This window comes from Salvia hispanica, chromosome 5 (genome assembly GCF_029641045.1).
Source record: "Salvia hispanica isolate PSC_SH4W2 chromosome 5, Shi_PSC_v1, whole genome shotgun sequence".
In the NCBI taxonomy this organism is placed as follows: domain Eukaryota; kingdom Viridiplantae; phylum Streptophyta; class Magnoliopsida; order Lamiales; family Lamiaceae; genus Salvia; species Salvia hispanica.
This window is the reverse complement of record NC_142696.1, coordinates 38,801,917-38,873,387: the sequence shown is the minus strand read 5'-3', so window position 1 is coordinate 38,873,387 and position 71,471 is coordinate 38,801,917. Positions and strand designations below refer to the sequence as shown.

General features: G+C 34.1%; 7 protein-coding genes and 1 long non-coding RNA gene across 14 annotated transcripts in view; 6 read left to right on the top strand and 2 right to left on the bottom strand.

Moving 5' to 3' along the window:
* LOC125188744 (kinesin-like protein KIN-7D, mitochondrial) overlaps positions 1-4,656 on the top strand; it is a 9,565-nt gene extending 4,909 nt beyond the window's left edge. The window contains exons 13-25 of one of the 3 annotated variants that reach the window (XM_048085774.2): positions 112-219; positions 312-443; positions 599-781; positions 999-1,220; positions 1,564-1,704; positions 1,836-1,955; positions 2,049-2,099; positions 2,244-2,291; positions 2,638-2,784; positions 2,877-3,605; positions 3,802-3,931; positions 4,017-4,130; positions 4,242-4,656. In XM_048085774.2, coding sequence (XP_047941731.1) covers positions 112-219; positions 312-443; positions 599-781; positions 999-1,220; positions 1,564-1,704; positions 1,836-1,955; positions 2,049-2,099; positions 2,244-2,291; positions 2,638-2,784; positions 2,877-3,605; positions 3,802-3,931; positions 4,017-4,099 — 2,094 coding nt within the window. In that variant the 3' untranslated portion in view covers positions 4,100-4,130; positions 4,242-4,656. Of the gene's footprint in view, positions 1-111; positions 220-311; positions 444-598; positions 782-998; positions 1,221-1,563; positions 1,705-1,835; positions 1,956-2,048; positions 2,100-2,243; positions 2,292-2,637; positions 2,785-2,864; positions 3,606-3,801; positions 3,932-4,016; positions 4,131-4,241 lie in introns of all 3 variants that reach the window. The other 2 variants (XM_048085773.2, XM_048085775.2) reach the window with 2 other exon arrangements.
* A 16,136-nt stretch (positions 4,657-20,792) lies between these two features.
* LOC125190748 (protein IQ-DOMAIN 2-like) lies at positions 20,793-24,549 on the top strand. Its single transcript, XM_048088129.2, has 7 exons — positions 20,793-20,941; positions 21,022-21,092; positions 21,843-21,935; positions 22,015-22,344; positions 22,690-22,911; positions 23,170-23,289; positions 23,556-24,549. The coding sequence occupies exons 3-7, from the start codon at positions 21,867-21,869 to the stop codon at positions 24,252-24,254; spliced, it is 1,440 nt and encodes a 479-aa protein (XP_047944086.1). The 5' UTR covers positions 20,793-20,941; positions 21,022-21,092; positions 21,843-21,866; the 3' UTR covers positions 24,255-24,549.
* A 1,314-nt stretch (positions 24,550-25,863) lies between these two features.
* DIM1A (Ribosomal RNA adenine dimethylase family protein) lies at positions 25,864-27,101 on the top strand. Its single transcript, XM_048082617.2, has one exon. The coding sequence runs from the start codon at positions 25,924-25,926 to the stop codon at positions 26,989-26,991; it is 1,068 nt and encodes a 355-aa protein (XP_047938574.1). The 5' UTR covers positions 25,864-25,923; the 3' UTR covers positions 26,992-27,101.
* A 6,337-nt stretch (positions 27,102-33,438) lies between these two features.
* Positions 33,439-35,745, top strand: LOC148926810 (uncharacterized). Of its 2 annotated transcripts, none has more exons than XR_016130467.1 (3): positions 33,439-33,662; positions 35,063-35,365; positions 35,616-35,745. It is a non-coding gene; the product is annotated as an uncharacterized LOC148926810 (long non-coding RNA). The 2 variants fall into 2 exon arrangements; XR_016130466.1 differs by having other exon boundaries at positions 35,046-35,365.
* LOC125190706 (B-box zinc finger protein 20-like) lies at positions 34,407-35,785 on the bottom strand. Its single transcript, XM_048088077.2, has 3 exons — positions 35,600-35,785; positions 35,073-35,454; positions 34,407-34,816 (listed from the first exon to the last, which is right to left on the bottom strand). The coding sequence occupies exons 1-3, from the start codon at positions 35,783-35,785 to the stop codon at positions 34,812-34,814; spliced, it is 573 nt and encodes a 190-aa protein (XP_047944034.1). The 3' UTR covers positions 34,407-34,811.
* A 7,561-nt stretch (positions 35,786-43,346) lies between these two features.
* Positions 43,347-46,190, top strand: LOC125189360 (uncharacterized). 4 transcript variants are annotated; one of them, XM_089059502.1, is made up of 7 exons: positions 43,347-43,898; positions 44,379-44,478; positions 44,625-44,699; positions 44,805-44,897; positions 45,174-45,255; positions 45,370-45,436; positions 45,636-46,190. In XM_089059502.1, the coding sequence occupies exons 1-4, from the start codon at positions 43,798-43,800 to the stop codon at positions 44,874-44,876; spliced, it is 348 nt and encodes a 115-aa protein (XP_088915628.1). In that variant the 5' UTR covers positions 43,347-43,797; the 3' UTR covers positions 44,877-44,897; positions 45,174-45,255; positions 45,370-45,436; positions 45,636-46,190. The 4 variants fall into 4 exon arrangements, with proteins under 4 accessions (XP_088915628.1, XP_088915627.1, XP_088915629.1 ...); XM_089059501.1 differs by having other exon boundaries at positions 43,348-43,898; positions 44,805-44,915; XM_089059503.1 differs by having other exon boundaries at positions 43,348-43,898; positions 44,625-44,722; positions 44,805-45,255.
* Positions 46,191-46,977: 787 nt separating this feature from the next.
* On the top strand, positions 46,978-47,882 carry LOC125189359 (prostatic spermine-binding-like protein). Its single transcript, XM_048086644.2, has one exon. It carries the CDS (start codon positions 47,062-47,064, stop codon positions 47,683-47,685), a length of 624 nt encoding a protein of 207 aa, XP_047942601.1. The 5' UTR covers positions 46,978-47,061; the 3' UTR covers positions 47,686-47,882.
* Positions 47,883-58,988: 11,106 nt separating this feature from the next.
* On the bottom strand, positions 58,989-60,713 carry LOC125186203 (protein SHORT INTERNODES-like). Its single transcript, XM_048082551.2, has 2 exons — positions 60,136-60,713; positions 58,989-59,477 (listed from the first exon to the last, which is right to left on the bottom strand). The coding sequence occupies exons 1-2, from the start codon at positions 60,419-60,421 to the stop codon at positions 59,140-59,142; spliced, it is 624 nt and encodes a 207-aa protein (XP_047938508.2). The 5' UTR covers positions 60,422-60,713; the 3' UTR covers positions 58,989-59,139.
* Positions 60,714-71,471: the final 10,758 nt, after the last annotated feature.

The window sequence follows — 71,471 nt, the reverse complement described above, 5'->3', positions numbered from 1 at the left end:
ATAGATCTTCCAAATTCTTTCAACATTTACTTTATTACTTTTTGTGTGTGCATTCCATTCTAATTTTACTGTATTCGACTGCCTCTGACCTCTAGTTCTAACTTTTTGAAGCTTATATGCACAATTACTCCTGCATCAAGTAATTTGGAGGAAACACATAACACACTAAAATTTGCAAGCAGGGCAAAGCGTGTTGAAATATATGCCTCACGTAATAAGGTTAGATCAACTGTGTATTATTGTCAAATTCTTCTTTTTATTGTAAAAAGTGGATCCCGACCCAGAATTGGCAATTTGTTTTAATATATCAGATAATTGATGAGAAATCGCTGATCAAGAAGTATCAACGAGAAATATCATGTCTCAAAGAGGAACTCGATCAACTCAGAAGTGGAGTGATCGTTGGCGTCCCCCATGAAGAAATTTTGGTCCTAAAACAGCAGGTACGGTATCTATACATGTAATCTAGGATATTGGAAGATTTTTGAGCAGTGTGGGTTGTGGATAAAATAAATTGCTAAAAGCATGTTCCTATTCTACTGTTGCACATCAAGAAAAATCACTTAGCTTATTGATCTCTCTGTTGTGTGCTACACAGTTGGAAGAAGGACAAGTCAAAATGCAATCGAGATTGGAGGAGGAAGAAGAAGCTAAGTCAGCTCTAATGAGCAGAATTCAAAGGTTAACAAAGTTAATACTTGTTTCCTCAAAAAATTCAATGCCTGGACAATTGGGTGAGACACCTTCTCACCAAAGGAGTCTTTCCGCTTCTGAGGATGATGTAAGTAGCGTGGAATATTTTCTTCTGTTTATTATAATTTATTGAAGTCAACTTAAGTTGCGTCAAATTATGAAATTCTAGTATCAAGACTTGTTATGACTATTGCTAGATCTTCCAAGTGGGTCACGGTCAGCCAACTTTCATATGTTCTATAGGCCTCGAAGGAAAATTAGTTTGCCTTGTTTTCATTTACCATTCTTGTTCTCTTGTCTAACAGAAGTTGGATGTTCTGCATGATGGTTCTGTTAAACTTGATGGCGAGAATCAAAAAGATTCTTCTTCTGCTTTAATAATTTCATCAGAGGCTTATCATTTAAAACATAGAAGATCATTCAGCAAGTGGAATGATGATATTTCACAAGCTGGCAGTACTTTAACTGAAACAACTCGAGCGGGTGAACTTATTAGTGGTTCTTCCTGTGCGTCAAAACTGCCTATAGTATGTTCTAACTCCTCTCCTAACACACTGTGTCTGCATTAAATTTTTTGAAGTGTAACTAATAGATGTCTAGGTTTTGCCAATACTATTATCTGTAGAGGAAAACATGTAGCAATCACGTCATTTGGTATTGAAAATCTGTCCTCTATTTTTCTTCATTCCTCCAAACTATAACTCCTTTGAAAATCTTAGTCATGATACTAAGTCCGTTTTTTCTACATATAACCATTTGTTAGTTTCGGCAGTAACTTCTTGTTTGAGTTTTAGATCCCTAGTGAAGGAGCATCAGTTTGTTTAAATACATCTAAACGGCTCTCTTCTTTTAATTTGTTACCAATTGTAGGATGAGGTGACTATGTCAGATCATATGGACCTTCTGGTGGAGCAAGTGAAGATGCTTGCAGGAGAGATTGCTTTTAGCACTAGCACCCTAAAGCGTCTAGTAGAGCAGTCTGCAAACGACCCTGAAAGCTCAAGATCGCAGGTAATATTAATTTCATTTCCAAGATTATGGGTAATGACATTGTTTTTTTTTTTATTGTGAATTTCTATATGTATGCTTGGGTAATTTGTGAAGTAATTTTAGGACTGCTAAAATTGTCATCCTAACCACAGATTGAGAACTTGGAGCGTGAAATTCAAGAGAAGCGGAAGCAGATGAGAGTTTTGGAACAACGAATAGTTGACAGTGGTGAAGCTTCAGTTGCTAGTGCATCAATGGTTGAAATGCAACAGGTTTCTCTATTTATGTTAAGTTAAATGTTTCATGCCGTGCTTATTTGATAGTACTAGCTTGGTATTAATTGTTTGGCCTGTTTTTCTCAACAGACCATTACGAAGCTCATGGCACAGTGCAGTGAGACGGGTTTTGAGCTTGAGGTTTTTCTCCTTCTACTCGTGTTGCTATATTGCATTTATTTGTGTCACAAATAGTTGCTATCACTTGCCATTTTCTGTCATGCCTTTTCAAATGATAAATGAAAAATTGTTGGGTTCTTAGTCTTCCTTGGTCTTGCAATACAGATTAAATCTGCAGACAACCGTGTACTTCAAGAACAGCTTCAGAATAAGGTAATCTTATCATTGCCGTGATTAATTTTGCAATTTATTACTCCCTCCGTCCCAGAGAAGATGTCACACTTGGGAAATGGCACAGGATTTTAGGAGATGTTATTTTGTGTATTAAGTGGTGAGAGAAAATATAATTTTATAATTGATGTGAGAAGGAACTTTTTCCAAAAGAGGAAATGTGACATCTTTTGTGGGACAAACTAAAAAGGAAAGTGTGACATCTTTTTTGGGACGGAGGGAGTACTTATTATCTCCATCACTTGCCAAATTTTTAGAAAAAGAAGGTACTCTTATTTGTTGTCGTAGTTCTGCCCACTTAAGGTAATTATTCTACTTTTACTATCAGTCTGCAGAAATCAAGGAATTGGAAGAGAAGATTCTCCAGCTGGAGCAGCAATTAGCTTCTGTTTCGAGTGACAATAAGTCGTCTACTTCTGGGAATTGTGTCCCTGATGAATATACTGAAGAGTTGAAGAAAAAAGTTCAGTTGCAGGTAATTTTTTTCTATACCCTTGATAAATTCATGGACTTATTTTAAGGGTTTTGATTTTCGACATTTGACTCAAACTGAAGCTGGTCCATCAGGAAATGGAGACTGAAAAGCTGAAATTACAACATGTTCAAATTCTAGAGGAGAATAGCGGATTGCACATACAAAATCAGAAACTAGCTGAGGAAGCTTCTTACGCTAAGGAACTAGCATCAGCTGCTGCAGTAGAGCTAAAGAACTTAGCTGGTGAAGTCACCAAGCTGTCGCTACAGAATTCAAAACTAGAGAAGGAAATGCAGGTGGCTCGTGAGTTGAGCACTAGAAGTTCTGGCAGTTATGGTGGTAACCGCAAGCACAATGATGTTCAAAGAACTAATCGTAGAGGTCGCGTTTCTGGCAGAGCAAATGAAGTTTCTGGAATGGTTAATGATGATTTTGACATGTGGAATCTTGACCCAGAGGATATAAAAATGGAGTTAGAAGCCCGAAAGCAACGCGAGGCCATCCTTGAGGCTGCCTTGGCTGAGAAGGAAATTTTGGAAGACGAGTACAGGAAAAAGGTTGAGGAGGCAAAGAAGAGGGAAGCTGCTCTAGAAAATGATCTGGCAAACATGTGGGTACTGGTTGCTCGTCTAAAGAAAGAGGTTGCTTCTGCGCAAGAAACAAAGGTTATTGGTACTCAGAATGAAGATGCAGGCCAATTAGGTGATGCAAAAAGTGACAGTGATCACAAAGATCCACCCCTTCAGAATCGCCAAGCTCAAGAAAACTCAATGACAAGTTCAGTCGTTGCCAAAGAAGAGCCACTAGTGGTCCGCCTGAAGGTGAATTATTGCTTCTTCACTCTTTAAACATGCACGTTGTTTTAAGGCTGCTAAATTATAATTCTTCTATATTGTTATTTTCTGTAAAAAAACTTGCAAAATCTAGAAATATGCATGTCTGCATGAGTTCTGCTAAATATTCTGTTATAAAAGGTCAAAATCACTTGATCTTATCATTTTCTTTGAATCTGTGAAGGCTCGAATGCAAGAGATGAAGGAGAAAGAGCTTCGACACAGTGGGAATGGAGATGCAAATTCTCATGTGTGTAAAGTTTGTTTTGAATCTCCTACAGCTACCATGCTTCTACCATGTCGTCATTTTTGCTGTGAGTTATTTCCTGATTGAAATCCTGTTACAAGCTTGATTTGCTCAACCGTGAACCATTTATAATATTTTTACTATTATTGCAGTATGCAAGTCATGTTCCCTTGCTTGCTCAGAATGTCCTATTTGCCGAACAAGCATCAGTGATCGGATTTTTGCCTTTACTTGATAAACTAAGTTAACCATCCTTCGGAGATAAGGTGAGGCAAAAACCATCCTTTTCACGTCACATTAATTTCAACAACTATCTCATATTTACTTACTAAATCTATCTTACCATGACTATAAGATTGATTTTATTGGTCATGCAGGGATCACAGTTCTCTCCAATGTTCACCTGCAAAACGCAGGTTCTATTCTTTCATTGATCGACCTGTATGTAATTGAACTCAACTAAAATTATCGCTCTCCGTTTCTTCCTCTGTACAAAGGGACTGTGCTTCCCGAGCCCCCTTGAGGCGAAAACTACTGAGTAAGCTCATGGTAGATAAGTTCCATGGACAATCTCCGCCCGTGGAAGAAACAAACTTGGTCATTTAATGGAACTCGTTATTTATGCTGAACATTCTTAATTTTATTTTGCGCTCCCTTTGTATAAATAGAAGTAGCTGAATCTCCAAGTAGCTGCTAAATCATGTGATGTGAGGGAAGAAAAAAAAGGAATGAAACTGTCAATAATGACAAGCAATTTCAACTTCAATTTTTAATGTCCATATTCCCTCTTCACGGATTTGTTATGAATGGTATTAAATCCAAAATTATTGTTCCAGATTAAAGAATTGCATGTGATGATGTTTAAGCCTTGTTGTGAAGCCATTATAAGCTGCTTTGGGAGCCACTGTTATTGCTACTTCCTTTTATTTGCAGGTTTCTACTTTTCCATCTATGATACATGTGCATTGCTGTTGCAACCATTGTTATATAGTACTCCCTCCGTCTCAGAGAAGTTGACACACTTTCCTTTTTAGTTTGACCACAAAAGATGTCACATTTCCCTTTTTAGAAAAATTTCTCTCTCACATGAATGTAAAAATTATATTTTCTCTCTCTATTTAACACACAAAACAAAACCTCCTAAAATCCCGTGCCATTTTCAAAGTATGCCAACTTCTCTGGGACGGATGGAGTAATATTTACCTCCTTTATCTCACAATAATAGTCACTCTTTCTCATTTTGGTCCGTCCCATAATAATTGTCACACTTTATTTTTACAATAAGTATTAAATAAGTTTTTCATTCCACTAACTCACTTCACTCGCATTTTATTATAAAATTAATATAAAAAAGTGAGTCTCACATTCAATCAACTTTTCTAATCAACTTTTCTTTATATTTTTAAAAATCCGTGCCCACAATAAGAGTGTCAATTATTATAGGACGGAGGGAGTAATATATTGCACTGTATATATTTCATCGGTTGATGAGATAAGATGGTCCAAGTTTTTCCTACTAATAATAAAATCACAAGCTATTAAAAACTTTATTCAAATAAAATTTCCCATTTCCCATTAAAGACTTTATACATCCACATGCATCACATGATTTTGCTCCCTCCGTAAACATGATTTTGATTATACATCCTCATGGAAAAGGGAAACTTATTTGAGATCCATCTATAAACATGAAGCTGTTTTTGCTCCCTCTCAACTTCTCTCACTGCATTACAGGATTTTGATTTGAGTTCCTCAAACTCCTCGCAGAGTTGGCTAGCGTGAGGAAGGATGCCCCCCGTCGGCGCACACACGTACATCGCCCAAAGCTTTCTTGGCCTTCCCAGCAACACGCGTATACATCAAGTTGCAGCAGCCTTGAACCGCCCGCTCGCCGACCAATGAAGTAGCCTTCTCGGCTATTTAACTCAGGAACGCCGCCTTCACCTCCAACTCTCCTGGCGGAGTTGGCGGCGCATCCCCTCGTAACGGAGATAAACTCGATTTCCTCAAGGCTGGTGTACTCAGCCTCTTCCAACCATTCTATGATTTCCCAGCGCGGGACGAAGCTGAAAGCAAAACCGAGATTGAAACCGAATAACAATTTTCAATACTATCTACTCTTCCAACAGTAATTCCGATGCTGAAGCCAGTCCCCGTCCTCTTCGGTATTCAAGCACATATAGCTTGATCAGGTCCAGACCATTTATTAACCATGCTTAAGACAATGCTGACGATAGAATTTCACATAACATTAGTATAAAGTCTAAGAAGTTGAAACATGTAGGAAATTAAAAATAAATCCAAAAAATAGTAAATTATTTTTTTCACCCCTAAACGATGTCAAATGATGATGTCAGACGACCAAAACCCATCGTCCATCATCGCGGCCATGTCGCAAACATCGTGCGGATTTCAAGTCATTTTAATAGAATAATACGAGGGTCACTATGAGTATGTGCTGGAGCATACAAGTTTAAAGCACCATGTGAATTTAACCGTGCGAATTTTAACCTACTTCGTCGGACATTTGATGATATCAAATCAATAGCCGATGATATCATACGGGAGATCGACAGAGAGAGGACGCTTCTTTCTTTATCGTTCGCATTTTATTCCATTGGAGTCATGTTCATAGGTTCCTTCATACCCAATTTTGAGGACTTTGTGATTCCTGTAAATCTAAATTTGCAACATTTTGATAGAAAAATTGGGTTGAAAGTTATACCCTTTCTTACTTCGATTGCGTGGGGATGCTCAACAACGCAATTAATAACGATGTTGTTCGTTCGACAAAGACTCTAACAACGGCGACATGGATTCAGAAGGCGGCAACCCTGGTGTAGGGATCAGATCACTCGGGATTCGCTAATTACCGGGACCTCTTTATATTGATTGATCTCTGAGATGGCTAATCTCAAAAATTACAAGCCAAGTACAACAATAGCTACAAGATAGCAAGATTACAAAATACACTTAGTACAGAGAGTTCAAATCAGTAACCCTAGCTACTAGCCAAGCCTTCAACCAGGCTGGACTCCACAAGCTTGATCCGATTAAACACCTGCACACTAAGTAGAAGGATTAGTAATCAAATGCAAGATCCTTGCGGATCTAAATTGAAAAAGCAACAAATTTCAGAAGATTTAGGATATGGCTCAAGTCGCACACACACGACTTCACAGGGCCAAGGACCTCCTCAATCTTCACCAACAAGTCTCAAGGGAGCACCGCGAAGTAATCGAACCCTAACCCTAGGGATACTCCGACTGCTACAACACAAGATACCACCCCAGACACCCGGAAACTCACAGCAATCTCAGAGTACTTCTCTGCAACACAAGAACCCTCAAGGAAACCTCCAATCTCTCAAGAATCCAACGAAGAGGTTGGACAAACCCTAGATCTGAGAAGGAATGCTCAAAGACTCATACACTCAGAAACTAAACCGATGATTCTCTCTAGAACCGAGAACCAACGAGGGAAACAGAAGATCGGAGAAGATGGCCGGCGATCGGTGCCGGAATCCAAAGAGAGAGAAGAGAGAGAAGCAGCTCACACAAGAGAGAGAGAGAGAGAGTCTGGTATTGAATGAGAATGTGATAAGTCACCAGACTCATAACAAACACACACCTAGATCCAACGGCCAACATCCACGATCTGTGTGATAGATAGCCACGTGGCAGCCATCGGAGCATCCCTCTAAGTTATTGGGCCAAAACCAATCATGGGTCACCAATAAACACTTGGGCCTCTGAATTAAATCGGCCCAGCCAACTTAATCAAGCCCAATCACAATTAGAGTCCACCATACTTCACATACTCCACCTTGGGCTAAATTGGATAAATAGAGGAGAGCCACGGTCATGTGTTGCTTTCATCATAGCCTACAAGGCCCTCTCAAGACACCAAAGAGTTTTAAAGCTCATTAGTCAAGAGATAAGGCCTGGTTGCCTAGTAAGACACCAGATGGCAAGCCAATTAGTCTTATAGGACTTTTACTGCCTTGTGATTTCAACTAAGCCAAGACTTAATGAATCATCAAGGTCTTTCCCCCGAGACATGCATATGCACATGCTAACCACAATCAAAATGCAGCCTTTTAATGCAAGAAAGCAGTTTCTCCACAGGTAAGCACTTAGTGCCCATGTCTGGAGGGTTTTTATCAGTATGCACTTTATGCAACAAAACCTCACATTTTTCAACAACATCTCTAATGAAATGGAACCTAACATCTATATGTTTAGTTCTATCATGAAAAACAGGATTTTTGCACAATTGGATAGCAGACTGGCTATCAGAATAAACAGCAGGAGTATTATGCAAGAATTTGAGTTCAGAGAGAACTCCCTTTAACCAAATAGCCTCCTTCATAGCCTCTGTGATGGCTATATATTCTGACTCAGTAGTGGAGAGGGCAACTATGTGCTGCAATTGTGATTTCCAACTAATACAAGACCTACACACAGTAAACACATAAGAAGTAGTGGACTTTCTCTTGTCCTTGTCATTTGCATAGTTAGAATCAACAAAACCACATAGCTCAACACCATCATCACACTTAGAAAAACACAGACCATACTTGGAAGTATGTTTCAGATACCTAAGCAACCATTTAAGAGCCTCCCAATGCACAGGTCCTGGATTAGACATGTATCTACTTAAGCAAGAAACAGCATAGGCAGTATCAGGCCTAGTACTAACCATGAGATACATAACAGAGCCTATAGCATTGGAATAAGGGACCTTCTTCATAGCTTTCACATCTGACTCAGACTTAGGACACAAGTCCTTACTTAGCAAGAAATGAGCAGCTAGAGGAACAGAAGCAGTTTTAGCACCAAGCATATTAAACTTTTCAAGAATTTTTCGCACATAAGGCTCCTGATGAAGAATCAGAGATGAGGACTTCCTATCCCTTAGGATATTGATCCCCAAAATCTTTTTGGCATCACCAAGGTCTTTCATGTCAAAATTATCACATAGAGCAGATTGCACATGTTTAACAGACTTCATGCAAGGACCCATAATAAGCATATCATCCACATACAGCAGCAAGAACACAGGCACTTTATCAAGATCTTTCACATACAAACAAGCATCAAAGGAGCTCCTAACAAAGCCTAACTTCTGCATGCAAGTATTGAACTTAATATTCCACTGCCTTGGAGATTGTTTAAGACCATACAAAGCTTTCTTAAGTAAACACACATGATTGGGAAATTTTGGATCCACAAAACCCTCTGGTTGTTTCATGTAAATGGGTTTATCCAAGTCACCATGAAGAAAAACAGTTTTGACATCCATTTGCTTTAATTCCCAATTAAAATGAGCACATAAGGCAAGCATCACTCTCACAGTAGTAAACTTAACCAAAGGAGAAAAAATTTCTGTATAGTCTACCCCCTCTTGCTGTGTAAAACCCTTTGCAACCAACCTAGCCTTGTACCTCAACCCCTCAATCTCATCTTTCAGCTTAAACAACCACCTGCAGTCAACCACAGAGGCACCAGAGGGCAGAGGCACAAGAATCCAGGTTTTATTAACATACAAAGAGTGGATTTCTTCTGTCATAGCTTTGAATCACATGTCCCAAAATTTGGACTTCTGAGCCTGCTTATAAGATTGGGGCTCATTTCCATCAGACTCAAAAACATTAAAAGCAAGATTAACCAAGTTAACAAGGCCTAAATACCTAACAGGGGGATTATGATTCCTTCTGACTCTATCTCTAGACAGGAGGTAATCCTTCAAATCTGGACCAGGGTTAGGAACATGTTCAGGCTCAACAACTTGGTCATCATGAAGAGTCACATTTTGGGGTTCAGGCTCAAGCTGAGGCTCAAGCTCAGGTTCTGGTTCAGGGTCAGGGGCTATAGGGTTTGTATTCCAGAAGTGCTCCACCTCACTTGGAGCATCATTAGATGACTCCACCTCAGTGAGAGTGTCAGTGGACTCCACCTCACTAAGAGGCTCATTGTCAGCATTTATAGGAGAGGTATCAGGGTCAGGCTTAAGACAGGGGAATTCATCCTCATTAAAGACCACATCCCTACTTATTATGACCCTAAAGCCTGGTTCACTTCTATTCCAAATCCTATAACTCTTAACCCCTTCTGGATATCCAAGAAATACCCCTTTCTTGGATCTGGGATCCAGCTTATCAGTTTTAGAGTGAATGAAAACACTACATCCAAAAACTTTTAAATGGGATAAAGAGATTTTCCTCCCAGTGAATATAGACTCAGGACATTTACCCTTTAAAGGGACTGAGGGAGACCTATTCACCAGGTATGCTGAAGTCAGAAGGGCTTCACCCCAAAATTTTTTAGAAAGACCACTTTTAGACAAAAGACACCTAACTTTTTCCAAAAGAGTACTGTTCATCCTTTCAGCAACTCCATTTTGCTGAGGGGTATAAGGAGTGGTCTTGTGTCTTTTAATTCCAAACTTGGAGCACAAAGCATCCATTTGGGAATTACAAAACTCAAGACCATTATCTGTCCTAATGACTTTAATGGTTTTCCCAGTTTGATTTTCAGCAAGATTTTTCCAAGTCAAAATTTTTCAAAGACTTCAGACTTATTTTTCATTAAAAAACACCAAACTTTCCTGGAGAAATCATCAATTATGGACAGAACATACACAGACCCTGAATGAGAAGAAATAGAGGCTGGTCCCCACACATCCATGTGGAGATACTCAAGAACACTCTGACTGACATTGTCAGTCATAGGAGTGTGGAAGGTAACTCTGTGTTGTTTGCCCAACACAGTGTCACAAAAGGGGAGACTATTTTGAAAATCATTTTCAGATAACAACTCATTTTTCTTCAAAATATTAAGACCCTTTTCACTCATATGACCAAGTCTATTATGCCACAACATGGCCTTATCAACCCTAACCACATTAGCAAGATTACTCACACAGGCCACAGATTGAGCAGAACACACATAGAGATTACACTTCTTCTCAGCTTTAAACAAACACATAGCACCCTTACAGATTTTCATAACACCCTGCCCCCACTTACCCTCAAAACCTTCTTGTTCTAAACATGTACAGGAGAGCAGGTTGTAACACAAATCAGGCACATATCTCACATTCTTCAAATTAAGCACATAGCCATTACTGAATTTCAAACACACTGTACCAATGCCAAGAATCTGACACTTTTTGTCATTTGCCATAGAAACAAAGGTATTTTCCACAGGTTTGAAATCAGAAAACACATTTTTGAAAGGAGAGATATGATAGGTGCATCCAGAATCAATTAGTCAGTCATTAATGGAAAAAGAACAGCCAAGAGTAGAGTTAACAGAAAGAATATCATGAGTCATGAAGCAAACACCTTCAGAATCACTATCCTTAGCCAGGTTAGCCATGGAATCCAGTTGATTATTATTATTTTTCTGCTTTTTAGAATTAGGGCACTCCTTTTTATAGTGACCAACCTCACCACAGTTAAAACATTTTCTATTAGCCTTAGGATTCCTGCTCTTAGACCTGGACCTACTCTTGCCCTTCTTTTTACCATTCCCATTAGAGTTACTGTCCTCATTACCCCCCCTATTTTTAGATTTGCCCCTAACATTTAAAGCCTTTGACTGAGCAGTTTTAAAAGCTTGATTTTCCTTAAGCTCAATTTCTTTGGATTTTACAGAACTAATGATTAAATCAAGGGGGCAGAATCCCTACCATACTTAATGGCAGCTTTAACATCATTGTAAGAATCAGGTATAGCATTCATTAGGGCAATGCTAGTATACTCATCAATGGTTTTGTCACCAGACCTTTTAATGTCTTGAACAAGTTTTTGAAAAATATTAATATTATCCTCAATATCCTTTGAAAGATCAAGTTTGAATTTAAAGAGTTTTTCCAGCAAATACATTCTTGATGACATTGAGGTTTCAGTATACAGAGTATCTAGCTTTTCCCACAGCTCAGAGGCAGACTCAATGGTACCAACCTTTCTAATCACAGAGTCAGAGAGGTTGAGTATAATAATAGACCTAGCTAATTCATTCATTTCTGCAGCCTTATCTGCAGACTCAGTGTCAGGGACTAACCCCTCAACAGATTTGAAAACTTTATGCTGAATTAAAACACACTTCATTTTCTGTTTCCAAATCACAAAATCATTTTTCCCATTAAAGGGGACAATGCCAACTGGGTGGGGCATTTTGAGAAAGATCTTAACACACACAAAAGTACCAGTAACCCAGAGAGCACAACAAGCAACCCTGCTTTCACAGAGAGTGGTCTTAAACACACAACAGTCAAAGAGACCACTTAAAACAGATATGCAGGGGTTTCTCATGCAAGAAACACAGAAGCACTTATACAGCAAAAGCGCACACGCACAGGGGTCACCTCAAAGTGATCTCAGACTCAAGATTCAAGTCCAGAAGGAGTTCCTCCCTATCTGTCACGTGTACCCCGGCAAGAGGATTTCCCAGTTCACAATCACCCAATGTATGGGGGCGCAGGGGGTCACTCAAGGCGGTTAAGGCACAGGGTGGATAGGCAATTCACTCAAGGACACAGATTCAAGCTCTGGGATACACACTTTGAGATTAAAGAGACACTCAAAGAAAAAAAATAGCAACGGAAGTAAGAAAGCTGTAAAGAGCAACTAGAACATGCAAAACAAGTAGGAGAACAGAGAGCCTAAGCCACGGCCAGTGGCAACTACCAGCAACAACTGCCCACCCCTAAAACTAGAAAGCTATAAAAGTTTTAGAGATCCAGCCAATTTACCTGAGCGAAAACCCTTCGTTAAGGATAATCCGACTTACCTCAGAGTCTGTACCGGAGGCTGAGCCTTACTCTGACGAGCCCACCTCCTTATATTGCGACCCGGCGCGCCCAAGTGATCCCCCCGTGGCTCTGATACCACTGTAGGGATCAGATCACTCGGGATTCGCTAATTACCGGGACCTCTTTATATTGATTGATCTCTGAGATGGCTAATCTCAGAAATTACAAGCCAAGTACAACAATAGCTACAAGATAGCAAGATTACAAAATACACTTAGTACAGAGAGTTCAAATCAGTAACCCTAGCTACTAGCCAAGCCTTCAACTAGGCTGGACTCCACAAGCTTGATCCGATTAAACACCTGCAAAGTAGAAGGATTAGTAATCAAATGCAAGATCCTTGCGGATCTAAATTGAAAAAGCAACAAAGTTCAGAAGATTTAGGATATGGCTCAGGTCGCACACACACGACTTCACAAGGCCAAGGACCTCCTCAATCTTCACCAACAAGTCTCAAGGGAGCACCGCGAAGTAATCGAACCCTAACCCTAGGGATACTCCGACTGCTACAACACAAGATACCACCCCAGACACCCGGAAACTCACAGCAATCTCAGAGTACTTCTCTGCAACACAAGAACCCTCAAGGAAACCTCCAATCTCTCAAGAATCCAACGAAGAGGTTGGACAAACCCTAGATCTGAGAAGGAATGCTCAAAGACTCATACACTCAGAAACTAAACCGATGATTCTCTCTAGAACCGAGAACCAACGAGGGAAACAGAAGATCGGAGAAGATGGCCGGCGATCGGTGCCGGAATCCAAAGAGAGAGAAGAGAGAGAAGCGGCTCACACAAGAGAGAGAGAGAGAGAGTCTGGTATTGAATGAGAATGTGATAAGTCACCAGACTCATAACAAACACACACCTAGATCCAACGGCCAACATCCACGATCTGTGTGATAGATAGCCACGTGGCAGCCATCGGAGCATCCCTCTAAGTTATTGGGCCAAAACCAATCATGGGTCACCAATAAACACTTGGGCCTCTGAATTAAATCGGCCCAGCCAACTTAATCAAGCCCAATCACAATTAGAGTCCACCATACTTCACACCTGGTATATAAAATCCTCGATGAGGACATTCTACCAGCCATTCCGCCGACCGATCCAGCCCCGGGGCCACTGTCATTTCCATTGCAAGTGTCGACGGGTCCCTCCGATCCCGCTGGCAGAGCGGTCCCTCCACTCTTGATGGCGGAGCAGGTCCCTTCACTTTTGCTGCCTGAGCCGATCCCGCTGCCAAAGACGACATGGTGTAGGCGTTCTGTTTATTTTGCTTATGGATTATATATTTATATTGCTTATGGATTATGAATAGATCTAGTTAATTTGTAACACGTGGAGTTTGGACGACTTTGCTGATTGCTTATGGTATATTATTGTGTTTCAAATTAGTACTATTAATTATTATTAACCTAGCATTTATACCAATTTCAATATAATTATATCCCATTTATTTTTTTTAACCTATTTATCTCTCTTTCATTTTTTAGTTTTCTTATTCATTTTTAGATTATGGTACTTAAATTTATTTTTGTTCTTTAACTGTGGGAGAAATGAAGATTAGAAAAACTTGAATCACTTTTCAGTTTTTCCTAAACTCAAATGTTAAAAGGGAAATTGGTCAAAAAAACTATAAACTTTCACAAAATTTGGTATATCCTACCACCTTTAAAAGTAGTCTTAAAATCACCAATTTTTCAAATTGTGCGAATTTCTCACTCTAAAGTTTCTGGCATAAATTTTGCATATGTGGAATGCCGACACTAATTCTAGATCATCTATATCACCATCAATTTCATATTCCTCAGAAGATGGAATGTAGCTTTGACCATTGTATGTATGTTTTTTGGTATCCATGTAGATAAACTTTATTACAGAAACTTTAGTGTGAGAAATCCGTACAATTTGAAAAGTTAGTGATTTTTAAGACTACTTTTAAAGGTGGTGGAAGATACCAAATTTTTGTGAAAGTTTATGATTTTTTTACTAATTTCCCATGTTAAAACAAACAGTATAGAGAATTGAAATTGAGTTATTCCATAACTCGAATTCTTTAACAAATTAAATGGAGTAAAATATAGTTACAAAGAGAAATTTCAAAAGAGACTCTTAACAAACTAACTACTCATATTTAATAATTTTAGGGAACAAAGAGAGTTACAAAAAGATAAATGGATTTCGTATCACACGAATTAAAAATTGAAATGCACACGTACATCTACCTATATTCCATAGTACATACTTCCTCCATCCTATAATAATTGGAGAGTGGATTCCCTGCTATAGAGAAAATACAGCAGGGGCTGTTGTGCCACCAAACGACGACGTTTCCACTCAACTTTGACAAATTTATATTATCCAAATAACTTTAACTGACGGTGCACTAACCATTCCATTGTACTCTCTCCGTCCAAGAATATGAGTCTCATTTCTTATCGGTGCGGATTTTAAGAAATGTTAAGAAAAGTGAGTGGAAGAAAGTTAGTGGAATAGAGGTCCCACTTGTATATATTAGTTTTAAATGATATGTGAGTGGAATGAGTTGGTGGAATGTGGGGCCTCTTTACCATTTATGGTAATTATGAACCGGGACTCCTATTCGCGGACGGACCAAAATGGAAAAACGGGACTCCTATTCGCGGACGGAGGGGGTAATTATTATTTTTGTTATTTACGCTGAACTATTATTTCACTAATAAATAACAACATTTCATTGTAATCAATTATTTTAGTGGTTTACGCTGAATAATTGTTGCACTATTAAATAGTAATTTTAATGACAATTATCTCTTAAATTATCGAATTTCAATTATAAGATACTAATTTACACTAAAATAATACATAGGAAGTTTCAATTATTTTTTTCAAAAAATAAAATTAGTACTCCATCCATCTCATCTGATGTTACTTGTATTTTTCTTTTTTAAATCGTAAATTTGGATTGATTTTTTAGTGTAATTAAATTTGTATTTTAAGTATAATGAAAGATCACTTACTAAAAAAATACTTAATTAATTTTAATATATTAATTAAATATTCTAATTATCACTTTAAAATATAGGGGAGTGATCAATTGCTAACTCATCATTTAATTGCTAACTACAACTAATTTAAGGCCATAGGATTTTAGAAAACGTGTGGTCTACAATTTGCCATGTGTAATTTTTGTTTTTATTAATTAAATCGAAAAAGATAAAAAAAAACTCCAAATTAGGGTTTTGGATGAAAATGTCAATAAAGTGTTTCGAAAATATCAACACAATGCTTTGAGAATGTCAACACAATGCTTTAAGAATGTTAACCCACAGCTTATATTGACATTCTACATGTATTATATTAACATATTTTAGATAGTATGTTGACATTTCTGCTGTACGAAAAAATTAAAAAAATTCGATTTTTTTTTTCAAATTTTGACGTTGGAACATATGCATGTAGGATATTGGTGGAATCCTTATAAAATTATCGTTAATTTGATATACGTTATATGAATTTAAATTTTTGGGATTTCTTTTAAAAGTTAGTTATAACTAATTTTGTAGTTAATTGACATTAATACCCCTGTTGATATTTTTTGTGCATGATATTAATACTCAAGGGTTGAATGATCTCCACCTTTAATTTAAAAATCTAATGCCTATCATTTAGTTGTAGTTAACAATTTAGGGGTGAGTTAACAATATAACACTCCCCTTATAATATAAATAGTGTAAATAGTTTGAGATAAGCTGAAAGAAGAGTGACGAGTGATGAAGTAAATAATAATTGAGATTAATAAATACTAGTACTAGTATAAAACTACTTGCTGAATTTGATAAAGTTTTATAGGGATGTAATCAATTGCTAACTAATTACCAATCCCAAATTGAGACCAATTTTCAACCATTAGATTAGAAGATCTTGTGGTTAATATGATGCCAAGTGTAATATATTTTAAATTTAAATAATTATTAATTAAATTAAAAGGGTATTAATGTCAAATCTATATGTAGTAATTATAACTAACTACTTTCTCTCTCCTCAAAATCATCTCAAATCTTTAAATTTACGTAACTCTCTCAATTTAAATTATTTTTTCACAAAAAATATATCAAATTAAAGATAATTTAATAAGGATTCCAACGAGATCTCAATTGCATATGTTCCGACGATGTTCGGGTGATGAAATTTGATAAATTATATTTCAATTTTCGTACATGTTGATAAGCAGCTATTTTCAACAAATGCAACAAAAAATCTCAATATATTGTAGGCAAAATCTCAATATTATGCATGTCCAATCTCAATAAAAATGTGTTGATATTCCAATGTCATATTGTTGATATTTGTAATACACAATGTTGATATAAAAAAATACTCACGAAAATTATCATATGATAACACAATGACGGTATTACCCTTTTGTTGATATTTTGTCTACTATTTATTGAGATTTTGTGAGCTTTAATCTCATCCACTCATTTTAAAATCCAAGGGTGGAGATTTAGTCTTGATTTTGGATTAGGGTGCTAAAAGCATTAGAATAGGACCCAAGTTTTATAAAAATAAATTATAACTACAATAGATAACTCCCGACTGCAATTGACGAATGATGACATCTAACTATGATTTCAAAATAAAAAATAATAAAAAAAATAAAATTAACTTACCATAATATCTCTGTAAATTATAATGACTAATTCAACACTCCTAAATTCCTAATGAATTGTTATTTAATAGTGAAATAATAGTTCAGCGTAGATAACTAAAATAATGATTACAATGGGATGGTTAGTGCACCGTCAGTTAAAGTTATTTGGTGAGATATAAATTTGTCAAAGTTGAGTGGAAACCTATTCGTATGGTGGCACAGCAGCCCCTGCTATAGAGAAAACACAAGAATGGATCCACTCCCCAATAATTGTTACTCTTTTTTATTTTGGTATGTCCTATAATAATTATCACACTTTATTTATACCATTAATGATAAGCAAGTCTCACATTCCACTAACTCATTTCATTCATATTGTATTATAAAACTAATATAAAAAAATGAATCTCACGTTCCACTAACTTTTCCAATCATTTTTTTTATATTTATTAAAACCTGCTCATAATTAGAGTGATAATTACTGTAGGACAGTACTCGTTAAAATGGTGATTTTTTTTAGTAAAAGCTTTCATGAAGAAAGTACAAATTATATTTGTAATTTCATCTACAACTTATATTTTTCTATTTCTTGGTGTCTCTTATTCTAGGAATAATGTGCCATGAATTTAACCAAATTCTGGCGATGCTTGTGAACTAAATTTTGTCTTTAAATATATTCCCTTTGTCCAAGGAAAAAAACTTTGACCCTTGGTTGACACGAAATTTTGTATAATTTTATTGTGTGTCGATTGTTAAGTATAGAGAATAAAATAAGAGAGATGTATAAAGTAGATATGAATATATTTTTATTTTTAGTAATGAGTCATCTTAGTTAAGAAAATATTAAAAAGGAATATTTAGGAAATAGTAATTTTTAATTAGTCTATATTTTTTAAGATTGTCGATTTAAGTGGATTAGTGCCATTGTGATAAGTTGAAATGACAAAGTAATCAATTGCAGCCGGATGGAATGGTGTAAATATCGGGTTTGGATCTCCTGTTGTGCATTCAGCCACAACAGAGGATGTTGTTACGTACACCACATTATTTTAAAAGCATCCCCTACCGTGGCTAAATGGACGATAGGAGATCCAAATCCGTATATATCTTACTATGTTGTCTAGGGGGTCGCGTTAAAATAAAACCAACCTTCTAATCCAAAACCCAGAACTATCTCAATATTAAATTCATGTTATTCTACTGAATCGATTATGGAAGTAGTTGATTTCCCTCAAAGCATACTCATAATTTGAAGGAAATATATCAGATGAGATGTATCCATAAATATATAAACATTTAAACAGTAACATATGAAAATGATTTAGATAATTCTGAATATGAAAGATGCTTGCATATGACATGATAGTGTCATTTGACCAAAATTGAAACTTAAAAAATCATTTTTAATGTAAGTGTTTTCCCTTTTCTTTAATTTTAAAAGAAAGGCCTTATTGTACAAATTAAATGATCAAAGTTATGGGTCAATGATTGAAGCTTTTAGGAAGAAGACACACAACTCCACCGTTATCATTAATGAGTTTGTCCGATCTCACAATTATGAGAGGCTGGCTGCCCAATTGCAATGGCAAACAGTAATGACAATCAGTCGTTCCTAATTTATCATGTCTTCTGTTTGGGTAGCATTTAACCATATGTGATCATTTTTGCAATATTCCTACGTACCTAATACCAACCATATAAAATATACAAGTGTGTTAGTACTATGTAATAACTTTGATTTGGAGTTTTACTTTTAAGTTTGATTTACACTATCTTCGATTCTCTTATCTTCTCGCTTAATGTCGACGATGACAGGGCCGATAGAGCATAAATTGATGGAAAGTCTGTCTATTTATCTCTTAAGATTCTTTTGCATGCTCTCTCTCCAACATGAAGTGCAAAAATTGGATACAGGTTTGGAACTTGGTAAATTGGGCAATTCTTACCATGCTTCCCATACATTGTGTGCGAAATGCATAGTCGCAGGTGTGGAACACTTGATAAGATTGATAAATTTTATACCATGTTAACCGAAATGGTGCACAATGCGTACCAAATATTACTTGTGCAATGATGCAGTTTTGGTAATACTGGGCCAATTCGTATCATGCATTTCAAACTTTGCATGCACAATCCCGATGAAATACTCACACATTTTTAACATGCATGATTTTAAATTCCATCATTTCTTGTTTTATACTAGTAGTAAATTTATCTCTACCAATCTTTTAACGTTCTTCAAAAATCCGTAGCAAATGAGAAAAATACGTATCAATAAAATTACTTTATTTTGTGATGAGGATCAGATGCCACCCTTTTACCACGTCATTTTTAGATCGTTATAAAATACTTATAGAATATAGAATTACTACTTAGTTTAATCAGCAATTTTAACCCTATAAAGCTTTTACAAACAAAAATACGTAAAGGAATAATACAATGAAGTTCAAATGTTCAGCAATAATTGAATGAAATTAAATACATTGGCATCGAGTAACTCGAAATATTAAAGTCAATAACCTACAGCAAAACAAAACATCTGTATCTCTGTAAGCATGTAAGTTGGGCATGCTCTGACAAATTATGTAATTTTCAGTTTCTGTTTCTCAATAAATTAACTAGTGAAATTTGAAAATGTAAAATAAAGACGTAAAACACCTTTGCCTCACAATTTCTGATGTTGAATAAAAGTATAAAACAATACTAGCAGTACTTTGCAAGCGCATAACTATAAAGTTCAAACAACTCATTTTTTAATTAAAAATTTAGTTTGGTTCAAAAGATTTTGCCGTGTTTTCTGATATTCTTTCTGAGATACTTCCTACTTGTTAAATCTGCGACAGCGAAATAAGAATATGCTTTAGTCGGCAATGTAATCAAAAATTTTCTCTTAATGTTTATTTAATTCATATTTTCACATTCACATCCTAATTTTTACCATTTTATAAATATTAGTACTACTCATTATAAGTATCCAGTAACAAAATAAATTAATAAGTAACTACCAATCGAAGCTGCGATAAAAACGCATGAGACATGACATTAACCATCTTCAGTTTATAAAAAGATATCATTGAATTAAAAATATTTAGTCTGTCTCAATATTTTGTTGTCTTACTACCATTAGTAAAAAACATTTGCAAAACAGTACATAACTCTATAAATAGGTTAATTTTTAAAAATCCATATTTTTATTAGCAATTTAATCTCATAATGGTAAATTATTAAAAAAGAAAAATCTAATTTCACGCTAAGAATGCTTCAAGTCTAAAAAAATTGCCGTGCCGATATTAAAGGAAACAAGAAAGGAAAAAAAGCAGTTAATATGAATATGACTGAAAGTAATTAATTTAAAAGAAAAATAAAGTAGAGGTAGTTAGCCAATGAGCATATATATATATATATAGTATAATTAAACAAAGCCGTGGGTCCCACGTGGGCAGCTCGAGAGGGAGTGGTGGCCCACAATAGCAAAACCAGCTGTGAAGTTTGTGATTCTCTCTCATGTCCTCTCCTCTCCTACTCACTCCCCTTCCCTTGAATTTCTTTCTCGCTCTTCGCCAAGATCTGGTTCTCGCTGTCCTTCCTCACACACACAGCACACACTACAAAACAAATTCAGGTTCCTTTCAACTTGATACATTTTCGCCATTTCTGCACTTTAATCTTTCACTTTTTCTAAAATTTCACATTTTGTTTCAGCTGAGACTTCACTTGACTTTCTCGCGAAGACAGGAGTTTTGATTGTGTGAGATCTCTTCGGTTCCAATCAGGTTAGTTTCTCGGAAATTAGATTCAAGAATTATTATTTAGTGCTAAATGTTTTTATAAATCTTGGAGTGATATGTGGTTAAAATGCATCTGTGTTTTTGAGTTTTGGCGTCTGAATCTTTGAAGTCTGTCAAGGGTTGGTTTTCTAGCAAATTAGGTCATGAATCAAATTTTTTGTGTGAGATTTTATTAATTTTAGAAAATGAGTGATAAATTTCTTGAAATTCAGGTGTTTTTTTGAGTAATAACTAGGAGGACATGAATATGAGGTTACAGTTATGGACTCTGTTTCTGGTTGGTGTATTGCAAAATTAGACTCAAGAATTGAATTTTAATAGTATTTGGTTTTACTATTCTGATACAGTGAGTTATTGTTTTCTGATACTCATATATTTGTGTAATCACTACCACAAGACACGGTGTTGCACATATACAGATTGGTACGTACTGGCGGGCGGTAGTCCTCCGATAAATCTGCCGGTAAAATGCTTGTTTCTTGTAGGTAATGCTGGTGTGGTGAGAAAAGTGAAATGGAGGTCCATGATTTCTACATATTAGGGTATTTAGATTTGGTTATGGGGCACTTGAAAGTTGAAACTCAGTATTTTAATTGGAAATGGAATTTGATTTTTTATTTTTCCCCTGTTTTCCTCAAGGTGTTTAATGATTGTGTCTCATAGATAATAAGTAACCAATAAAGATTGGATCTTTGATATTGATTAAGTTGGATTTTTCCCCTAATTGGAGTGCAGAGTAGTTCAATCAAGGAATGATAAATGGGCAGAAAAGGAAATTGGTTATCTTCAGTTAAGAAGGCTTTCAGCCCAAATTCTAAGAAATCAAAGGTATTGCAAAGCTTTATTTAGTTTTTTATGTCATGTGATATGTTGCAAACTGCTGATGCTGTTTTTTTTTCATCTGCAGAGAGCCCAAAAATCAAACAATGTATCGTTCGAGAATGAGAAGCCAATAGTTGCTGCTGACTCTCCCAAGCAGGAGACTATTGAAGAATCTCATCCTCATCCTCACCCTCTTCCGCCTCTGGAAGATGTTAAGTTTGAGGAGGTGGAAGATGAGCAGACGAGACATGCTTACTCTGTTGCAGTTGCTTCGGCTGCAGCTGCTGAAGCCGCAGTAGCAGCAGCACAGGCTGCAGCTGAAGTGGTACGGCTGACCACTGTGTCTCAGTTTGCTGGAAAATCTGCTGAGGAAGTGGCAGCTATTAAAATCCAGACTGCTTTCCGTGGCTACCAGGTATCGTATTTCACAAGTTTTGGTTTCTTTCATGAATGTGATAGTAGAGATGTCGTTAAAGAAATGATATGTAAGAAATTTCCAAAATCTATCAATATCAATGAATCCTTCCTTTATAAGTTACACTTAATTTTCTTTACTGTCTTCTTGAGAAATCGTGGCTTAAATTGCATATTAAATCACGCCTGTGTTTATTTGAATGAAGACCAATCAGTATAAAGAAAAATGCATAGTTCTTTGACATAGATCACTTAGAAAAGCCATTTTTACCTTTCTAGACAGAACCCTTGAAAAGCCATTTCGAAGTCTTTGACTCAAGATCCACATACGTGATTCTTATTTCAGGCAAGGAGGGCATTACGGGCTCTAAGAGGGCTGGTCAGGCTGAAATCACTCGTTGATGGGCCCACTGTTAAACGCCAAACTGGAAATACTCTAAAATGCATGCAGACTTTATCACGCGTGCAGTCTCAGATTCAATCCAGAAGACTGAGGATGTTGGAGGAGAACCGGGCACTCCAGAGACAGCTCCTGCAGAAACGTGCAAAAGAACTCGAGAGTTTGAGGGTTAGTTCTATGCTAATGCTATTTCCATTTTCAAGAAAATACTGAAAGAATGATATCTTTTGATTCAATCGGCTGAGACATTTTTCCCTTGTATAAGAAATTTACTGAGAGCCATGCCATTCTTATGCATAGAAAGTTTGAAGTTGACTCTTTGCTGCAAGAGTCTCTCATTCCATGTCTCCGCCCGATATTTGTGAATTCTTTCATTCAAATTTTATTCACTTTGCCATTTACTGAGACATCCTGATTCTATCATAGATGGGAGAGGAGTGGGATGATAGTCTACAGTCAAAGGAACAGATTGAGGCGAACATGCTGTACAAATACGAAGCTGCAATGAGGCGAGAAAGAGCCTTAGCTTACTCATACACTCATCAGGTATTTACTTGGGGCCCGTTTACTTTGTGTGATTAATTAGATTGACGATACATAAAATTGAGTATTTGAAGAATTCACGATCAAACAAAATGTTGTGGTGGAATGGTCTTGTATATTATTTTTATCGATCTAAGATATCATCGAAAACAAGCAGCCATTCTGCAACCATAATGCACATTCATCTTCTTGTTCGTACAAATTCTGTATTGAATGGCTCTTGTTTGTTCTTCCCTTTAGTTTTGATCAAAAACATTTTTACTACGCAGCAAACGTGGAAGAAATCGGCAAGGTCTCCCAACTTGCTGTTCATGGACCCCACTAATCCTCACTGGGGTTGGAGCTGGTTAGAGCGATGGATGGCTGCACGGCCATGGGAGACTCCGAGCACAGCAGATAAAGATCTGAACAACGACCGTTCATCAATCAAGAGCGGTGGAAATGGGACTGTTGGAGAAGTCACAAAGTCTTTTGCTCGTCATCAACTCAACTCCGAGATATCACCATCCTCACCAGCCAGCCAGAAACCTCCCAGCCACCCGTCCCCAGCAACCCCCCTATCGAAGGCTGTATCTTCGTCTATGGCTTCCCGGAAACTGAAACCGGCGAGCCCAAGAGGCAGCGGGATGAGTCAAGAAGAAGACTCGAGGAGCATCTTCAGCATACAGTCAGAACGGAATAATAGGAGGCACAGCATTGCTGGCTCTTCAGTTAGAGACGACGAGAGCTTGGCGAGCTCTTCGTCCGTGCCAAGCTACATGGTGATGACACAGTCGGCAAAGGCCAAGTCGAGATTGCCAAGTCCGTTAGGGCTGGAGAATGGCACCACCACGCCGGAGAAAGGATCAGCCAAGAAACGTCTCTCGTTCCCGGCTTCGCCTGCCAGACCAAGGCGACACTCTGGACCCCCGAGGGTCGAAACTAGCTCTGTCGCTGCCGACAATGGCACAAATGGGGAGCTCAGTTGATGAAAAATCAGTAAGAGCATCTTTTAATTTGGGTAGTTTTCAATCCTTAAATTGTCATTCTTTGAATTGGGGCTTGGTTTGAAGGGTTTTTTTTTTGTTTTCTGAATCTTGAGTGATTTTATTTCATTTTTTCCTATATATTTGCATTTGTTATTTTTTCGCAGTGTTGTTGAGGTTTGCCATACTTGAATATCTATTTTAGAGAAAGAAACTTGTTAACTGTTGCTTTGAGTGTATCTTTGTGGAAAATATTACTATTTCTGTTGTATATATAGTATCACTTTCTTCTGCTTTAGTTTTTTATTTTACTATGATTTGGTTTGCTGATAATGATGAAAAGTGAGACTAGTTATAAGGGTTTGACATTCTACCGAAAAATGATGAATGACACAGTGATAATGATAGGAAAAAAGAAGGAAGAAAAAAGATGAAAACCCAGTCCTAAGCAAGGTATATATGCTGATTGATAAAGGTTAAACTTAATGATGAAGCCGATAGAGAACATAAAATTAAATGATACTTATACCGGATAATAATACTAAATTATTAAGATAAGTATGATTATAATTTCATAGAAAATGCACAAGTATGCTAGAATCAGATCTTTAACTACTCCATCTAGTTTCGAGTATATTCAGATAAATGAGCATTGTGTTTGTCTAGCTAGGATAGCATAGCACACATATCGTACTGATATTATTGTACTCACTGAGTCTCATAAAAGATGTCCCATTTTCCTTTTTAATTTGTCCCACAAAAGATGTCACATTTTCATATTTGGAAAAAGTTCTCTCTCAAATGAATATAAAAATTATATTTTCTCTCTTCATTTAACATACAAAACAAAACCTCTTAAAATCCCGTGCCGTCCCACAAGTGTGACATCTTTTGTGGTACGAAGGGAGTACTATTTAATGGAAATTTCCAAAAATATCATCCATGAAAAAAAATCACATATTTGGTACCTAGGGTTATTTTTGTCACTGGATACCAAAAACAATATAAAATAAAGATCAGGTATCATTAATGTGCGAAAGTGAAAGATCAGATACCATTTATGTAGTTCCCTCTATAAAATAAAATCATCAAAACACTCTTTATTTAATTGTTTAAAAAATTTATAGCCATAAAGTAACACCTCACTTCAGAACATTCTTTACTTGTTTAATCACAATAAATCTATGTTTTAAGGAGTTCTAAGTAAAATGTCTTCTTTAATTTTCTTTTTTAGCTCTAATACTTTGGTAAAAAAACATAATTCTTTTAATATGGAGTACGTATTAAAAATACTGATTCACTTATAACGAGATGTTGGGAGCACTATATTTAACTTGATTTGTTGAATGTTGTTTTCAGTAGATCAACAGAACAAGGCAACGAGGCATAGAACAAAATAAATTGGTAGTAATATGTTTCCGGAACGCATATTAAATCGATAGTGTGACAAAATTACTAAATGGAGTAATTATATGAATTGAAATAGGAACTATAACTACTATTGTTAAGTAATAATATGGCATAGATCTGTTAAGAGGCAGACTAGATTTTGGGCTTTTCTAACTGAGCCGGCCCAAATCAATTATATATGTACCACACCTTAACTAAAAAATTTAGCTCTACATTGCAACTCAAAAACCTATTCCAAACTAAGCCCTAGCAAAACCACACAATGGCGGGAGGCAAAATCAGGAAAGAGAGGCCGCAGAGAGGAGGCGCCACCCACTTTCAAGGCGGAATCCCGTTCCACAAGTCGAAAGGCCAGCACATACTGAAAAACCCTCTATTGGTCGACTCAATCGTCCAGAAATCCGGTATAAAACACACCGACACAATCCTCGAAATCGGTCCAGGTACCGGAAATCTCACGAAGAAGCTTCTCGAAGCCGGAAAAAGCGTCATCGCCGTGGAGCTCGACCCTCGCATGGTGCTGGAGCTGCAGCGCCGCTTCCAAGGAACCCCCTACTCCAGCCGATTGAAGGTAATCCAAGGCGACGTCCTCAAATGCGATCTCCCTTACTTCGACATCTGCGTCGCCAATATCCCCTACCAAATCTCGTCGCCGCTCACCTTCAAATTGCTCGCTCACCGCCCGCTCTTCCGATGCGCGGTGATCATGTTCCAGCGCGAATTCGCGATGCGGCTCGTCGCGCAGCCTGGCGACGGCCTCTATTGCCGCCTCTCCGTGAACACGCAGCTTCTGGCTAGGGTTAATCACCTCCTCAAGGTCGGGAGGAACAATTTCCGGCCGCCGCCGAAGGTTGATTCCTCCGTCGTCAGAATCGAGCCGAGGAAGCCGCTGCCGCCGGTGAATTTCAAGGAGTGGGATGGATTGGTTCGCATCTGCTTCAATCGAAAGAACAAAACCTTGGGGGCGTTATTCAGGCAGAAGGGGATTCTGGCGCTTCTTGAGAGGAATTACAAGACGCTGCAAGCGCTGCAGCTGACGTCGGATGGGTTCGATCAGGATTCGGAGATTGCTCAGAGTTTATCTGCTTTGGGGAATACATTGGGGGATATGAACATTGATACCGAGGAAGAAGAAGGGAAAGACAATGGTGATGAGGATGAGGATATGGAGATGGATGATGGAGATGCAAAGGGCTCTGAGTTCAAGAACAAGATTTTGGGGGTTTTGAAATCGGGTGGTTTTGAGGATAAAAGGGCCTCGAAACTAGCTCAAGCTGATTTTATGCACTTGCTTTCTTTGTTTAACAAGGCTGGAATTCACTTTTCGTAGGAATATTTTTGGATCTTATTATGTATTTTGCCGTGTATTCAAATATGTTTACATTTTTGCTGTTGGTTATGTCGAATGATTGAATACAAAGGGAAGATCAAATTTTGAAATTGTTGCACCTCTTAGTTATCTTATCACTACATTTATTGTGCTTTTGTTATAATGATTCTTTGTTTTTGGGAGAGTAAAGTTTTGATGATATTCCCATTTGTTTCATTGCCCAATTTTATGATTCTGATGACATTTTGACTCTTTACTTGAGCTTTGCAATTGCATTTGTTTTGACTTTAGCCTTTTTTTTAACTTTTGATTGGGTGTCTGCCTCTAAATTTTGGTTGCAGCTCTTGTTGTGCTAGTTGCCTGTTTGCCTTTCTCTCAATGGAGAATGCATAAGTATGAAATCTTATATTTGGACTGTTGAAAGGATTAGTCTGCATCCTAATTTGTTGTCCATTTCTTGATTTGGTTGTGCAGTCAACTTTGTCGCCCTTTGTTCATATTCTAGTAATGTTCAAAGATTGAAGTTGGTTGCATAGTGAATGCAAGTATGCAACTAATTGATCAATACTGTTATATGCTCTAGCTTTGACACTATTACTCTGCATTCACACAAATACTACATTGGTAATTTGGTATGATTAGATCTTTTGTATTTGCATTTGCATTGTCAACTTCATGCTTTTGTGTAATGGCTGGTGAATTGTGGCTTGAATGGTTTTGTTGAATTTACCTAATTAAGCTGTGCAATTTCGGATTTCATGTTCTCATTCTAATTACTCCATGTTAAAGAAAAAGAGAGCTCATTTACATATCTTACTAATGTTTGATATTTTTGGAATAAATCATAGATCGCAAGCTTTTCTACAGATTTTCTATGTGATGTGCAAGTTTCTATATGCTATTGATTTTCTCGAAAGCTATTGCATCAAATCGTCAAAGTTTTTGGACTCGAATTTCAGTTGTAAGACCATTCGCCCATATTTGGGGCGAGTTATTCATCATTAACATCTTTGGAGGAAAGAAATGAATTGAAAATATATACTACGAGTATTATTTATTTATTGTTTTTAAAAAGTAAATATACTTTTTTTAAAAATAGTACTCCATATTCCAAGAGAAGAATAGTAGTAAGTTGAAAAAAGTAAAGAAAATCAAGTACTGTATTTACATTTTGTATGGATAAAAGGTAAACAAATTTCTTTAAAATTGAAAAGGGAGTATGATACTTTTTCAAATATCTTTTCATTTTTCATGAAGAGTAGATAAACATCTTAAAATATTATTGGTCATGGAAATTGAGTCTTATCTTGGAATAAATGTTGAAAAACGCTAAGTTAAGTAAATTTGTAGGAGTTTCTATGATTCAATAAAAAACACAAAATAGTTATAACTAGGCCTGTCAAATTCTGTCAAATTGGGTACCCGCGGATACCCGATCCGAAATTTTCGGGTACTCGATCCCGAAATTCCCAAAATCCAATACCCCGATACCCGACCCGAATTTGATTTCGGGTACCCGGATACCCGACTCGGGTATCCAGTCCCGAAAAATCGGGTATCCAGTCCCAATTGTGATTTTGATTTTTTTTTTAAATTAACTACAAACTTTTAGAATTTATTTAATATTATTTTATTCAAATTTAATACAAAGTTGAAGTACTAATATTCAAGTAAAAATAACTACAAACTTTTAGAAATACAAAATTATTATAGTAGCTCGAATTTAAGAAAAAATAACTACAAACTTTTAGAAATATAAAATTCTTGTAGTAGTTCGAATTTCAAAGAAAATAACTACTACAAACTTTGAAAAATACAAAATTCATAAGTTATAGGAATCTAAAATTCTTGTAGTAGTACATATTAACATCTTTCATCCATCCACAATAAGCCAATAACCATCAAAATTCACAAGTTCAAACATTCATCCTTTATAAATATCACAATTCAATAATTCATAAGAATCAAGATCTAACAATAATATCATCAAAAAATTCAAAATTATAAATATCACAAGTCAATAAAATTAAAATATAATTAAAAATTAAATTACATATCTTATATGCTAACTATTAAGTATTAATTAAATTATAGTTAAGAAATTAAATTACATTTAATTATCATAAAAAATAATTTATTAATTTTAGAAAATAAATCGGATAATTCGGGTATACTCGATCGGATATCGGGTAACCCGATACCCGATAATCTAAAATTCTCACTACCCGATCCCGATCCGATATCTGAAAAATCGGATTTTCGGGTATCCAATTATCCGACTTTTTCGGGTTTGTTTGACAGGCCTAATGCTGCATAAGGACATTAGTTTCGACTTAAATTATGTTCCCAAAATAATATTATCTGATTATTCTGTATATACGTAGCCAAAATAAGGTGTTGATTTCAACCTAAATTATGTACATGGTATATAAATTCATAATGATATGATTATATCAATTTCACGAAAAAACTAAAAGATTTAGTACCCAAACTTAATGTTGTAATATTACATGGCAAATACTATACGGAGAAGATTTTTGGTTTAAATTATTCACATGATATAAAGATTCATAATTTTGTGATTACATCAATCTTACCCAAAAATACTAAAAGATTTAGTTTCAAAAATAATGTTTTAGGATATATATGAGTAAAAATTCCATAAATCCTCCATACCATGTTGGCACAATAATGTGGTGTACTACACCAATAACTTTTTGACAACGGAAATAAATAGGGTCCATATACCACATTAATTTGACACATATTTTATAAAATAACAGAGCATTAAGAGACGTCCATTTGCTCATTTTATGGAAACTCTTATGAAAATTTTCATATGTAAGAGCATTAAGAGACGTCCACATTAATTGGACACATAATTGGTGTTCCATATACTACAACTATATACATTGATCTCATCTCATAATATAATATTATACTGTATTACTTGTAAAACAGTATATTCCTATTGCATTACTTACTTTCACGTAAGGAAAAAAAATCATACTAATACAATTCTTTGATAATAGTATTATTTGAAATTTTATGGGTTAAAGCTTTCATCTCTAGTTTTATATGTATATACAAAAAATTTAAATAAATAAAAATTGTGATTATAACTTATACTAGTATTTATTTATGACTAAAAGATTTAGTACCCAAACATAATGTTCGTAATATTACATAGCAAATACTATATGGTGAAGATTTTTTACCAAAATTATTCACATAATATAAAGACTCATGATTTTGTGATTACATCAATCTTTCCAAAATAAAAAATAAAAAATTTAGCTCCAAAAATAATGTTTTAGGCTCTATATATAAACACAAACTAACATTACATTATTTACAAAGCAATAGTAACCAAGTTTAGATATCGACTGCATAAATGAAGATGCAACAATGTATTTCTCTGAAATATCTTTTCCTAATTATTCTATGCTTTCTCATTCCAGGTTTGAATTTTTACACACTACTAATATCAATATAATGTTTGTTTGACAATCTTCATTTTAATATAAATCTTACTTCATTTTTGCAGATGAAAGAGGATTAGTATTGTATGCTGAAGCAATGACTTGCACAGATTCTTTTGTAAGTCCCTCATGTGAACATGAGATCGAAGTATGCTCAATGTGTTTGAAATTTCGTAAGTTGAACTCTATTCGATGTGACACAGGTACCATTCCACACAAATGTGTTTGTGAGTTCGAATGCCCACCCTAGCTAATTTCAATATTCATATGATGTTACTTTTAATAATACTATTTTAGTATCTACGTGTCCTATTTGATTTCAGTGAACTTTCTTTCTCTTTTCTCTTTTTCAATGTTGAAAAAATTCAGTTATAAAGTATAAAATTATTGTTTTATACTGAAATATGACAAAGCCAAGCTATATTTTGATCATAATCAAAGCAAAAACATATGAAAAGGGATTTTATCAATACAAATTTACGATGACTATCCCTTTAAATATATGCAAAACTACTTCTAGCATGCTTAATGAAGCTATCACTCAGTAATTTCTAAACTAAAAGTTCTGGAAATTTCATGGAGCAAGATTGAGCATCAATGTCTTGAGTAAATTGTTCCAATGCTCTCAACTAAAGAAAAAGCTAAAAACATTCATTTATATTACGCGAAATGAAAATCGCATCTAACCAAATGCAATTTATAGAGGCAAACTCTTTTCTAACAACATTCATTTCTTCAGTGTTAGCCTTCCTTGCAAATGTCAAAATAAAAAAGTACTATTCAACATTATTTTGCTAAGAATATTTTTATTAGGCATAAAAAGAAGCATTTATATTCAACCTCAAATTAGTAGCGTCTGCACTGTATCGCATGTAGTTATAATAATTAAAAATAATACTTATATATAATTGTTTACTCGTTTTCAAATTAATATGATCAAATTTATGTTTGGCCAAGTTGAGTAATTGTTGAAATAAATACGTACGTTGTTTTAGAAAAAAAAATTGCATAGGAAAGTTATCAAGCAAAATAATCTTTCGTTAATAAATGAATATACAAATAAGAATTAGGAACGAAAATAATTCTACAAAATGCATATGTTCCCAAAATGGTAGCAGAATAGTATTATGAGGTATTACATAGAAAAAATAAAGTGTGGATTTTAGACCTATGGCTATATATATTATGCACAAGGTATATAGATTTATAGTTTTACGATTCAATCACTCTCACCAAGAATATAAAAGATTTAGCACCAAAAATAAATGTTTACCCCTTTACAAACAATAGTAAGCAACTTTAGATATCAATCTCATGAAAGATGAAGCAAAATATTTCTACGATTATGCACGAGATCATTTGATCAATAATTGACCGATTTGTTGTGTTCTTACGAAGAACTCAATAAATGGGCATTTACATGCTTCTTGGTATGATGGAATAGAATGAGGATGGAATGGAATGAAATAGGAATGAAATGTCAATTTCTTTGGATTTCCTTTGCATTTTCATCCATTCACTCATTCATTCCATCACACCAAGCAAATGAATAGAATGGAAATAGGAATCACATTCTATTCGACCATTCCATTCCATCATACCAAGAAACCCCTAAGTGTGAGGACATGGTCACACGAGGGATCTTAGGATTTTTAGGAGTTTTACTACCCACACTCGTAATAGTGTCAAGGTTATAATCAACAATCTCTGTGAGAGTTTAGTGATAATTGTGAATTGTGATCATCCTAGTAAAACATGAGTTATAGAGTGAAAATCAATACCGTATAATACTCTTTTTGACTTGGCAAATCTCTATACTATGTCTTTTAATTATTTTTTTAGATATATAGAAATCAAAATCTCATTCTTGTGATCTAAATTAGGCCTATCAAATTGGGTACTCGTGGATACCCGATCCGAAATTTTCGGGTACCCGATCCCGAAATTCCCAAAATCCAATACCTGATACCCGACCCGAATTTGATTTCGGGTACCCGGATACCCGGGTATCCAGTCCCGAAAAATCGGGTATCCAGTCCCAATTGTGATTTTGAATTTTTTTTAAATTTTTTTTTTGAAAACTAACTATAAATTTTTAGAATTTATTTAATATTATTTAATTCAAATTTAATACAAAGTTGAAGTACTAGTATTCAAGTAAAAATAATTACAAACTTTTAGAAATACAAAATTCTTATAATAGCTCAAATTTAAGAGAAAATAACTACAAATTTATTGGGATACAAAATTCTTGTAGTAGTTCGAATTTAAAAGAAAATAACTACAAACTTTGAAAATTACAAAATTCATAAGTTATACATATTCACATCTTTTATCCATCCACAATAAGTCAATAACCATCAAAATTAATAAGTTCAAACATTCATCCTTTATAAATATCACAATTCAATAATTCATAAGAATCAAGATCTAACAATAATATCATAAAAAATTCAAAATATCACAAGTCAATGAAATTAAAATGTAATTAAAAAATTAAATTACATATCTTATATACTATTAAGTATTAATTAAATTGTAGTTAAGAAATTAAATTACATTTGATTATAATAAAAATATAATTTATTAATTTTAGAAAATAAATCGGATAAATCAGATAATTCGGGTATACCCGATCGGATATCGGGTAACCCGATACCCGATAATCCAAAATTTTCACTACCCGATCCCGATCCGATACCCGAAAAATTGGATTTCGGATATCCAATTATCCGACTTTTTCGGATTTGAATATCGGATATCCAATACCCAATATCCATTTTGACATGCCTAGTTATAACCTTCATATAAAAATTGCAATCTAATTTAATTTGGGGCTTATGTGGCCCATCACATAATGGACGGCTCAAAGAAAAGCCCAACCCTAATATTATGCTTTAAAATAATTGTAACTAAATAAATTCATGAGGTATTTTGGGAGTGGATTTAAATGGAAGCGTTCTTAATTAAAATCCCAAATTCAAACTTCCCACGCTTTTTTTGCTTACTGCGCATTTCTACCTCCCGCGCTGTTGCTCCATCGTCTTCAGCCTTCAAGCTGCCGTATTCCACGGCCGATTGTTTCAACGGCGCCGTCCGTCGTTGCGAAATACTATGAACACATTGAATCAGGTGTATAATAGTAAGGCAGGGGAATACTTCTGCATATCTCAACCCCTTGCTCACAAGGTATTTGCCAATTTAGCGATTAGAGATGATTTCTCATGATTTTATTTTTTAGATGTTGTTTGATGCTTATTCAATGTCTTGTTTTCTAGCTGCTTCAGTTTTATGTTTGATTGCGATCTGTTGGACTTTTATGATTGCTGCTCACAGTTTCTATTTTGTTAGAAATTCGGTCCTAGTCTTATACTTTTGGATTACATGACTGCAATATTTTGTTTGTATAAGTTAACTTCTTCGACTAGACTTTCAGAATTCAGAGATCGGAGACAGTTTATTTGCCACTGAGTTAATGCTGTTGATTTCTCCAAAAAGATAAAAATAATAATTCTCTGCCGACTTTAGATACGCCTGCAAACATTTCGATTTGACTGTGTAAGGTATTTATTGTGATTTATTGCCACGGGAGGTAGTGCTCTAATAATGATCTTTCTAGATGATAATTAATTAGATGTATGAGAGCTTGCACTAATAAACTTATGGAATCTAGTGCTAGTGCGAGTGTAATTATAAGGTGTACACATAATATGTACTGTGTTTTTTTACTAGAGGTATGTTCAACTTTAGAGAGATTGTTTTCAGGGTTAAAACTAATTCCATATCTTGTCTATGTGGATAAGTTGATTAGTGAGATACAGAAAGTTACAACAAATTCTGTGTGCAAAAAAAAGAAGCACAAGTCATTTGCAACCTAGTTTGGAGTAGTGGTAGCTTGACCAAAAAATAAATAATTTTTTACCTAGAAACACAAAATAAACCTTTCCACTTAGATTGGCGTGGGGGAAAAGGGGTTTGATCAAAAACATTTATCCTCTTTGAGAGGAGCTGCAAACAAAAGGATAGAAGAATTCAGTTTAGGTCATTAAATTGTGCCTTACTTTGTTACTTAATAAAGAGCGGCGAGGAGGGACCACAGAATGAGAAAAAAGGAAGAAGATTAAATAGACATGGAATAACCAGTAGAGGCTTTCCTCCTGTCGTTCTTCTCCAAATCCTTTCACATGTTGACTGATAGTGACCTGACTTGGGATATCAAAACCATATTTATCCTAAATCCTTGTACCTCTTGTGTTTTGAACTTGATCTTGTACATGCCTTTTGCTGAAAACACCCAAGGTTGATCTGGATTATTCATTTGATAAAGATGTGACCTCATCAATCTGCAAATTCATTGAAAAATGATTCATAAGTAAAGGGCAAGGTGATATTTTTAACGTGTTAAACTCTCCCTAAGACATTGACGAAGAGATATTAGGAGCTATTATTACTATTACAATTTACAACTCATACTATAAACAACTCTGTATAAAGAATAGTTGCACATATGGTCTGATTGGATCATTGATTTTCGGGAGGAACTGATGTTTTTTAACCATTATAATGAATAAGTTTGTTGGTTGGAGAAGCAAATCTTACAGTAACCGTAATGGGAAGAAGGATCCATCAAGTCTTCAACATGCCAACCGGGGATAGTCTCTATTAAGTACTCCGATATGCTACTGGTCGAGTCTGAAGCTTGCTCACTGACGGGTAGGCTCGGCTCATTCCCCCTCATAGGATTCGATGATGTCTCTGAACAATTTGCATTTGAGCTTGCATTAGCAGCTGAGGTTTTGATCTCTCTTTCACTGGACGATGTAGCACCTTGATGCGTAGTAACGGCTGCAGAAAGCTTAACCCCTGTTAGAAGAAATCTGTTATGCTTCTTGGTGAGTTCGTTGGCCTTGTGTATTGGTATATCACAATCTCGACAAAGTAAAGCCCTGTCTTCTTGACAGAACAGTAATGCTTGTCTTTCCTGCACAAGTATGAACTACAGATGATTAATATTTTTTTTCATAGCAAATACTCATCAAATTAATAGTTTGTTGCTCTAAAGACTTAAACTCTTGACACTGATGTGGTGATTCGAAACATGTTAACGACAATGTACGTTAATAAACCTGGCAAATGTCGCAGCGGGGAGATTCTTTCAACTGAGGATTAAGAAGAGAGAAACGAGGGTGCTTGCTAGCCAGCTTATTGGCGTTATGAACTCTGTTGTCGCAGTTCTGGCAGAGGGCAGCTTCATCCGCGGTGCAGAATACGGACGCTGCTTCTTTCCCACAAACGTCGCATTGAATCTTCATCGTGGCAGCTTCTGTAAGTCCAGTTTTTGTACTTGAAGTCTTTAATTGTTCATGCTTCTGTGTGTTTTTATGGGGGTGTACCTCTCTGTGAGAATATGTTTAGTTAAACATAGTGCTGGTTGGAATTATAAAGAGATGGCTGGTAACTTTGGTAGGATTGAATGAGGAAAGAGACAACTTTTATGGGCATATGGGTAGGGTGGAAGGCACAGCTAAGCTACCAGGAATTCATTTTCCTTCTGACTTTTATGGAAAGCTCTCGAAAAAAGATCATTCAAATTGCCAATATTCTTGTCTATCTATCTTCTGTCTTGTCTGTCTATGCCCCCCACCTCACCCCACCCCACCCCACCCACCCCGGGGGTGGGTTGGCCACAGCTACAGCTACATATGCAAGAAATCTAGTTGGCCTTATTTAGAGATGGGCTGCTATATTGCTCTATTTCAACAATTGGGAATTTGGGATCCTTTATTGCAAATGGTGTCTTATATTTAATGTAGGAAGGATATTAATATACAACAACAAAATATCCGTGATGCCTCTTATTCATGTGGCATGTAATGATCGCGTCACGATAAAAGATGGAACACTTTTATAAGAATCTCATTTGATATTTCATCCCTAAATCTCTTACTCTTCGACACTGGTTTGCCTAAAGATGGGGAAAAATGGGGTAAGGGGGGCCTAGCTGTATGGGATAGGGGGGGTTTTATCTGTTCATTCATTCATCCATATTCATTGATCACTGCAGTCTCATTTCCATGTATACGTACACCATTTCAAAAGGGAATAATTGATATCTAGAGCATGGCTCTTAGTGTAGGAGAAGGGGGAATTCTACTGTGCTGTTGGTCCAGTGCACTTAAAATCTGTCTGGCTAAGATTAATATGCCTAGGTCCAAATACAATGACAAAAATGTCATGGGCAACCAAAACAGGTTGCTTTCACCATTATTTTGCTTTAAAGTTTCCCGGCTCTTAGCTAGGCTACCTATTGGTTTAACTCCATTTCCAAGTGGGGAATGGAATTAATACTTCTCCAACCAACAAACTTATTCATTATGATTGATTTTCTCTGTCTACACCTGTATCATAAAAACTCTATATTTTAAAAGATTTAGTCTTTCTTCCTTTTTTGTTTTTTTTCTCCCTACGTGGGGCTAGTGGGTTTATGTCACTTGGGCCATTTGGATATTTTTTGGTGGTTTTGAATTATTTTTTTTCTTTGGCGTTTTTAATATTTTCCGTGACTATTGAAATTAAATTTGATATATGCATACTTTATTATTTCCATAACATATGTATATTTGGTGTTGAGTTTGACCATCGAAACGTTTAGCCTAATCTTGTAGCCAATCGTAACTTCTGGTTGAGGTAATATTTTAATTTGCACTGAGCCACTGACTTCAAGATAAGTTAGAAATTTATTTCTGAAGGTTATCTTTGGACTATCTTTTTTCAAATAAATCCACCAAAATTTTAGAACATTTCAAACTATGTTTGTAAGCCTATATATACATACATCTGATATCACGTTCACTGACTCTAACTTAGGAGAGATAATATTATTTCAGGAAATGAAAATTATGCTCTAGTTTCAAACTCACGGCCAATACTTTTTCGGTTTTTCCCATTTCCAAGTCAGAATTGAAGTTAAAAAATAATTGAAGTTGATATCCAGATCATCGGCCGTTACGGAGATATTTTAGTATCCTAATGGGATGAGTCATACCAAACATGGCTTAAACTATTCATCGCTTCTCTTCTGCTCACACGTATTATACTCCCTTTGTCCCATTAGAAATGAAACGTTTGTTTTTTCACACATGTTTTGAAAAAATAATAATAAATAGTTAAAGTGGAGAAAAAATAAAGTAAAAAAGAGAATAATATAAAGGGGATTCTCCTCTACACTAATCTCTCTCTTACTTTATTTTTTCACCACTTTAGTTATTTATTATAATTTTTTCAAAACAAGTGCACAAAAGTAAACGTTGCATTTTTAATGGGACGGAGGGAGTAGTAAATTTGCATGAGAATTACGACATAAAAGTGGTGTCAAACTAATAAAACCAATCTTACTTTCCAAACACCTGGGTTTCGTTTTGGTTGGCCAAGACCAAGTTTCCATTTAGAAATTATTCGTTGGTATCTATCTCTATAATGTATTATTTTGTTGGTATCTACCTCTATTATGTATACGTGTGATTAAAGATGTCAATTGTCTAACTCGCTCATATTGTCAAGCTATTTAGTTATGGATATGGGCTATATTTTTTCGGATTATGAATAGTCAATATTAACCCTATATTTCTGGATTTCGAACTAATTTACTAGGCCTATTAGATTTGAAGAATGACATAGTACGTAATAAAAATATACCATCTATCTACTTTCTCAAAAACGAAAAATATTCCTTTTAAAAAGCAAGAAATTTAAAGTGAAAACGTAAAAATTAACTATTTTCTAATAAGAAAAATATTCCTTTTAAAAAATAAGAAATTTTAAAGTGAAAACATATAAATGTAACTATTTTTTAAAATAATACAATATGTATTTTAAAGCATACCTTTTCAAATATCTTTCCATTAGAAAATAATTTTCCATGAAAAGAAGACAAATATGATAATTATACGATTTTACCTCTCAATTGGTGGAGAGTTAATGATACATGATACATCTTCAAAATAAGAAAAATGTGTATAATACATTCCCCTTTTAGAATAATTTTTCATAAAAAGAAGCAAATATAATATTTATAAGATTTTACCTCTTTACTGATGGAGAGGAAAAGATATCTCTTTAAAATAAGAAAAAAGTGTATAATACATTCTCAAATACATTTCTCGTTGAAAAATGATTTTTCATAAAAATAAGGCAAATATTGTTGTTATAATGCTTTACCTTTCCCCTTGTAAATGCTCTTATTCATTCTTATTTAATCTCCTTCTTACTATTCTTTCTTATATTTCATTCTCTCACTTAGCTCAATAAATACTGTATTATTTTATTAAATTTAATGGCGAAAAGAAATTGTTCACTTGTGGAGAGAGTATTATAGTTTTGTTAATATTTTTATATCTATAATAAATAAATACATGTACGTGAATGTTATTTCAACTTGAAACTAATATAGTAACTCAGTTAGAGATGAAGGTATATTTTTTCTAATAATTATCTTTTTAATTGTTACATACTCCTCTGTCTCTGAGAGTATGTATTATTTCCTTTTTAAATTGCTACTCCCTTTGTTCCATTAAATATGAAATGTTTATTTTTTCACACATATTTTAAAAAAATGATAATAAATAATTAAAGTGGAATAAAAATAAAGTAAAAAAAGAGAGTAATGTAAATGGGACTCTCCTCTACATTATTCTCTTTCTTAGTACTTTATTTTTTCACCACTTTAGTCATTTATTACTCTCTCCGTATTCAAAAAATAGAAACATTTGAAATGACACGGGTTAAAATGCACAATTAGTAAAATAGGTGACAAGAATTGGTAAAGTAAGAGAGAAAAAAGAAAAATGAGTAAAGTAAGAGAGAAAAAGTAGTGAAAGTAGAATTAGTAAATTGTGGGGTCCATGTTCGAAAATATAAAGATTCTAAAGTTTCTACTTTTAAAAAACGGCCCAAAATGAAAATATTTGCTATTTTTAAAAAATGGAGGGAGTATAATTTTTCCAAAACAAGTGTGCAAAAGCAAACGTTGCATATTTAATGGGATAGAGGGATTACTTTATAATTTTAAACACTCTTTTTCTTTTATTGAGATGGGGACTTATTCTCTACTAATAATATTGTATTTACTTTATTAATTGCATGAGTATAAAACTCATACCCAACTAAAGTACGTATATTCTCTTATAGGACTGATGGTGTATAATTTTTAGGATAGTTGTAAGATAAGTAATAGCAGTATAATAATTAATACTATAAAATAATGAATATAATAACTTTTAAATAATGAATCAAAACATTTCTTTAGATATGTTTAATAAAAGAGATTTACTTTACTAATTTTCAAAAACTTGAAAAATGAAATAAAAGTTGAAAACTAATTAATGAGAGTTAACTTAATCGGGCTAATTTTGAATTACTTAAAGTTGTGAATTTTTCAAACTTTAAATTTTTTAGACTCTAAATAATAAATAGAGGTGGCCAAACCCAACCGGACCGGCGGTTAACCGCGGGTTCCCAACCGGCGGGTCGGAACCGAAACCGGAATCGGACGACGGTTCCGGTTCGAAATCCGGTTTAGGTTTATAACGGGCCGGTTACGGTTCAAAAAATATGAAACCGGAACCGGCGGTTAACCGCCGGTTCGGAAATGCCGGTTAACCGAGAAAATGTAGCCGTCGCCGGTAGGTTCCTAGGGTTGCAAGCGTAGGGCTGAAAACGGTCGGAAAACCGTCAGTTTGTGTCAGAAAACCGCCGGTTTCTGACACAAAACCGCCGGTTCCTGACGGTTCAGGGCTAGGGTTACAGACGTAGGCATAGGGTTGCAGGCGTAGGGTCTGAAAAGGTGTCGGAAACCGCCGATTTTCGGTCAGAAACCGGCGGTTTTCTGACACAAACCGGCGGTTCCGTCAGAAAACCGGCGGTTTTCGACCGTTTTCAAAGTCTCTTTGGATTTTACTATAGAATTTAAAAGTTATAACTATAAGATTTAAATAAATAAAAAAAATAAGAACTGGAACCGGTTAGGAACCGCTGAAAAACCGGCGGTTAGTAACCGGAACCAGAACCGGCAGTAACCGGCGGTTAAACCGGAACCGGATAACCGGTATCCAGGCCGGTTACGGTTCAAGCATTTGACGAACCGGACTGAATCGTGGCCTCTAATCTGTTTAAGTTTCGGGTTATTTGGGTCAACCTTCCGAACTGAATCAATGATCATACAGTAAATTCTGAATTAATTCAAAACTCAAAGCTTACGTCTTGGGCTTGAATTCGGACGTTTATGCTTAGCACTCCTGCATTATTTGTGGGAGTGGGGTAACTGTTTCTACAATAATATTGCTTACAAATTCTTCTTCTTCAACTTACTATTTCAAAGAAACACGCAATTTAGATTCAATACTAATATAAAAAATCAAACACGCAATATGTGTCACTCCGAAATTTTATTCTGGGTGCATCCAAACTCGACCCACACTATTATAATATATTGAAACCCCTTGCAAATAAACTCAATATATATTCACAAACCCACTACTTTTTTCTTTCTTTTTTATTAGAAAATGAAATTGTGTGGCACTAATTGACAAATCACACCTTATCCAATCACGGTGATATATATAGATATGAGAAATATCTTGAAAATCTCTTGGATCCTCACCTAATAAACAGAAGATTACGATTATGCCATTTGCTGCATCACCTTTCAATTCAACGTGAAGGAGAAGAAAAAGTGGGGGAATTTTTACTGCTGAGATGAAGTAATTGTGTTTGAAAAATCATACTCATATATAGTGGTTCGTGACGGCAGGAGACAGTTGGATAAAAAAAGTTTTATTTGTTGATCAATAATTATAATTTTGAAAAGTATGAGACTCACTTCATGAAATAAAACAAATTGAAACTCCAGAAAATATGAGATAGATAATTGGGCCTCTCCAAAGTTATTTTCGAAAACATACCTAATTAGTGGTCGATGCCCTTAATTCATAGAGATTGTAGATCGGTTCTTGAGGCCAATGTGTCCCTCATATACGTAGAGAAGCCAATTATATGTGGTTCATGTACATAATAAATATTCTTGAAATTTCTATATTTCTCATTTGTAAGTTCAGATGCACGAATCACTCAACATTAATTTGTACTCCTTCCATCCCACAAAAGATGATACACTTTCCTTTTTTAGTTTGTCTCACAAAAGATGTCACATTTCCCTTTTTGGAAAAAGTTCTCTCTCACATGAATATAAAAATTATATTTTCTCTCTCCATTTAGCACACAAAACAAAACCACCTAAAATCTTGTGTCATTTTCAAAGTATGCCAACTTCTCTGGGACGGAGGGAGTATTTGTTTCAAAATAATAGCTTCTTTATCAGTATAAAGCATTAAAGCGATGCAAGGATGTGACGAGCCTCACTCCGCCACTTGCACTCATACATATTTGGTTCATCTTGCAAATAAGACTCAACACTTAGGGGTAGTTTGGTAGGAAAGATAAATAAGACAACACATGATAAAAACACACATTTTAGATCAGATAAACCTAATATGAAACACATGATAAAAACACACATTTTAGATCAGATAAACCTAGATGGAGGAGTTATCTACCCGGGTGTTCTTGGAATCGAAAAATATCCTTGTGGTCTTTTGCAATCGACATTTGAACATAACTTCTCTGGTTATAGAATCTCTAGCATGTTTTGATATTACTGTTGTGATCGTTGGAACTTCGCATTTTGCATGCCCGACGTGTTTCACGCGTGGGTAATCACTCCCTTTTGTAAATTTGATAAGTAAGAAGCATTTGTGCTAGATTATTTGTTTAATTTTTCAATGTTTCTCTTTACTTATTTATAACATATTTGTAAATATAAAGCCTGTCAATTTAATCCATACATTTTATAAGTTGTTTTAAAGGACTACATTTCAGTTAGGTGATGTAGCTCAATTGGCAGAGCATTCAATGTTTGAAGTTAAAATAGGTTTCAAATCTCACCATCACCAAATTATTTAATTCCTCAGTTTTTTTTTTTTCTCTGCTTGTTAAACGGATATGATTCAGTTACAAACTTACAGTAGAGCATCACAGAAATCCATTTAGGGTGAAATGTGAAATCCATTTTATTATTTTAACGCATTATGATTCATTTTTAATCTTTTCTTTTGTTACGGATTTTGACTTAAATAAATGATTATTTTTCAACTCTACAATATAGCTCAATTGACAGAGCATTCAAATCTTGAATAATGTAGGTTGCAAATCAGTGGGAATCATGTTTTTCCTACACCATCCTCCTGCTCCACATATTTTATGTTTGTGAGGGGCGGAGTAAGTGATGGTACAGGAAAAGCAGTAGGTGATCCTCATTGGTTTCAAATACCATCAGCTCCAATTGTTTTTTTTTAATTTTTATATAATTATTCATTTATTTTCATAAATCATTTTTTATATCATAACAAATGTATAATAAAATAAAAGAATAAATTACAATTACGGGTTGTAGCCCAATTGGTCATATTTAACGGATTTATACATTTAATAAAGGGTCATATTTAAACTATGGTAGATAGTATATAGTTCAATTGAAAGAGCGTTCAAATTTGAAATGATATACATAGAGTTCAAATCCCATCATCTCTACATTTTTAAATTTTCTATTTTTTAAAAGTTTTATCACCAAGATTCATGAAGAGTTATTAGTGTTTATTTTCATTAAATATTTTTTCAACAAAAAGGATCAGTTTATAAGCGATATCCATTTCATCTAAAAATACAGATTAAATTTCAATAAGAATAGAAGTTAGGCCCATTTACTTGAGAGCAATGGGCCGCAATAAAAACTCCTTGCTTCTTTGATCTTCCTACATTAAAAATATTCTGCAAATGTTTTAGCTGAATTCCACTGAAAATGTCTCTCTTTCCTCGCTCTGTTAGTGTTAGATGGGAAAATCGAATTAAAATGCGAAAAGTAAATAGGTGTACTAAATTGAAAGAACAATGAATAGTTAGAGACTACAAAGTAATGTGTTGCTAGATTCAAAAACATTGCATACTCATTCTTTTACTAAGAGAGTATTGATCCTATGCGTGTTAGGCATATTAGTAATGATACAAGACCTATTAACTAATTCGAGTATGTTTGGTTTATTAGTTGTCTTCTTACTTCATCCTGCACATTTAAGATAGTTGGGGCTCTTACTTGATTCTGTGCAGATTTAAGCTTTGTTTTCTTCTAACTTCTAACATGTTAAATCATCAGTTTGATGGGCACTAGAAAGATTTCATTTTTGCTAAATAGGAGAAATAAATCTCTGTTTTTGTCATGCGTTATCTGTTTTTCAGTTTTTGCAGTGTAGGAGATGGAACAATAGGATGCCCAAATTTTACTTCATTGAATTTTGTAGGATGGAATGGAAGCAAGAGGTATTCTTCAATTCTGTCCTTTCTACTTTTTCGTTGTTGAGGTTTCATTTGGAAATCACATTAACGATCTTATAAACATTCTTTTTTTAACTCCTTCATTACTATAGCTGAATTCCCCTGCTATGTGAGGAACCAGGCATTTTATTAAGTTATTAACTTATTAATCATGCCTTATCACTCAAATCAATGCCTCCGAATAGATTTTGCTAAACCTTCCTAAGTGAAAATAATGAGAAAGTTTAATTGGTGTGTGTAAATTGGGATGGCATGCCCTAACAATTTGTATGCTATGTTTAAATGTATTCAAGAATTGACTGTGGTTCTAAATTTCACATTCTAAAAAAAAGTAAGCTTGTAGAAAGACACAAGTCGAAAACCATATTCGTGATGAATTTATTCTTCCAGATTATGGTATGAAATTGTTCTGTTAGGTAGATGGAGGGTATTGATTGCGCATTCTGGCTTTGATCTAATAAACAGGAGGAGTTTGATCTGTGCAGTCGATAAGAACGCTGAAATTATCGTTACAAAGACTGTGGATCGACTAATAGCCATAATACAGGATGCAGATGACAGGGAAGTAAGTAGGGTCGTTCCCTGTGTTGATCAACTCAACAGTGCATTATGTATCCATATCAAATTTGAGGATTTCTCCAAGTCTTCTCTTTGATATAAAGCATAATAATAATTGCTTCGAAAAGCATCATAATATGTTGCTGATTTCAGTTCTTCCGCCACAGGACTCACTGCCCGCGTTGTATGCACAAACTGATTTTTATATGCATTGCTGATAAGTTCCCTGTATGTCCAGTGTCATACATTTGGTAGAATTACATTCTCAATATTATTCCTAACACCAACTTTTATTCTATATTTTTTTAAAGCTCATTTTTGTTACTTTGGCAGGCAATAATTCTTCCACTATATCCTTTCAACGATGGATTTCTGATACTGCTTGCAGCTAGATTCTCTTTATGACAAGGAACGATTTTGGATGTGGTTGGTGTTTATATTTATGTAATCTACAGATTCTTTCTGACTAGCTATTGTTTTAGTTTCCATTCACAGAAAGATTGCGAAGAAATGGCTGCAGTACTGATGAACATGGTGGATTGTCGTATCCACAAAACTAAAGTCATAGGCATTTTGATTTGAGCATTATTGTTGCAAGGATGAAGCACTTTCTGAATATGGATTAGGGCTTGTTTATTGCTTCTTCGATCCCCTTAGGAAAAAACATAGTCGACAACTGATGTGCTTAAGGCTATTTTGTAGCCCATCGTTGATGAAGAGGAAGATATACCTTGGCCTCCCAGCAGAGATCCATAGCCCATAGGCTCTCATCCTCAGGCAAATAGTACGTCCTTTGTATCTTCACTCGTACAGATAATGTATTCGTGCTTTTCCACTACAAGTTAACAACCTTTCTTCTTAGTTAGTAATTACTGTACTATGTTTCTTGACATTACAGGCATTGAACCAAAGAGAGAAACTTGACAAGGGCTTCCCAGCCGAAGTTAATGCACAACTAGGGGCAAGTAAGTTTCGGTCCGGTTTATGCTCCCGCCAAAATATCCTTGCTCAATGCCTATATCTCACCAATTAATAAACTGATGCAATCTTTAGTTTTTAAGCTACAAATATATGTATTTTGAGTTCTAAACATACCACATGGCATCATGTTTCTTGCATTGGAACTCGCTTGAAGTTAAGCAAGTGAGAATACCTAATGTGCAGGAGAAAGAAGACGAGGACAAGCCGGGGCTTGAGGCTATGTTGCATAAGTTTCTGTATGCTTCCAGAGTCTTCTTTAAGCTTAGTTATGCAAAAAAAGGTCAGTTTACTACATATATGTTCCAGTTTATTTCAAGTTTCTCTACTCCATTTCTTATAAGGCGCAAGATTTAAGTACCTACATGCATGAGTGTCTGTGACTACCAACTGCAATTCATCGATGTTTTACTGTTGTATTGGGTTGGAAACGAGGTTTTGGAACCTTAGAAATTTCCGGAGACATTAATCCAAGGTACGTTGTTATCTTCCACGAGTATACACAGTTGGATTACGAAACATTATTTGCACTACAAGGGCCACATTTCCTCTTCATGATAAGTGATAACTCACTTTTGATCATACTTGTGAAGAAATTTAGAACGCAGCTCGATCATCTTCTGTATTTGGGTTCCTCAATACATATAATGTTCACTTACACATTTTGATAACAAATGGAATAGCAGAAGTTCTTTTGTTCCCTTTTCGTACGAATTTCATCTTATATATGTCAATTTTGTATGCCTTGTATTTATCTTGATTGAATCATTGGAAAAATGTTTCTGAGAATTCCTAAATTTGATCTCTGCTCTTTTCTTTGGATGTAGCAAAGTTTCAATTGTTGTTGCTTCATTTACTGGGTCATGTTGAGGTTTGATGATCAAACCATTTAGCATTCTTGCTTATAGGTGGAGTAGTATTTATTATCTTTGAATAGATTTGGAGCATCCATTTTTGTAAAATGCCAAGAGTCACATGCAGGTACGACAAGCACTTCTTGCGTGATTCTTTTTTCTTGTCCAAGTTGTGGTCATAATAAATGTGTCAAAATTTGGGTTCAAATCCAACTTTTTTTTTAAAACTACCACAGTTTTATTTTTCTTGCTAAAGCTCTCAATTAGACTTTACATTTAGTTAATCAAATAATTCAAAACAATATCCATCAGGCAAGAAGGAAAATCCATCAATATCAAATTGATCGGTACATCAGTGGTTAATACTCCACTGAAGATAAAAAAGACATAATTTGCCAATAATTTGCCAAAGATTTTTTTCGACAAAGAAAAAGACATAATACTCCACATAAATGTAAGGGAAAAAAAAGCAAAAGATAAAAAATGGGGTAAAGAAAAGGGAAAATATTAATAAAAGGACTAAGAAAGGATTATGCTCCAAGATACCTTTGCTTGCCACGTAAATTCAACCAATAGGAACTCGAGCTGTACATGTGGGTACGCCTAAACTCTCAGATCACTGCCACGTGGCTTCATTTATCACTATATTTAAATTAATTACATTTCCCCAACGAGAACCACATACCCTTCTGCACACGAAACTCGCTTTGAAGAAAAAAAACCATCGAAGAGAAAAACCACCGATTTCGCCAGTGAAAATGATGAGATTTTTGGGGAAAACCACTGAATCGGCGGCGAGGAGCGGCGGATCGAGCACCACGGAGGTGTGCGGCGTCGGCGACGAGGTTCTGTCGGCGTGGGAGCTCGTCAACGCGTCTCAGTCCGACGACGAGGATCTGTACTCCTACGACAGCGAAGAGGCAAACAGCACAGCCGATTCAGTTTCCGAAGACGATCTGGAGCCGGTTCCTGCTGAAGTTGACGACGACGAAACAGACGTGGACGTGGATGAGGATGCACCGACGCCGCGCGATTTCGTGTCAGCGAGTGATGTACTCGCGATTCAGGCGATGTCGGTGTCTCCACCGATGACTCTGCCGGTTGAGATGACGCTTAATTACGTGGTTCGTGATTACGCGGAGGAGTACTGTGATGATGGTGTTGTGAAGGATGTGGAGGGTGATGGTGACGATGATGATGTGGACGATTACGATTTTGATGATGAATTGGTGCCATGGAAGCTGAAGGGGAGGTTCGGGAAGCAGAGGATAACGAAGATGGGGATAAGGAAGATGGGGCAGAGGGGCGGACCGAAGCTCACAGCGAAGAAGCTGCCTTATTATGTTAACATGCCTGGTTTCGCGCACGGGAAGCTTCGTTAGTTGGGGTGGAATGGCTGATGCTGGGTGGGGATGATGGAGGTCATTGTGCAGTAACATTAGGGTTTGGGATTGTCTGATTGCTTCTGTTCAATTGCTATCAGTAATATTAGGTGTTGATTTGCTTATCTGATAAAGGATGTATATATGGGTCATTAATCCCTCTGCAATTTCTAATTCAAATAACTTGACTTTTGAAATTGTGCATATTTATATTTGCTTGCACATATTGCTATCTATGGTTGGATGGAACTATAGCTTAACTGAAATGAGGTTTCATTTAGCATCTTAAACTCAGCTGATGACTAGTACTATAATCTTGTAGTGTAGTCGGTGACTTTGGAATTTCTCAAATATGAATCATTATTTATGTCTGATTTGGATATTGCTTATTGGCATAAATATCTATCAGCTGTTCGTTTCAAATGTGAAGATTGATCTCTTTGTTCAGCAATAGTGTCTATGATGCATTTCCAACCCTTATGTCAATTGTCAATTCCCCCACTGTAAATGCTCCTTTTGATGTTCATTGACTAGTTTTCTCTAGCCAGTTTGTTTAATTTCCATTTGCGTAGCTGTTTACACAATCTTTGATTAAGGGTTGTTTTTCCCACTGAATTGTTGTGCCATTCAGCATCATATACTGTTTAGTGATGTTTTGTCGAATGTTGTATTTGTGTGCTTTGATGGCTTTGGAATTTATCAGTTACTAGTCATTTATGAGCTGCTCATCTTGATGGCATTGATCTATTTCTGAAAGTTTTCAGGTTGTGATTTCCAGTCTTTACTGTTAGTACCCCAAGTTAAATTTGCCATTTCGACGTAAATTGCATAGTTCTAGAATGGCTTGTTTAGTTCCATTAAGTACTACTGTTGGCACAATCTTGGACCAAATGTGCAGGTGGAAGAAAAAATATGGGTGTTTGTAATTGAATTACTCCATAAGATAGAGTTTAACATTTAAGAATATTTATTTCTTTGAATAGTGAAAGTGGTGGGATGCGATGTTCTTGGTGGTGGAGATGACTGCAAGGAACGAGAAGCTTCATTTTCCCATGCCACATGGTTGCATTCTTTGAAACATAAGAGGCAGAGGTGAATTAATATCAGGTAGCATGATAGGTAAAATCTTTACACGATTAGACCTGCTAATATATGATTGATTGATGGCTTTGCTACACATGCTAGGATTGAGCATCAAGAATTTGGCTAGAAAGATACTCCCTCCGTCCACGAAAATTTGTCCCAGTTTTCTATTTCCGCCCGTCCCCCAAAATTTGTCCCATTTCACTTTTACCATTTTTGGTAGTGGACCCCATATTCCACTAACCCATTCCTACTCACATTTTATTATAAAACTAATACTTTAAAAGTAGGATCCACAATCCACTAACTTTTTCAACTCACTTTCCATTACATTTCGTGGACGGAGGGAGTAGAACTATAACTTACTCATTCTAGAGTAGATCACTGTTTATTGAAGTACAATTGCAGTCTCATCCTTACAAGATATGCCCTAAAAATCTAGAACTATAAATCACTTGTACTCTTGTAGCATGCTTGCTGAATTAATTCTAGAGCAGTCTAAACTTTTTATTGAAGTAGTCATGTGATATGCCTTTGAAAGCTAGAACTATAACTGAGTTGTAGCATGTTTGCCAAGTCAAATCCATACTGCCTTGTGCCTCATGTGACCTCTGTTCATATTATGTCTGCTGGAAATTGTCTGGAATTCGGTAGGAAGATGAAAGCAGGGTAGGTTGATACAGATGATTGAGTAATTGAGTTTTGTATTCATTGTGCAATCACTTCTCGGAGGCTGCTAGTTATTAAATTTCTAGTCTGAAATACCTCTGAGGTTTTGCAAGATTCAGCCGTTTTTTCAGGCTGATTAATTTTACATTGAAGGATTAGTCAATTGTGATTGAAGGGCTTATGATAAATTCTTCACAGATCAGGATAGAGCTACCTAATTTTGAACCATGATGTTTGTGGTCTATAGTTTTGTCTTTGATCTTGCTCACTTAAATTCGAGAGTTTATCGCGCGCAAGTAGTTGTATCTTTGCTTTACTCCTACCTTCAATGAGTTTTGATTACTAGTTTTGAGTAGCTGATGTTCATGCAATGAGCATATGGAGTGAATTGGCGCTGAATTTATGCTTGATTGTATCATATTTCAGTCTGAAATTTTCATTGGTTGAGGCATACAGCTTGGTTGGCTAATGTTATCAATTGTAGATGTGGATGTTTTGACATCATTTTTCTAATTGCTGAGAATTGAGATATATATATCCTACATAAGCTCTGTATGTGTGTGTGAAATCCCAGATTGCTAGAATTACTATGCAGGGGTCATTGAAAATCAGCCAGCTGTGTGTGTGTGTGTAATCCCAGTTTTGCTAGAGAGTACTATGCAGGGGTCATAGGAAATCTCTCTCTCTCTCTCAACATTGTTCCTGAAATTGTAAGAGGCTGCTGCCGCCACGGCGGGCAGTACAGGAAAATGTGCCAAGAAACTAGCTTTAGACACAGCAGCCTTGATATGCTACAAGCCAAAGCAAAGGCACACTACTTTATTACTCTGCCTTCAAGTCGTTAAATTCTGACCCGTTTTTTGTATTAATTAATTAACCAAACTTGCTTTTAGTACTATTGATCAGTCACTTGAGATGCCAGTTCTCATCTCTTCACTTTTACTTATCGTACTGCACTATATTACAAAATCTAATTGCTTTTTCGCTTCATATCATTAACTTTGATCGCTACTTCTCTCCAAATTTAATTTCTTGACTGCCATCTCTTTGCTTTCTTTTTCACACCTCAACACATAGAGTCCCATCATATTATTATAGAAAATGTTTAAATGCAATGTTTAAGTGGATTTGAGCTTGTACAAATCTATTTTCTTAAAGAAAAGGGGAATGAAATGAACAAGGAATGAATTATCTATGCCATCCCATAAAATGAGCGAGGCCGTTTAAGTAATTTTGTATTTGGATGACTTTGGTTTGGCCCAAGTAATGGTGGATTCACAATGGTCATTCATTGTGTTTGATTTTATTTAAAGTAATTATCCATGACTATGAGTACAAATAGTACCAGAATATCTGGTTTTCTTTTTTACTAAGTGAACGGGGCAGTGGTTTTGTACCTTATGTTTCCCTGCTTACAAATAATACTAGTATATATTGTAGTAGTATTTGATTAAATCTTCATTTGCTAGAGCATTTTTTTTGTTACATGAGTTCATTGGACACATTAATGTCGCATATAATTACGGTGATTAATATGCATTTCACATTTTGTATTCAAGTAGGATAAGTTACATAACATGCTTCCACTCCGGCTAATAAGTCGGGAACTCGAGAGACCTTGGGTTGCGTGTGTAAATTGTAAGTAACTCAAAGCAATTTCTGCATTTCACATTTTGAAGTTGCAAGTCTAATTGCATACTAGTAAGTAGAGATGCACTTCTTTTTTTAGGAGTAAAGAATATTAGTACTTCAAAATCAAACACCAGAACGATAACTCCTTTAATTTTTTTAAAAATACTATTTGTATTTGACAAAGAATTATATATATCTGGATGTACGAGACATCCCCCAATTCTAGTAAACTAATTTAAACAAAAATTTAATTAGGAGTGATGCATGTGAGTCATGTGACTCATATTTTAGAATTTAGATATATTGGTGTCTATTTAACAGCGTGGATATTTGAACATGTGCTTGGTTTAGATTTTTTGTTAATTTAACCTCGAACTTTCGTGTAAATTGACTTGTATACGATGGATCTTAAAAGAATCAGCGCCTAAGGTAGAAATGTGTGAATTAGAACAAACCTTCCTACAACTTTAGACAGCATTCACTACACATCTAGCTACATCCATGAATATATATTTCATCTAGCTATATAGTATAGTTCATTTCTTATATTCTGTAAAGAGTAATATTTCAAAATTTATCTACTACTGTATACATACTAGTACTATCATATATAATCACGTATAGAATCCAAATCCGTAAATCAACTGGTGATGATGACTAAATTACTAGTACTACAAAGTAACAATCCAATTATACATGAAAGTATAGACTGCTCCACAATATAATTAAACGTACAGGCCGGGTTTGAACTAAAACATGTTGTAATTTCCCTCTTGTAATTTTTGGAAAATGAAAATTAATTTTAACACTCCAGTATTATATTAAATCCAAAATGTGTAAACCCTAAAACAAAAATAGTTGAGAATGGTCTTTGTCCAGCGATATAAGGGAACTAGGCTTTGAATGCTGTCCGAATTGACCAATAGATTTCCTTATCTAACCATTGGGAACTGTAAACTTTTAACTGTAGGGCAATAGTATGTATATCTAGGGCTCAATGCGCTCTTTTTAGGTTGCTGTTGCATCTCCCCTTTCTGTTGACCTAATTTTGTTTTCTCCTTCGCACAATCTTATTTTCCTGAATTTTGAGTCATTTTCAGGTTTATTATTTATTAGTTTGTGCTAAAATAAATACATAAAACAAAAGGTTAAAATATACACATAATTAAAAATGATCCAACAAATGAAGATATATACTATAGCGAATTCCAAATCAAGATTAGGATATAATTCCGTTTAAACCTTTGTTTCCCCACATTTTGGAATGCTTTTTTTTTTCATAATTTTCGTATTGTCAAACCAGTCTAATTTCCTTTTTTCCTAAAGAGAAAGTATCAATTTTAGTTTTAATATATCAAGAAATCTCAAAAATCAAAAGGAAACCGTATAAGAAAAGGCTAGGGATGTGTCGAGACCATTTTCCTAATTAAAACCTTCCCACTTTTTTCTCACTTTTCCCCCAATATAATCCATGTGAAATGCAGCGTGGTAAAAATGTGTCTAGCTCAGACCTAGTTTCTCACATACTTACTAGATTCAATCTCCTGGGCATATTCTAGTCTTATCCAGGATTTCGTATAATTCCTCTATAAAATTTATATTCTCAAAAAGAACTTAATAAAGTACTCATATACGTGTACAGATCTTACGATATTAAGTTATCATCAGCATATACATTTAATTAATATTTCCACTAACTTTTAATTAAAAGTAAAAACTACAAAAACATGAAAATGATACACTAACTTTTACTTTTAAATTGAACTTCATATCGACGGTATTTAATGTTAGGTTTAGTTCAAAAAGGTATTGGGACCAGTATGTTAATTTTGTACTATAACATTCTTTCTAATTATTCAAATGAAAGCTCATTTTATTGTTAAAATAACTGAATAAGTAACCATTTTTTCAGTCATTCCATTGTGTGAGTACATTAAGTAACTGAATGACGTGGTAAAGGAAAATTTTATTGAATTTCCTGTTTTTAAATGGAGTTAAGGTAACTGTAAATATAGTTATTTCATACATTAGCGAAGCGTTTTAAGTTCATAATGAAAAGTTTCACATTAACCCACAGCTATATATAGGTAAGACTTTGATTTAATTAGCGGTTCACCACAGGCAAATTGTAGCTACTTACTAATTAGGGATTTGGACATTTGGTAAAAAATTTACACATGTTTAATTAAGTTAACACTAGAAAAGAGGGAAAATGTTTTAGAGACATAATGTCTCCAAGCCATAATCCTATAATGAGGTTAAATTAGTAATTGTGCATTAAATTTTATTTTTGGAGTAATTTATATTTTGTGTATATACTTTATTACCCTTACATTAATTTACTTAGTTATTTAAGGATATGGAACTATAATGCAAGTATAATTTTGTTTTGACTATGTGAGACCTACACATTTGTGATGCATGGTTTTTTTAATATTTATTATTTTTTGTTACATTTATTTAAAGTCATATTTTATAATTTTAAATATTGTAATTTTATTAAATTAATAGTATGTTTAACATGTGAATAAAAGACGTATCAAACTAGACCTTATTGACTTTAGATGAGATGATCGAATAATTATTCAAAAATAATTAGCACAATGAAGTATTAAATTATAGTAACTATATTATTTTATTATACAATTCAAATTTGAATAAGAAAAATGTTTTAATTTTTATTTTTTTCATATATTAAAATAATTGATTTCATTGTTGTATATTTTAGAATATTTAAATAAAAGAACAAGCTATGAAAGAATGGTAGTACTACTATATTAAGTTATCGAATTATTTTATAGTTAAATATAATATTTTAGTTGTATAATGTGTTAATTAATACTCCTGTAATGATAAATTTATAATCTGAATTAATATTTTAAAATCCATTTATAACTTTAATGCATGATTCAAATTTATCCTGAATTAATGCACATGCATTTAGATAATGTATTTGGTTTGATTTTAATTTTCCTTAATTGTAGATATCCATTTAATATGATATTAGGATAAATTAGTCACAATATAAAATATAATTATGGCAAAGTGACATAAGGGTATTATGGCATAGAGACATTATGTCTCTAAAACTATATATAGGGGACTGATTAAAATATGATCAAATCTTATAGGACTAACCAAATATATAGTTAAAATATGGAGAATAATTAATTTACTTGATAAGCTAATTTCATGTTTCAAATACTAGTTGTTAACTCATAGTATATTTCACAACATTCACAAAATTTTTTGAGTCACTTTACATTGATTTCAATTTTCATTCTAAATAGTCTTGTTCAGTTATCGATATTTATTTATATAGTAATATTTTTAAGAAATTTTTCGTGTTATTAAAAACGACTTTTTAGGAGGAACGACACATTGATTAGTGTTGGATAGAATCACAAATTACTGTGATTTTTTATAATCACAAAATACTAAGGACTTTTTATATATAGAATAAGATTTGCTATGTAAAGTTAATAGATTTTTTATATAAATTTCTCATGGATTATGATTTGCTCTATGGAGAGAAATAGTAGAATTTAATTGGAAAGAAAACAAAACCACAAGTGCCTAGTATTTAGAACTATTATTGCATACTCTTTTTTCTACTATTATGGTTGGATTGCAAACCCATATCATTGTAGAATGGATGGACCTTGAAAGTAGTACTATATAAACATTGTCCAACTCCAATTAGTTTGAGATCATTTGGGGTGATCCACTCCATCTAAAACGGACAATATCAAACTAATTTGCAATCGAATCTTAACAAATAATATCAAAGCCTAAATAGCTTTGGATCGCGTCTGGATGAGCCTCAGTTAGGGTCGGGCCCTGAAAAACTCAAGTTAGAGTCGGATCCAGATTGACCCAGTGGCCACAGCAGAATGGCCAATGTTCGAGTTGGGCCCATGATGACTCAAGTGAGAGTCGTGTATGGATTGACTCGTTTTATCGACATGGTTCCCAATGTGGTCTCGGTTGAGGGGAGGTTTATCGGGTTGCAAACCCATACCACATTGGAGAATAGAAGGAAATTGGAAGCCGTATATAAATGTTATCCAACCCCAATTAGTCTGAGGGTTTTGAGGGTGACCCAAAAAATAAATCTGTACAGGTTTGGTTCCATTCAGAGCGGATAATATCAAACTAATGTAATAGTCGATGATCTTAACAATTCTCCCTCCGTCCCACAAAGATTGTCCCACTTTGACCGGGCACGGGTTTTAAGAAATGTAATGAAAAATGAGTTGAAAAAGTTAGTGGAATGTGGGTCCTACTTTTATATATTAGTTTTATAATAAAATGTGAGTAACAATGAGTTAGTGGAATATGGGATCCACTATAAAAAATGGTAAAAAGTGAAATGGAACAAACTTTATAGGACGGATGGGAATAGAAAAATGTGGCAATCTTTGTGAGACAGAGGGAGTACATAGTAAGTACATAGTAGTGAGGTTTTGCACGAGACATCAGGGAATGAAAGACAACAATGAAAAGAACCCAAATGTTGACATACAACGTTGGCGAGTTGGCGCCAACCTCATCACATGGCGAGTTTCACTCATGAAATCCATTTTATAAATGTCATTGATCCATACATCATAATAATTGTTGAATGTTTTTTTATGGGTAAAAGAATATAAATTTAAAGGCCGAACCACATTAGAGTCAAACCTGAGACTTTCGATTTCAGACATTACTATTCTACTGATCCAACTCACAAATGCAGGGATGGATTTTCTCTTTGTTGGGTGCTCTTGTTTCAATCGAAGATGAATTTTCCTATAACCTGTTAACGATTTGGTTGAAGCAGGGGGGGCTCTAAGATTTTTAATGAATTTATCAAAAATTATTTAACATATTTATTGAAAAGTCTGAATATTTTAAATTTTTTTGAAGTATTAATAAATTAAATTTCCAGTAGTAGTTGTATGCACGTCTGTGCAATTCTTTCTAAATTTGAAATTTTAAATTAGAATGCCATGGAATTAATTTGATGATTTTATTGATTTTATATATGTCTCCTTTTAACATCTCTATCCCAAATCCAACCCTAGCTAGAGTATATATGATCTATTTCACTGTAGTTCTTATTTCTCCAAATTAATCGTTATGACTAAAATTTTGTGTCCTGTCACACAGCTCATAAATTAACATGACAAAATCTAAACAAAGTAAATGTTTCACAGTTTATCGAGCAACTCGTAAATAAAGTGGATTTTAGATAAGAATATTGTACAATAATTAAATGCTGTAGTCTTATAACCACAAATTTTTACGGCGTATATAACTTTTTATCCTTGTCAAAATTAATGGGAGAATGATTTGAAGGGACAATTGTTATGATGAAAATCTGTACAAAATTTGATAAATCTGTGGCACTGTTACTCCTCACTATCAGTCATTTTCTGGAGCAGTAACCAACTTATGATTGCAAAATTATATATATATAAATAAATAATACATATATGCGCACATACAAACACACAAAATTGACATTATGTATATTTAATTAGATTTAGTAGAGATTGTAGGCTTAATAAGTGACAATAAGACTTGCCATTTAACCCTGAAAACAACACATTCAAATGACATAATTTAAGTCTGATTTTTATATAACAGAGAAGTAGTTATGAAAATCATCATAGGTTAGTACAGTTTTGAGCTAGAAACCGAAGATAAATTTTTTTAAATACATGTGGTTTATGAAATAACTAACTACTTACTAATAATTGGTTTTTTTGCTAAAAATTAAAATTCTAAGCTAAAATTAATGTAAAAAAGAGCCTTAACTCTAATTACTAAATAAAAACCCAAACAGTTTAAAGTACTCCATGAAAGAACAATACACAAAGGGGTATTCGGTTTGCAAGATTGTATCATGTATTAAATTTTTAGTGTGTTTGGTTCATGAGATTCAACCACACAATCCAATCCTAGATAGATAATCATGGTATAATTAGTCATGGTTAATCCTTACGACTAAAATAATCTCACAACTCAATCCTAGATTGTATCTTGGTATTTTTTTTATCTTTTGAAACTGAACATCACCAAATTGTATGCCAAAGGGACAAAATTTCATCACTATACGTGCCAACATATTTAAACACAATTTATAGGTATGTGCAGAATCCTATAACCCTAAGCAAGGAACAACAATCAACCTACGAATGAATAATTGATCAGAACCAACACACTATTCTTCACTGTGCAAAGTCAATATTAAACCATAGAAAAATCACTAAACCACTGAAATTTTCATACTCTATAAGTTGTACTTACGCTCATAGTAATAAGCATTTAATGATTGGACGTTATTGCAGCATTAACTTTCATATATAATTGTAAAGTATTACTAACTTTCATAGTGTCTGTGAGCACCGTTATAATCTTCGTTAGTTTTCTTTTTCTTGTAATTTATAAATTACAACTAGGACTGCCAACTTTATAAATTACTACTACGTATTACAACTAGATTGTATATGGTGTATTGAAAATTATATTCTCATGAATCCGTACAAGAAGGGTACATATTCTTATAAGCTTTCTCTCAATGATTATCCCCTCAGTTAGATCAAAAGACCAGGATTGAATTAAATAGGCCAAACTAAAGTCGAATTATAGAATAATCCTCTTTAGAAAAAGATGGCCCCTTAAGTTTTTACCAATTTATTCATGTACATGTTAAAGTTCTACTACTATACAAAAAAGAAGACATCATTAATTTAATTTAGCATAAAGCTTGATTGATTGCCACCCCCTCCCCATGTCAAGTTACTTTACAAAGAACATATTTAAATTCTTGGATCCCTTTCCTTTTAAAGTTATTGTTAGTATTTGATGCACCTTCCATAAAAGGAGGTTTTTTAAATGATCAAAACCGGAAAGTCGTATAAGAAATTTAAATATAGTAGTGTGTGATATAGAATGCACTAGAACAACTAAAGTACAATTATAATTTACTAGGGTAATTCTTTTCTTGATTCTTTGAGTTGAATAGAATCAATGCACGATGACATCTTAATCAATTGTATAGTTGAGGAGGTTTCTAATTTAATTTTCTTCTGAATTAGTACTAAGTATATATTCTATATATGTGAAATTTAGGTGAGAGGGAATCATTCTTTTACTTTGGCTAGTGTGAATGTCTCTTTAGCATATAAAGAGTTAACTTATATAAATAAGTATTTTATTATAATCAAACTAATTGCTTTCTGCTTAAGGTCGCCATCATCAAAAAATTTATAAGATGCCCACCAATTAATCTTTTCGCCGCTTAGAAATTCAAAAGGCATGTTAAGGGACAAGAATCTTTATGTTCAATGTCTTCAACATGACACATGCGCCAAGAATGTTTCAAAATTAATAGTATAAAAAATTATTATTAGGTGTGACAAATAAGATCATGTTTTCATATACTCCTATAACATTCAATGAGAAAATAAGAATATTTTCATGTCAAAATTATTCATAAATCATATGAACATTAAGAGCACTCTCAAGGCATCATGTACACATGTAACTATTTAAATATTGCCCTAATATGTGTATTACTATTAGGTGTTAAACCCATAAAAATCAGAATTTATGGACAAAGGGCTTAAGCCGGAAAACAAAAGTATATATAGTCAATTAGCTATCCATATATAAACACAAGAAGACATGTTTGTTCCATGGAAAACACACCACGATAACAACAACAACAAACACAACCTTCACACATATAAATAACAGAACAACACTTCATCAAAAACAGAAAAAAAATTACTGATAACACATTTAGTTAGGCAGACACCAACTAAGAGATTAATTTCCTTATATTTGTCTTAACATATATTTAAAGTGGTAAGGGATATGCATGAACCAGCAAAAAGGGGATATATACAAATTCCCCTTTCCTCGATCAATTTCTTAAAATAAAATCAAATAAATCTTTATAGAAATAAGAAGCGAAACAATTATTTTTAACTTCCCATCATCATCCTAATCACCGCCACCACCTCTTCATAGCTAAAAATATCCCCATTTTTTCAAGATTTGGAATGAGGCATATGCCTTTTAGAATAACTGTGAACTAGTAGAGGTAAATGGGCAGAAAGAGCTAGGATATTGAGAGGGGGTTGTACCAGTAGCTGCAGCACTAGTACTGTTGAGAAAATGTGGCTGTTGCAAGAACCCAATTGCAGCAGAAGAGCTCCCTCCGGCGACATAGTTTCCGGTTCCCTCCGGTTCTGGCGGCCCTTGATCATACAATAGACCGGTGAATAGATGCCCGGCGATGTTGACCGTCGTCTGATACGCGTATTCGTCCACCACATTGTCCATCGAGCTCACCCGAACGCATCGGAATATCGCCGGAAAGCAAACCTCCCCTGGAAAATCCCCTTCCTCTAACCCTAATTTACCAAAAAATTAGAAATTCCAAAAAAAATTAAATAAAATGTTACAATCAAGTAATGATGCAGCCAGGTTATAAACTAGCTAGCTATGTAGGTAGGAGCTAGTTTTAACACATTATATACCATGTAAAATTACATACATGGATTGATCATATATCTCTATATAGTGTTTAGCCTCTTGGAAAAGTTAAAAAAAGGTAGTTTTGATGATTAAGTAGAGGAGTCACAAGAAACTATTTATGATCGTAAAAAAAAATTATTATCTATCTAGGTATAATAGGTGAAAAAGGTGGAATGAAAAGAAAAGAGGGGAGATTGAAGAAATTCAAGAAATAAAATAAAATTACAGTGTGTTCTAGCATAGCCTGTGTGGGTGGGGCTAGGGTTTGTGGGTTTTACTACAGTGTGACGCTACACACGGCAAGATTTTCGGATGGACTTGTTTTTTATCAACAGTAGTGTATATGAAAACAGGTATTGTGATGCAAAATGTTCAAAACCGAAATCATCACTTTTTTCACTTAATTTCTAGTCTGCTCTCCACGGATCTGGCAAATCTTGTGCACTGTGTCTCAAGTGGAAAACACACACACACAAACTCTCTCTCTCTCTCCTCTCTCTCTCTCTCTCTATAAATTGTAGTAATTAAACATACCTAAAGCAGCTTGATTTTCGCGGTATCTTTTAGGGTTTGGGCCGTGGTCAACGGAGGCGGAAATCTGGTGGTGCTGCTGCATCACATTGTGGCGGGGGCGGCGCTGGGCCACCGGCACCCACGTGCTCTTCACGTGGGTGGGGCACTGGAGGCCGCGGCTCTTGCAGCAGGTTCGACACCGCGAATGCTCGCAGTCTTTTTTGGCTTGATTCCCGCAGTCTTGGCACCTGCTGCTCGAGGACGAAGACGAGCTATTTATCACGCCTATTTCTTCCCTTCTCATCATGAAAAAGCAAAGCAAAGTTTGAGAGAGACAGGGAAAAAGGAAGAGAGAAGATGAACAAAATAATAATGCCCTTTTTTTTTCCTTTTTTTTCTTGATCTGTAGCTCCTGATCACCACAAAAAAAAAAAAAGGAGAAAAATGAAAATGAAAAGGGTTTCTTTCTTGCTTTCCTGAGACAAGAAATAATCGCAGAAAAAAATAGGGCTTCTTTTCAGGTTGGAGTTTGAGATACAACTTTATATTTAGCTTTATGTTCTTCTTCTTCTACTCTTCTTGGTGAGTTGAGTTCACTGCTTAAGTGTACCATGTTTTTGGGGGGGTGGGGGTGGGGTGGGGGTGGCTTTGAAGATTTTTTATTTTTTTTAAAAATAATTTTTTTGAAATATTTTTTTTGCTCTATCTGAGGCAAGTTTTGGAAATAGTATTGGGATTTATTTTTATGCAAGGATCTCGTTAAATTCTGTCTACGGAAACGACTGGTACAGTGATTAATGAGATTCCGACGTTTTACTACTACGCAGCAAACAGTGACTCCAAATTAGAAAGAAAGTGGACAACTGTGCATACATAAAAGAAGAAAGAAAGGCTTCTTACCGCACAGAAAAATATAGCTAGCGTTAATAATAAGAAAGTCCTGCGCATAGATATCACATGATGTAACGTTGAGCCTTTCCATTATTATTAATTAGGGTTAACTGCGTATAGTAATTTTATTTCTACTATTTACTACACATATATGATCACTTGTGCTATTGGTAAAAGATTTGTGTACATCAACATTGTACTATGCACATTTATCCAACTAAGTTAGCTAGGGTTCATCAATTTCCAAGTATAGTTTATTAATACCTAGTCATGATTTATTAATTGTATATAAATATGTTTTAGGACGTAATTGAGTGTACAATATTAATCTAAATTAAGAAAATAAGTACGTAAAGGTATTGTGGCTAATACTATAAAAGTACCTTAGACAATATTGTTGCAACTTTTTCATATATGTATGGCTAGTTCGTGTTAACTTTTTTGGCAACCACTCGAATTATAATATTCAAATTAAAACTATGTTGTGATCAACTATACAGATTGGCATGGCATATTTCTTTTATGGAGTGTAAGATTTAAAAACTATTGTAAATCGAAAATTAAGTACTATGTTATTGTATCGAATTACCATTTAGTTATTCGATATATATAAAAATAAATTAAACGATCTTGAAGTATTACTAGAAACTGTGAGATGAATACATGTCATGATATTATCTTGTTTAAAAAAAATATTAAATGAACAATATGGATTAAAGTTAGGTGGATTTAAGCTAACGCGGCCACATAAAAGTACAATATGTTTTATTAGCCAAGTCAATTTTAATTCTAGGGGTGGTAAAACTTAATAACTACTTCATCTGTCTCATTCTAACTACTCCATCCGTCCGCTTTAGTAATCCCATTGACTTTTCTGCCCTCTTTTTATGAAAATGATAAAAAATAGTTTAAGTGGAGAAATGGTAAAGTAAGAGAGACAATAATATCGATAAGACTCTTCTCTATATTATTCTCTCTCTTAATTTACCATTTCTCCTCTTTAATTATTTTTTATCATTTTTACAAAAAAGATGGCAAAAAAGTCAATGGGACTGCTAAAGCGGGACGGAGGGAGTATATTACTACTGCGTACCATATTTTTGTTTTTGAACTGTTTCATTCTAAATGACACATTTTTAAAAACTTAATTCTATATCAGGGACATATCTAGCATTAAGCTAGATGGGGCAAATGTCCCTGCTCATATTTCATTCTTTATATATGTGTATAACCAATTATAGAGATTTTTTTATTAATCTTTCACTAATTGCTCTTCTTTAATTTTTAAAATTTCTCCATGCATATTTTTGCCAATCTTGCTAAGAATTTATAGATCCGTCCCTGCTCTATGCTTTATTAAAAATTTGATGCCGAATTAGAAATGCTTCGTTTAGATTGGGACGGAGGAATTGGTTGATTTAAAACTATTGTTGTAACTTGTATGTACCTGTGAAATACGTATCTCCACATTGACACGCTATCACATTTTGGATATGCCATATTTACGAGTACATGAATAAATATGCAATCATGGCCCCTTACGTATATATGTACGTGCATATCTGTTTCAATTATTTCTTTAGTTTAATGATTTTAAAGTTTTTTGGTAATTTATTGTGTGCCTAAAATCCATAGTGGTAGGAATTAAAGTTGGAGGTTGGAACCATCAAAAGAGGGTACATATTCATGAAAAGGGATATTTCTATTTTAATCATCTTTGATGTTATGAGTTGAGGTAGTACAACACTTATGAACGTGATTGATATCTCTTTTCAAATATCCCAACGTCGTGTATGAATGAAGTACGGAAAATAAAATGAAAATTGAAAAAAAAATGGTATTATGCATATATAAGTGAAAATATAAGTTAGAGATAATTGATTCCTAATTTGTGCAAGTATTATAAAACACTTCTTTTGATTTTAAAGATGAATTTTCACCATAACTTTTTGCTGATAAATCGATAGCTTCCGATTAACTAATTTTGTCAAAATAAGCTAAACGAATTTCAAGCGAATTAATACAGAAAATGTATTAAAAAATGGTGCTTTGTTTCGTAAATGTTGGAGAAATATATAAAATATTGAGAGAGAAAAGTCAATGTTTAATTAACGATATCAACAAATTCGTTCATAAAAACCTATTAAATCCATTGGAGCAAACAGAATAAAAAGAGAAAAGTTTAATTTTGACAAAATGGAAATGTATTAGGTGCGGCCGAAAAACATTAATTTTCAATGAATACCTTTTTAGAAGATTTTTCTATAAATGTATACATATTACATAGGTGTGTCAATAGACAAAATATCCTTTAACTATTCTTGAATATCTCGAAATTAAAAACCCTAAGAAAATGAAGAAATTTTGGGTCCCTAATACAGTTGCATACAATATCTCAGAAAATATACAGTAGCAAACAAATAAATGTATACAATCGACTGTGCCCGCACGACAAACAATGAAGAAAAGAAAAGGGATTTTGGCTTTATATTAGATCATACTATATCATCTACCATCATTTACTAATATAAAGCGGTTAGAGTGATTACTTGATAGATATATAAGTATCGGAAATTTTCATTTTTTCGAATGCTATAGTTTGTTTTGGTACAATAATTACGAGGAGAGATACTATCAGTCTACGGGCAACAAAAGAGTTGCAATGAAAAAAAATCCTCTAATATCAATGTTGCATAATAATGCAATTTTTATAGTTAATCAAATCTTGAAACGTGCACATAAAAAATAAAGTCAATAATATAGAAGAGGGTTAAGCTTCGTATATATTACAAACAATTATATATCTAATTTTTCTTCTAAAAAACAACTACATTAAACATAGAAATTTCTTCTAATTTTTTCTCAAGAACAACAAAGAAATTTCAGAATAGAACTTATAGTCGCTCAAATGTATTATATGGATTAAAATAATACTCCTACAAAAAATTATATAAAGGTGAAGAGGACTCAAACCTAGTCTTCGTACTGCCAACCTTGTCCCAATGACTAAGGTTAGAAACTACGAGCTAAGCATGTCGAGTGGTCTCATACGTATGCAGGTTACTTCTGAATCATCAGACCAATGTGTTGTGGCACGCCACTATCCACGAGCACATTCCATGTAGCAAACACATATATCATGGTGGAAATGGGGCGACCATTAAAGACGGTCTTATGTAGCGTGGGGAATGGGCACTATCGTGTGATCGGGTTTCAACAGCGAGATGTGAAGTAAGTCGTTGCAAAGGATATGACACACATCCTGTAAACATAGGTATAAGCAACACCTCAATGCGCTTCAATATTTTAAATGGACGTATAAATGACGACCTAATTTTAGCCCATAAGGGCTTCACCACATAAGGTTGGTGATGAAATAATTTAAGAAGAAGCATGGCATATTTAAAAGTGTTTATTGTGTAACTATGTTGATGAAATACTTCACACTCTAGTCTTTTATCTCAAACTCAGTAAATAAGTTCATTCTTAGTCTCTTCATTTCTTCTATGTCGTTCTATATAATAATCATATCATCAATATAAATGACCAAACATTCATCTCTTCGGATGCCGGGTGTGATGTCATGAATTGCTTTGGTGGAATTTGTATCCCCTCATTTCTTCAAATCGAAGTATTTCTTTTGGTTCGTAATATCAATATCTCGCTTGTTGAATCCTAATTCAACACCAAGCAAATTTACGGTAGACAGATTAAATTTATTTCACTTGTGTTTGGGTGCACGGATAAAAATGGGATAACCAAAAAGTTTGAGTTTGAAGATTGAGGGATAAGAGTATTTTGGTATATTTGGTAAGTATTTGGAGTGTAGTTTGAAGTTCAAGAATGTTGGTATGAAGTCGATTTAAAAGGTGAAGGATTTTGGGCTAAAAGTGTTTTGGACTCGTGACTCTATGGATAAAACTCAAGTTATTTTAATTTATAAAATCTTTTAGACTACACCATTTTATTATGTAGTATGTGAGTAAGTGATTTAGTGTAATAATTCATGGATTCATTGACAAACCCATTGTCGGGTTAAAGGATCTAGATGAATTTTTTTAAACTAAGCTTGAATCATGAAATTGAAAATGATAAATTTGTCAAAAACAATACACATTTGAGACCAAATCGGTTGGGGCTTAACTCGAATGTCTTCTGTATTTGCGTGACTGGACTTTTTATGGTTGGATATGAGTTGGAATTGACTTAAAATTGTTTGTTATATAACCTAGTAAGTGTCGATAATATTGTTTCAAAAAAAAATCAAAGAAAGAGACAATTGTTTTAAGCTATAAGACTAAAGATGGATTAGGTAAATTTTTCATATGAATTAAATTAAAGCAATTTGAAGAGAACTCGTTTATGTACTTAATTAAAAAAATGATCAATTGATTCCTTTAAAATATTACTACTATATTTTATAATTTACATCGACCGACTTGATTGAGTAGTCCAATACGATACAACATTGGCAATACCAAAAATATATAAATGCTGGAGAAAATAAATAAAGCTAAACTATATCTAAAATGACAAGACTTGTTTCACAGATCGATGTTGAAATAAATTATTTGAAACAATTGGAGTCTGCAAAAAAATATTTGGTCCAAATCCGAAAAACAGAGAGATAAGGCAAACAAAAGTGTGATGATTGGTGGTGGTTGTTGGTAGTGTAACACGTCCAACTATTTGCTTTCAAATCAATAACTTTAGAAACAGTCAAAACCGAATAATCTTTAATAAAATATCTATATATTAGAAACATATTTGTATAATTATGGGGAAAATAAACGACGAACGGAAATTTCCTAATTTATGTTGCATTTTAAAATTCACTTTTAGTCAGAGTCTGACTGATTTTATCGTCGTTCATTTCCAATGGTGAATGAATGACCTACTTGTCTTTCAGTGATTCTTTCTCTAATGTATGCTTGGGTCTTTAGAAGAGAGAGAATATATAAATTAAACGGTAAATTATTTAAAAAGTCAAAAAATTTGGGAAAAGTTTAGTTTTTTCCACGAACTATAAAAATTGTGTTTAAAGTCACGAACTTTAACGGATCGTGCAAATTTATCAAACTACCCGATCCGGCGGCATATTTCTGTTAAAAACTTATCCCACGTGGCATGCCAAGGCATGAATTGGCAAAAATTCTGGCTTAACCCTAAACTCAGGTAATATAACCTCTTTTTGGCTGATTTCGAAAGCACAACCCCAATTCAATCGACGGAAAACGTAATCGACAAGAGTGAAATTGTAGACAAACGGTTTAGGGATGAAATCGGCGATGTGTAAAGAAGATTCAATAAAAAAGAAAAACATAAAATGACGTCGTTTTGTGCCTGGTAAAAATTTTTGCCAAGTCACGCCACGTGGGATAAGTTTTTAACTGAAATATGTCGCCAGATAGGTAGTTTGGGAAATTTGCATGATCCGATAAAGTTCGTGACTTAAGGTGCAACTTTTATAGTTTGTGGGAAAAACCAAACTTTCCCCAAAGTTTGTGACTTTTTAGGCAATTTTTCCTAAATTAATATATATTATTATTTTTTAAAATTTTTACTACTATTCAAAATTAAGAAAAGATACAACGTCTCTTACCATATTGATAATTTTGTAGTACAATTATTTGTATTATCGTGTCATTCACCTGATATTTGGGAACCGACTAATTTAATTAAAAATAAAGGTTTGAGGGTTACATTACACGTTTTGGAATAAAATTTATTCATAAAAGTTCAAACATAAAATCAAAATCCATCCAGTCCAATTTAATTTCGTTTGTCTGAATGCTATCGTTGGTTTCTCAATTATTCTTTGCATTTTCTATCTCAATCAATGTCCCCTTCTCATTCAATGATTTTGAGAATCGCAGACCATTTGTGGAATTTCACAGAGAGAGAACATTGGGGTTATTTTTTTAAAGATTGCGAAATTATAATGTTTGTATAAAAAATTACTCTTAATAAACTATTTTTGTATCAGAATTCATACTCAACTTTTATTTTCTTTCAAATAAGATATACTTGGGCGTATATGATTATTGAATAAAAATAACTTTTATTTGTTTGAGATTAATTAGATAATTAAATTGTAGAAGAAAAATAACTTTAAAGACATTCATAACGGTAACAAAAATAAAATAAATAGGTGCCTTATTTGGAAGAAACATAAAGTATAGTATAGAACAAAATTTTGTTTAGCATCATTTTTATAAGACACTACATATAGTTGCTAGCTTTTTTGAGAAATTAACCCGAGAATGATGTGTATATTTATATACTCTCCGGGATATTTCAACTATTTCATTTGATCTTAATATCGATTTAATGGCATTCCATTAGTGCTATATGGTGTTATAAAATCAAGTAAATTTTTATTTGTTATACTTTAGTAAAAATAGAAATTGACTGAAAAACTATTAATTGGATGATTTCCGGCTTTATTTTGTAACAATGTCTTATGATATTATAGTATATTTTAAATATTATAAAAATGGGGGGCTTATATTTTGAATAAACGCGATACACATGGCCCAAGCGAGTAAATGTCTATTTTATTGCAAAAATATTGAGTTTGAATAAAGACGAAAATGCTGAACCAAAACGTTTGGTATTCGACCACTAATTTATGGTTACCAGCTTAGAGATTGTTTAAATTGGGAAAGAAATAAATGCAATATTAATATTCTAGCATTGTGTTTCGGGTGGGGGCATTATTAATTGACCAGTATTTTTTCTGACTTGTATTATTTTTAATTATTAATATATTCTTATTTTTAGGGTTCTAAAAGACTGAAAGAAAAAAGAAAGGATAGGATTATAATTATCCACGCATTATTGAATTATGTAATATTAATATTTGTCATAATTATTATTACAATTATGAAGTAATTTGGTTGGTCTATCTCACAATTTTAATCCTTTTAGTTTAAATTGATGAAATTTTTTTATTCCAAAGCGTGAATTGTAAAAAAAAACTATGAAGTTTAATCAAATTTTGATTTGTCTTCAATTTCTAAAAATCAGCAGAGAAGAACATGAAGTTTAATACTTGCAATCGTCCCACAAGTTTTGATTTGAGTGATGTCGTATATGATATGGCAATTAAAATTTTGGTCTATAACTCTATCTGAATCATTATATTTGTAATCTTCACTTGTTTGACAATACACTTAGCATCTAAAAAGGCCACACAAATTTGAAACTCCATTGTATCACATCAACAATATACTACACATAGGTGGCTTGAATATTTCGTCGTGAGATATTCACAAACAATGTTTAACTTAATGTTTTCTCAATCGATTTTAAAGTTGTGAGCATACCAGTTCATTGTTCTTCCAACAATTTGTCATATTCAAAATTGTCATACTGATTTTAACTCAGCGAACTCAAAGTTGATGTAACTGACCAAAAAAACCTACATTCACAAAATGTCTAGTTATGAAACGAGATCATTTCGGGAGGCTCACAACGAAGTTGTTTTATTCAAATATTCATTATTGCATTAAATAACGGGGTGAATTTTTCCTCTTCTTAAATTTTTCTTGATTTTCTTCTTAATTCTATTACCTCCTTGTTCCTCTTCTATCATACCACCTCTCCCCAAACAAAAGGAGTCCACTTTCATTTTTTGGCGATTTTTTTCTCTTCTATGAGTGTACCTCATTCTCCACTTACTATACGACAATCATTACGATAATTTCGTAATGGGACAATGACATTAGAAACTTCATCCACATCACCACCATTAATAGACGCTAATATTATCTTAATTTCACATTTGTATGTAAACATTGTCGCAGGACAATTTAGATAAATTAAAATCTCGTTATTTTAAATTTGAATTTTGAAAAGTGAGAGATAAACTAGATTTTGGCCAATTTTTGTGATTTTATAATTAGTGGCATTCATTTCATAATATTTTTCATTTATTTAAAAATAATATTTACTGTATTTGTTCGTGATATTGCTAGTTACACCTATTCTAATCGTGTACTTTCATTTTGAAAATTCCAACAGTTCGAAATTTATGAAAGTAATGCATTTGAATCTTTGACCAAACAAAAAATAGAATTTGTGAGTAGAAATCAATTCTGAAGCTGACATGCATGATAGAATTATAAAGATGCAGATTATTTATTATCGAGTCTGTGGTATATGCAAATCAATATACAACACAATTTCTTTCAAATTAAGTTACCTTTGGATGTGGTTTCTATGGAACATTATTTCTATTATCAAACCTGAATTTTTCCTTGTGCACAAATTGTACTTATTTCTTAGTTTGTTAATATTTTAATGAAACAGAAATAGCAGTTGTATTTTATTTGTTGATCATCGTAATATTCTAACTGCATATAGAAAATGTTTTTTTTTCTAGAAAAATAAATATAAATTTAAAGGCATGCCAATGTGAGCTCTAACCGAGACATTTGGCTCGTGCTACATGGATGATTAATTGCACATAAATTAGTTTGTATGTAGGTGTTTGTTTGGACGATGATGTTTAATTGGTGCAACAGTATTCCTCCACAAATAATTTGTGTGTATTATCACATCAATGTCCTTCAATAAAAAATTATTTTTGTAGCATAATCTAACATGTACTAGTTATTATTAGTTTTGGATCATTCGTTTTATCAACAGTTTTTTACATCAGGATGTCGAAGTTTGTTGTATTAATCTTAACCAAAAGTACACATTCGCATGTTATGAATATCCACTAGCATAGCTTACGCTACAAGTCTACAACGAAAGGTACATTTTGTCGAATCTAATGACATAGTGTAAACTTATTTTTTTATGAGTTTAAAAATTAGTAGCATTTTTTGAATCCAACTTCTGTTAGAAAGATGTTCCCGCTGGTATTACACAAATTATTATTACAAATAAGAAAGATTAGATTAATTCTATCCTTATATAAGTAGCGACATTTATAATAGAGAGAACTCTCCCACAATCCTTCTAAAAATTTCTCTTACCACATCATCGGCCAACCTCACAGATCTCCAATAGCCTTTTCAAAAATTCCTCCAGCCTCTCACAACCCTCCAACAATCTTTCTATTAATTTATTTTAACTGTTGATGTTTATCAAATATTAAAATAATATATACAAAATTAATTGGCTAAAATAAAAAATAAAAAAACTCAAACATACTTCATCAAAAAAAAACTTCTAAACTATGACTGTGACCATCCGCTAGGGAACTGCGTCCCGCCACTTGGATAATGTGAATTTCTGATTAGTCGGCGTTCGGGGAATCGCTATCATGATTCATTACATCAAGCGAGAAAATTTATACTCGGGAGAATTGGAGGTGTGAATAAAATGAAGTGCAATGAATTGTATACACAGAGTTGAAACTAAAAAAAATGAAATTATGGGACAGCACCTTACTCGACAGTCGGACGACGTGCAATAGGCAGCAAGCGCCCTTCGCCCTTGCGGTGCCCGTCTGTCCGTACGGTGGCGGGACGGCACCCCTATTGTGAGTGCTCCTACTTGTTAATAAATACTCCCTTTGTCCGCCATTAGGAGTCCCGGTCACTTTTCGCACTCGTTTTGTAAAAATGATAATAAATAGTTAAAATGGAGAAATGGTTAAGTAAGAGAAAGAATAATATTGACAAGAGTCTTCTTATCATTATTCTCTCTCCTATTTACCATTTCTCCATTTTAACTATTTTTTATCATTTTTACAAAACGAGTGCGCAAAAGTGACTGAGACTCCTAATGACGGACGGAGGGAGTAATAATCTTAGCAAATAGCAATAGATGAATACTGCAAGTAAGGAAACAAAAGCACCAGTAATAAATTGTACTCCCTCCGTCCATAAATAATAGATCACTTTGTGCATGACACGAGTTTTAATGTAGAATTGGTAAAGTAAGAGAGAAGGGAAAAATGTAAGAGAGGAGAAAAAGTAATAGAGAAGTAGTGTTAGTGGAATGTGGGGTAAGAGATAAGAAGAAAAAAGTAAGAGAGAAGAAAAAAAAGTAAGATAGAATCTTTTCATAAATGATTGTGATCTATTTTTTGTGGACGACTACGATTAAATATGGTAATTGTGATCTATTTTTTTTGGACGGGAGGGAGTATACTAAATTAGAATTAAACATCTATCGTTGTAGTATTTGTTGTTATACGAACTATACAAATGAGTTTGCAACAATAAGTCTTTTTTACAGAAATATAATTGAATTTGAAATAATAATAATTAAAATATAATGTAGCAACTTATAGGTGGGCTAAGGCAAGTTGATATTTATTGAATACTAATTATTTATAAGGTAATTCTGTGAGGTATTAATAACTAACAGGTTGTATGAATAGAATTATCAATAATGTAATGGCTTACAGCCGAGGCCCAATTACCTAAATTTGGGCCGGACTTACTAGGGTGGCCTCTCTCGTTCACTTTCTATTTTGAATTTTCTTCATTACTATAATTAATATT

Bases quoted from the DNA above. Each gene is read 5' to 3' on its own strand.
- LOC125190748 (XM_048088129.2), top strand. From the start codon at position 21,867: ATGGGCAGAAAAGGAAATTGGTTATCTTCAGTTAAGAAGGCTTTCAGC. The intron at 21,936-22,014 runs GTATTGCAAAGC...TTTCATCTGCAG, and splicing joins CAAATTCTAAGAAATCAAAG to AGAGCCCAAAAATCAAACAA. The intron at 22,912-23,169 runs GTTAGTTCTATG...ATTCTATCATAG, and splicing joins AAGAACTCGAGAGTTTGAGG to ATGGGAGAGGAGTGGGATGA.
- LOC125189359 (XM_048086644.2), top strand. From the start codon at position 47,062: ATGATGAGATTTTTGGGGAAAACCACTGAATCGGCGGCGAGGAGCGGC.
- DIM1A (XM_048082617.2), top strand. From the start codon at position 25,924: ATGGCGGGAGGCAAAATCAGGAAAGAGAGGCCGCAGAGAGGAGGCGCC.
- LOC125186203 (XM_048082551.2), bottom strand. From the start codon at position 60,421: ATGATGAGAAGGGAAGAAATAGGCGTGATAAATAGCTCGTCTTCGTCC. The intron at 59,478-60,135 runs GTATGTTTAATT...TTGGTAAATTAG, and splicing joins CGAAAATCAAGCTGCTTTAG to GGTTAGAGGAAGGGGATTTT.
- LOC125189360 (XM_089059502.1), top strand. From the start codon at position 43,798: ATGCGTTATCTGTTTTTCAGTTTTTGCAGTGTAGGAGATGGAACAATA. The intron at 43,899-44,378 runs GTATTCTTCAAT...TCTAATAAACAG, and splicing joins GGATGGAATGGAAGCAAGAG to GAGGAGTTTGATCTGTGCAG. The intron at 44,479-44,624 runs GTAAGTAGGGTC...TGCTGATTTCAG, and splicing joins AGGATGCAGATGACAGGGAA to TTCTTCCGCCACAGGACTCA.
- LOC125190706 (XM_048088077.2), bottom strand. From the start codon at position 35,785: ATGAAGATTCAATGCGACGTTTGTGGGAAAGAAGCAGCGTCCGTATTC. The intron at 35,455-35,599 runs GTTTATTAACGT...ATACTTGTGCAG, and splicing joins CCCGCTGCGACATTTGCCAG to GAAAGACAAGCATTACTGTT.